The sequence below is a fragment of the Pinus tabuliformis genome, chromosome 7 (genome assembly GCF_031772625.1).
Source record: "Pinus tabuliformis cultivar Carrire ecotype Pingquan chromosome 7, CPIR1, whole genome shotgun sequence".
Taxonomy (NCBI): Eukaryota; Viridiplantae; Streptophyta; class Pinopsida; order Pinales; family Pinaceae; genus Pinus; species Pinus tabuliformis.
In genome coordinates this window covers 1,389,102,264-1,389,174,352 of record NC_142293.1, presented here as the reverse complement: position 1 = coordinate 1,389,174,352, position 72,089 = coordinate 1,389,102,264, and the positions used below count along the sequence as shown (strand labels likewise).

At 34.8% G+C, this 72,089-nt stretch overlaps 2 protein-coding genes and 2 pseudogenes across 2 annotated transcripts; 2 read left to right on the top strand and 2 right to left on the bottom strand.

Annotated features, from left to right (window-relative positions):
- Positions 1 to 2,421: 2,421 nt before the first annotated feature.
- LOC149252837 (mannitol dehydrogenase-like) lies at positions 2,422 to 8,966 on the bottom strand (annotated as a pseudogene).
- A 23,735-nt stretch (positions 8,967 to 32,701) lies between these two features.
- On the top strand, positions 32,702 to 33,073 carry LOC149252836 (uncharacterized). The gene has a single exon (XM_089454289.1). It carries the CDS (start codon positions 32,702 to 32,704, stop codon positions 33,071 to 33,073), a length of 372 nt encoding a protein of 123 aa, XP_089310415.1.
- A 15,297-nt stretch (positions 33,074 to 48,370) lies between these two features.
- On the top strand, positions 48,371 to 48,997 carry LOC149252835 (uncharacterized). The gene is made up of 2 exons (XM_089454288.1): positions 48,371 to 48,823; positions 48,980 to 48,997. The coding sequence occupies exons 1-2, from the start codon at positions 48,371 to 48,373 to the stop codon at positions 48,995 to 48,997; spliced, it is 471 nt and encodes a 156-aa protein (XP_089310414.1).
- Positions 48,998 to 51,479: 2,482 nt separating this feature from the next.
- On the bottom strand, positions 51,480 to 53,167 carry LOC149252834 (putative mannitol dehydrogenase; annotated as a pseudogene).
- Between the last annotated feature and the right edge of the window lie 18,922 nt (positions 53,168 to 72,089).

The window sequence follows — 72,089 nt, the reverse complement described above, 5'->3', positions numbered from 1 at the left end:
ATCAACAAGATGGGCATGCCTTTTTCATCCATAGAAAAGGTTTTTATTTCAGATCATAGGCTGATAGTGTTGGGATGGAAGAATAAAGGTTTCAGGAAGGGTTATACCTTCAAATTCAATAGGACCTTTTTGGAAGACCCAGATTTCAATGAACTCTTTAAAAACCTTTGGTGTGAGCGGCTGCCTTCCAATCCACACTTTTTTTTATGACTTTCAGAGAAAAAATGGATCTTGTAAGAAAAGAAGTTAAAGAATGGCAATATAAGAAAATATAGTCAAACAGGATGGACCTTAGGAAAATCCAAAAGGAATTGGACTATGTTGCGGACGTCATGGCATCAAACATCATATCTTTCAATCAGAGGAATCACATAAAGGAGCTTCAAAGGAAGAAGGCAAAAATCCTAGAAAAAGAGGAATTAACTTGGAGGCTGAAGAGTAGGGCCTTATGGCTAAGAGAAGGGGACAAAAACACAAAGTTTTTCCAAAAATTCGCTAATGAAAGAAGCGAAAAAAATTCAATTTGGAAAATCAGTGATGGAAAAGGAGGGTTTTTGTGTTCCCAAGAGGAAATCTCAAAGGCGGCTAAGAGGTTTTTTGAAAATCAGTATAAGGGTACAAGATCCAGGTCTTTTCTGGATATTCTATGGGGCATCGATTTGTTTCCTTAGATGTTCAATGAGGACACAAATAATCAAATCTTTCAACCTATCATGGAGGAGTAACTGTTGAGAACTCTGAAAGCTTTCAAAAAGGATAAATGTCCTGGCCCAGACGAGTGGACAATAGAGTTTTTCTATCATTTTTTTGATTTCATCAAATCTGACCTGCTGAAGATGGTGGAGGGCTCCAGGTTATCAGGCAGCATAAATCAGAAAACTACATCTACATACATAGCTCTCATCCCAAAAAATGAGAATGCCATCTCTTTCAAGGATATCCGACCAATTTCATTGTGCAATATATCCTACAAAATAATATCAAAAATAATCGCTGACAGGATCAAAGGTACTTTGTCTCAATATTTAAAAAAGAACCAACATGCCTTCTTACAGGGGAGGAACATATTAGATGCAATTGCTTCAACATAGGAAGCCCTTTTTGCCTGTCAGGGGAAAAATTGCAATGTTTTCCTTCTAAAAATAGATCTTTATAAAGCCTACGATTGCATTGATTGGACCTTCTTGAGATGTATGCTAGCAAAGGTCGGGTTAAGAGCAAACATGATCAACTCGATCATGGCGTGCGTTGAACAGGTAAATTATTCAGTCATTGTAAACGGGATGCCATCAGCATTCTTCCTAGCTTCGAGGGGCCTTCGACAGGGATGCCCTCTGTCTCCCCTGTTATTCATTTTGGCCATGAATTCTCTGAGTCTTCATATTAACAAGGCCGTTGATGAAAACAGATGCCTCCCCTTGAAATTATGCAGGAATATTTCTATCTCACACAATCTTTTCGTCGATGATGTCATTTTTTCGGCATTATATGCAGAATAACATGGATGTGCTATCATGATATCCTTCAAAATTTCCAAAGGGCGACTGGCCTATAGATTAACAGTTCAAAGTTGGTTATTTATCACAGCGAGATTAACCAAGAAGAGCTGGACTGGTTAATAAATCTATTTGGTTTTGAAGTGCAATCCATCAGCGGGAGAATCAAGTACTTGGGTTATAGATTAAAACCAAATGGTTACTCAAAATCTGATTGGTTGTGGTTAATTGAAAGATATTTCAAGAAGATTTCAGCATGGGAGAACAGAAGCCTCTCGCTGGCCGGGAGAGTTGTTTTGGCCCAATCAGTTTTAAACCAGCTGGCGGTTTACTGGGTGCACTTGTTTTTTCTACCAGCAAGCATCATTCAATCTATGAACAGACTCACCGCCAACTTCATCTGGGGTGGTCAGGCAGGGAAAAGAAAGTTTCACCTCTCGAAACTTTCACATATATTTGCTCTGAAATCTATGGGTGGCTGGGGTCTGTTAGACCTGAAGTCCTTTGGAAAAGCTCTTGTTTGTAAAACTTTATGGCGGGGGATCTTTGATAAAGGTATTTGGAATAACATTATCCAAGAGAAGTATCTGCACAGTAAGATTTTATCCTTTTGGTTCAGAAGAGGTAGCATAGGCCTTTCACGTGGATCTCCAATTTGGATGAGCCTGAGAAAAATTGAAAATATGTTCTGGAAGAATCTTTTATGGCATTTTCATACGGGGGAGCGGATTCTGGTGGGAAAAGACTCTTTTATATGTGGCAGTGAGGAGATCCACGTCCCTGTTGCCCTGTTAAAGTTCTTTCATAGGAAGGGTATCTTTTTCGGGATGGGCTGATTGAGAGATGGCAGGGCCCTATCCCTATCTGGGGGGAAGCTGAGAGTATGGATATATCGCAAGACATTGGTGGCTTGTGGATGCAGATCTTAACTATTCTCAGAAATGGAGGCATCTTCCGCTCTGTTGAACAGCACTGTCTCATCTGGGGAAACTCTCATGGAATGGACAGCATCAGGGTAAGGGACATATACAGTAACATGATTAGTGAAAGACTGCAACAAAATGAATGTTCCTTCCCGAGTATATACTGGAAAGCGGGTTGTCAATTAAAAATGGTCTTTTTTTCATGGTTATCGTTCCACAACAAAAATCTAACGTGGGACAATTTAAAAAAGCGTGCTTGGCAGCGTCCGGGTATATGCCCCATATGCAGATCGTCCGAGGAAGACAATTCTCATTTATTCCTTAATTGCAAGGGATCCCGTCAAATTTGATCGCTCCTGGCAATTCGTTATGATTTTAAATTCATGTCTCAGTTGTCGATCATGGATGCTTTTAATTGGTATAGTAAACAAAACGCCAAATGGAGATCCATCTTTATCATTACTTTTTGGTGTATTTGGAGGTGGCGTAATAATTTCATCTTTAATGACAAAAAGTCTCCAATGCTGGAAATTTTTTCCTCCATTTGTAATCTCTTTGAGGAATTCCAGCCCTCCTCACCCATGCTGGGAAGGCCTCCTGTTTCAAATTTTCCTATGGCATCCTCATCTCTGCCTAGAGCGTTTTTCGATGGTGCTGCACAGAATGGGGTTTGTGGCTGTGGTTTCCATATTCAAGCAAATGAAGACTGTCTTTTCTTCGCTCACTGGAATGGAGGAAGGGGTTCTAACATGATGGATGAGGCGATGGCCTTTGCTGGTCTCTTGAGTTTCTACCTTTTCCTAAATCTTCAAGATATTCCTATTTATGGTGACTCTAAAGTTCTAGTGGATTATATGGCTAGGAAAATCTCCATTTCAAGGCCTCATCTTGAGGGTTGGCTTAATCGCATCAGTTTCTACTGGCCATCCTTCAAAGGTGCCACAATCAACTTCATTCACAGGGGAAAAAATCAGACGACAGACTCCTTATCAAAAAAGGCCTTCAATCTGCTCCCGGAGCGTGGCATCTACAGGTTACCTCTAATGGGATATGTTACTCCATCCAGGACTTTTACCCTCCCTATTTCTAGTTCTATCATGCAATTTTTTATATGTTTTTGCTTCTGTTTGTTTCAAAGATGCTAGCTGATTCGAACAATATGCTATGGGTTTTCCGTTTTTTTGAACAGGTCTTCATCGAGATGTAGATTTTGTTTACTGTTACAGGGTTTCTTTTCTGGACGGTTTCTCCTTGCATTCAAGTGAATTTTTGTTTCTGAATCTGGTCTATGCATCGGTCCATGTGGATGGATTCCTGATATATTTTTTTCTTTCTTCTTTGGATCTGACCTTCTGGCCTCTTTTCATCAGCTCATGGCTTCTCTGTTGATACAAATCTTTGGAACTCTTCCTTTATTGTATTTTTGGACTCCTTTATATTTCTGATATAAAAGTATTATGCTTTTTCTATGGAAAAAAAACACTTAAAACCATGATGGACTTGCTTCTTTCAATTGATAAGAGTAGTGGCGCAACTTTCAAGCCACATTATTGCATAAACCAACCGCCCACAATAAAAAGACGCAACATCATGGCATAAAACAACAACCCACGTAGTGACTTAACTTTAAAGCCATATCATTCCATAAACAATGTAGGATACTTAAATAATGTAACACGTCTAATTAAATCATGTAACAGATGTCAAATCTGGGCAAAAAAGTAGACGAAAATGAAAAGGGAACTGATTCGAAAGAAAGGGTATCAATTGCCATTGTCCCAAAAGTACAAAGGGAGGCTTATAGACTTATGAAGTTGGAATTGTTGAATTTCTATGAATGATTAAAAAGTACAAGTATTTCTAAAAAAAAAAAAATTGAAAATAATGAATATTGGAAACCATATAACATGTACAGTCTAAATTATATATATGTATATATATATATATATATATATATATATATATATAAAATCTCAATTGTATTGTCAATTTGGATATTGGTTAACTTTTACACAAACATATGCTTCCACAATTGTAACTCTTCTCCAACATTGATTCATATTCTTCGTGAAACCTGCCACATTAGTGCAGTGCAATAGGAAATATTGTAAAGAAAGGTTGAGAAATCTTTCTTTATATATAAATATATATTTTTAATATGTTTTGAACTTATTTATAAATGAGCAGTTTGTATCAAATCTACTATGCTTGTCCCAAGTAAGATACAATTTTGATATTTCATTTACATAATTATTCATAAATCTTTTTAATATTTCTACTCATTATTTGTTCACAATGGACAGTGCAGACCATTGTCATTATGAAGCTATAACAAACTGTATAATTCATACATTTGCGCAGTACTTCTTAAGCAAATGTTGTGAACTTTGCATGGTCTTTCCATAAAATTGACCGCACCAAAAATGGGATCCATAGATTTATAGAAGCCTACTCTTGAATAAACTCCATTTCTAATTTTTCATTTTTCAATTCTGGTAGTGACATGTAGCATATTTCCTTCAGGTTTGCATCTCCTCACATATCACCTTAAGAGGGGATTGATAGAGTCTGAAGTTCAACAATTGTTTTTGTGAAATTCTGAATTAGGCTCTTAAATATATTAAAGCAATTTTTATAAACCACTGCCATTGTACATAATTGAATTAAATGTAAACTTTATAAACCACATACATGTTATTAGTAAGTAATCTTAAAAGTAACATGTTAAGAGTGACATGGTTCATAAAATGACTTAATGCAATATAAAAACAAATTATTAATGTTTAAAACACTGGTGGATCCATATCCAAATTTAAATCTGAAATCTGGTAACTTATACACACACACATCAACCGGATTTAGCTCAGGTGGTTGGCATAAATGTTGATAACAAGTTAGTAAGTAATCTTAAAACTAACATGTTAAGAGTGACATGGTTCATAAAATGACTTAATGTAATGTAAAAACAAATTATTAATGTTTAAAACACCGGTGGATCCATATCCAAATTTAAATCTGAAATCTGGTAACTTATACACACACACACACATCAATCGGATTTAGCTCAGGTGGTTGGCATAAATGTTGTTAACTTGTTATCGTCCCCAAATAGGTTCAATCCCTGCATGTGATCTATTGAGTTCATAATGAGTATTTCTTGTAATGGCTTCTAGCCTTAATGTATGAGAAATCCCTCAAGGACCAAAACATTAATATTCCTCATATGGAATATAAAGATATTTCTTATGGAAAAAAATATTTTCCTGTTCACTCTTCAACCAGCAAACAAGCAATTCAAAGTTAGTGATGAAAGGAATATCTTCCTTTTTATTTTTACATGATCATTAACCAAATAAGAACAACCTGAGTAAAGAAATATCTATTACAAAATAAATTCAACAATAGAATTTAAAGAAACATTATTGCAGGAGGTCCTTTTTCACCTAGCAGTCCATCATCTCCCAACTTTCATAACAACAACTCCTATTCGAAGCAAATGTGGGGAACAAGAGGACTATGCTATTGCCCTAATTCCCCTTACACCTTCATTTAAAAAAATTACATCTTCCTTTATATATATATATATATATATATATATATATATATATATATATCGATATATATATATATATATATATATATATATATATATATATATATATATATATATATATATATATATAACTACATCTTCATACATTTAATTCTTAAAATATAAAATAAATTTAACAAAATTAACTCATCTAAAAACATAAAATAACTACTAAATTAACTAATCCATAAATGTAAAATAACTACAAATTAACAACGGAATTTTCTCATTGATGTTGGGAATTGGTGAAATCATGTTCACAATGTTTGGTACAAACCAAAGAGATAGTTGAGTTGGTGTTAGTTATCTTGCACAGTGCAGTCACTCATTTGAATCCGAAGGTTATAAACCTATTTGTTAAATATTTTCAAAGTTTCATGATATCATTGTTGTAATACTTATACTTACCAATTATTGCTCTTATACAAAAAGAAATTATTGGTCTTATACAAAAAAAAAATTCAATGCGTAGGTATACACAAATGAGTCAATCACAGATAATGAATTGTGTGCCTTACAATTGCAACCATGATTGTGCCCTCGCTGGGAATTTTGAATGGCTCCCTCTACCAAATCTAATATCCTTTCTACCTTACTATCTGCTTCATCATCTTTACTTAAATCAGCATCACTATTGTACAAGAACAGTCCTTGTCTTGGGTGGTTGCTCATCAACGAAGACAACAAGGAAGGAGGGTTGTGGGTTTGGGCATGGGAAGTTCCATGAGAATCCACTGCATTACCATCCAGAGTATTGAGGTCTCCAGCATCACCATCATCATCAAAAGGGGCAGGCATGCTTAGGTCCAATAGTTCCACTCTTGCAGGCAGCTGCTGCAGCTTAGGGGTCTCCTTGTTGCCACAACAAGTAATTATAGTATCTAGAGCTCCGCTACCCCAATGGCGTCTCTTTTGACCACCCAAAGCCTGACCTGAAGCAAAACCCTTTTTACAAATTGAGCATTCATGGATCCTTGGAATCTTCTTACCTAAAATAGCAGTAGACTCAATTGTCCTCGTTCCATCTTTGGCTTTGGCACCAGAAACCTTAGTCCTCTCCTTTTGCAAGAGACTTGTGGAAATTTCCATGAAGCTGAGAGCCCAATCCAGTACTGAGCTCGTTAGCTATGTCTTCTTCTAGGCTCTCATTCTCATAAAAAAATTAATTACACAAAATTAAACTATAACATAATTATGCAAACTTTATTAACCAAATTGCTCAAGCTCTCGGGCATCTATTACATTCTACGAGTTATAGTTCCTAGTTTCTCACATCCTCATTCAGCCATAAACCTACTCTTCTATGAGAGATAAAAGCTTCTCACCAACTATAACACATTTCCTGAGTTTCCTTCACCTCTCAAATCAAACTCCCCCCAATAAATTGACGGGATGCACACACCAAAAGTAAAATTAAATCCGAACTTCCATGTGATTAACACCCAAATTCTTGTTCAAGAAAATGGTAGAGAAATCCAAAATTTAGAGATACCATATCTGCCTAAGTTGTGGATGCCTTTGACACTCTCAGTTTGATTGGAATATAATTTTGTTCATATCTTTTGTCTACAAGACAAAAAGCCACGGAGGACTTACCCATAACAACAGGCGGAGCAACAAATTTCACAGGCTTTTCTGGCAAACCGTCTATGACCAACTTACCATTCACCTTTAACAAATTAAGGAGGGGCTTCGCAACATGATTAGTAGAGACTGTGTCAATAATATATTCTACAGACTTGACTGCAACCTGCATCTATTTCTCATCTTTGCTGATGACAAAGTGATCTACTCCTAAAATTTCTCTCACTTCCTTTTCCATGCTAGGCGATGTACTTATCACCATCACTTGCAACCTAAAAGCTTTTCCAAATTTGATAGCCATGTGTCCGAAACCGCCAAGCCCCACCACGCCCAGGCTCTTTCAAGGCTTCGTCATCTGGAAATATTTCATGGGGTTGTACACCATTATTCCCGCACATAGCAATGGTGCAGCAACATCTAAAGGAAGATTCTTTGGTACCTTCACCACAAAGCTACTTACAACCCACAAACCACCCAAATTATTAAAACCCTATTTAACCAATATAAAGAAAAAATATTAATGCCATTTGTCTCTGGTTTTATATAAAAGAGACAAACCACCCATCTCGGCAAGGCTTGCCGAAACTTGGCGCAATTAAATTTTCCGAGGTTTTGAGTCAATTGGGAGATTCCTGAAACTCGTTGATCCCATTCCAAACATGAACAGGATTATATGGATAGAAAAGGAAGCCTTTTATGGCGATTTTAGCCCATATGCCCTAAAACAAAAATGGTTGCATGAGTTGGGAAAATGATTAATTACCTTTGGTTACAAACCATCAAGTATGAGTAACGTCCAAAAGTGACAGAACCATCAACATCGGTGCTACCATACGTCCAAATGACCTTCTCACAATACTGTTCTTGCCCTTTGCTACAAGAATCGCAATGATGGCAACTTCCAACCATACAGCCCACGCCCACACGATCTCCAGCAGAAAAATTCTTCACTTCTGAACCAACTTCAACTACTATACCTACTATTTCATGGTTGCAAAAATAGAATTGCGAGTAAATTAAAATTGAGCATGAACTTCTAGGCATATACTCTTTTTGTCTTGCTATTTGATGTGAAGCAGTGTTGAAGATCATGAAGACATTACCCAGGAACCATTGGGTATTGGGAAGCTTTCCATTCATTACCAATTTGATGTAGATCAGTGTGACAGATTCCGCAGTATACGATCTTGAAAGTAACATCATGCGGCCCAGTTTCCCTGTCAAGGCAATTTAAATGTAAGTTTTCTGCAAATGGGTATCAATAGAAGCAAACAATTTAAATGTAAGTTTTCTGCAAATGGGTATCAATAAAAGCAGTTATGAGAGTAAAGCGAGGAGAAACCTGCGAGTGAAATTGAAGGGCGAGAGAATTCATGACTTGTCTCTAGCAACCCATCCTTGAACATTAGACTGATCTACTTCCTTAACCATCTTCTCTTCTTCACAACACTCATAAATAAATTTGATTCACTTAGAAGAACATCTAAGCAAATGAATATAAAGAACAGATTTGAGGAGACAGCAAGTGTTGGGATGGGTATTTAAAAGGTCAAGTATGGCAGGATATAGCAGGATGACCACTGAATAACCGAGAGGTAAATTCATCGTTAGGCAGCAAGGCAGGTCGTGCACAGCCGAAACCGGAAACATTATTGCAGCAGGTTGTGGAAGAGCCCGGAAACATTATTGCAGGAAGTCGTGGAAGAGCAGAAAGCGGAAAGCAGGAGGAGCAGAAATCGGAAAGCAGTTTTGGTGAGGGAGGAATAGTCCGAGAACATATGCCAGTTGTGAATTAAACCAGATGCCAGCGGGACGCCAAATGTCAATCAGAGAATCGATAGGTAGACTACTAAACTCATTCAAAGGAAGGCCTACTGGCCTAATAAATATAAAATAATAATATACACTTTAATTGACTGCAAATAAAATTTATTTTTGAATAAGAAATGATTGTTTTAAAAACGACAAGAAATAACGGGCTTGCCATCGGCCATTTAAAGCGCCCCGATAGCACCCGTTCACCCTACATATCAATGCAGAGGTTGTATGTTCGAATACCATAATATATCGTACCTATTTATCAACGTTTCAGATTTCCCCACATCCCATCTCCGGAACTGGCTATCCGTGTTGTTGCGGTGTTCAACCTCTTGTAGTGTCGTGTCCATTTGCAATTGCCAAACATCCTGCCTCCCATCTCATATTGTAGGTGCCCATATCATCCCTGCATCATCCATTTTAAATTTGCAATTGGGAGCACATGAATTTTTGAAATTTATCCTACATCTTTCAACCCATCCTAATTAGAGTGGGATATTATGTTTTGTAGAGAGGCAGAGTAGGTCTTCAATCAAAACTATATATATTTTTATGGCAATGTTGGGCATATTTTTAGGAATTCACATACTATAAAATATTGGGCATATTCTTAATCATTAACACAGTAATATGTTAGAAATGGTAATTAGGAGTTGATTAAAATTAACGAGTCAGTTAAATAAATGTTGAGTGTTGAGTGGTGAGTCACTCTGAGTGATGGATAAAGAGTTAAGTGCAATCCATATATAGAGCATGAGTTAACTGAGTTAAGTGTGTGTGCATGTCAAGATATTTTAGGCAAATCACTAATTAGAAAGGTTTAAATACCCTTCACTTCACTGGATTCTTCGTAAGAATCATGTTGTATGACCAATAAAAAAGCAAAACCTCATATATTTTGTATGTGAATTTGTGTTTTGAGTGCTCTACCTTTCCAATAAATTAAAGTGAATTCCTCTGCCTTTACAACAAATTGGTAGCGGTTACAAAAAGCCAAAAAAAAAACAAATCAACAATAGTGAAATAGAAGAGAGAAATAATTTTTCCTATAACACTCCTTACAGTGGTATTCAGAGTGTTATAATGTTGTTGGGCTTAGCATAGAACCACGTTAAAGATGAAAAACTTACCGCATACGCAGGTTATCGTTACCGTATAGAGAATTCTTACGCAGGTCTCAACCAGTCACGGCCACGTTAACCAAGTCAAGAAAATTTGTTTAAACTATCACATGGTGACCGCTGACTCATAAAAATTTGTTACGGAAGGGCTTTTTTAAAAGTTCGGTGGATTCTTTTTACCCATATTAAAGTGTTAGGGTTTTTTGAAGGACGGATTTATTAAAAGTTTATGGTTATTCCCCGTGATAAATGTTTATAAAATATGAAAGTTTTGCCATAAAGATTGAAGGATTTTAACATAAAAGGTATTCGGAGGTTTTTAAAGTCATTTTTTTTTATATATTGAAAAGTTCAAGTTTATAAAGGTTTTTGCTCTTTTTATATAAAGAGATATTCTATAAATAGATCGGCTTTATATATAAAAAAGCATTAAGGGATTTTATAAAAGAGTTTATTAAAAAATGATTGGCAAGAGAATTTAGGGTTTTGTAAAATTTCTCAGTTATTTGGTTTTTTTTGTAAGTATGACAGTGTTTTAGTAAAGATTGTGCCTTATGGGGCACATATTGAAAATCATATTTTTTTGGGGGGCGACATGGAAGATATGATCAAGCAATCAACAAAACAACTATAAAAAAAAGGAATGACATCAGTCATGGGTCATAAACCGCAACTGAAGAATATTAAAAAAAGGAATTGGAAAGAAGAGGTAGAGAGTGTTGCCATGGTTAGAGAGGTTCACGACGCAGCCAAGGAATTAAGAATTCTAGCAGAAGATAAAGAATAAATCGAGGGTGATTGGTGTAGCTTTGATTTGCTACCACCTCTTATGTTTACAGGTGAATATTTTGATGATTGGGATATCAAGATGTAAACTTTTATTCAAGCTAGAGAGTTAATTGAGTACGTGTCTAATAACTCATATGATGCAGTATGTGATGTTTTAGCATTGAATTTTATAAAACAAGCATTGGATGAGAATTGTTTGTGCAAGATAGCAAATGCTACAACTTCCAAGGAAGCATGGAAGTTTCTGGAAGCAGAGTTTGGTGTAAGGGAGAGTGGCATGCAACATCAGGTTATGTCACAGGAAAAGAAGTCAACTGCAGATCTAAGAGTATATGAGCAAGACTCTGAGAGGAAAACAGAGCTTGGAGAATCCCACTAAAAAGTGGACGATGGTTTTCAAGACCATAAAATTGAAACCCATTATGCAAACATGCATATGGATGAAGAATATGCAACAAAGATTGCAGAGATAGAAGAAGAAGTATCTGTATTTGAGGCAAAGCAAGAGCATATAAATGCTCAATGAATCCATTGTAACGTGGACGATACAGATGATTGTGAATCCCACTGTGATGATGCACATGTGGATGATGACTGCAAAGTGAGATGTTAATTGGTGAATCCAACCGTAGCTGATGGATTTCGGGAAGATGAAATTGTCAATGAAATTGGCAATGAACATATGCATGCTTGGATATCCCACCATAGTGTAGATGAACCTTATGTTGATGATATGTGTGGTTTATTTTTTGAAACAGATATTAATTGTGGCAATATAGTAAGTGCAATATTTGATGAAGAATTGAAGGTTGAAGTTGCCACTATAGTAGCAAGATATGAAGCAGTTGTAATTTCTCATGAAGCAGTATTTGATCTAGCAACAATTGATGATCAAGAACATGATAAAGTGATTGAATAGTTTTTGATGAGAATATCCGCTGGCCACATAATAGTGGGAGATAGTTTATTGAAGTTGAAAAGAAGGTAGAAGGAAGAGGTAGAGCAGGAAGTTGCCACTGAAGAACATAATATAGATGCTTTTAACATTGTTTTCGAATATGCAAGTGTTCAGAACAACATGAGCGAAAAAATTGAAAACAAGGTTGTTAATAAATTTGATGTAGATTTGAGGCTCATTGAAGAATGCATTAAAAAACCAATAAAGCAAATTGATTCGAGTCTTAAAGCAGCAACTGAAATAAAAGAATTGAATGAAATGGTGAATAATGATCTTGAGTGTGCAGATTACAGGGAAAAAGTAGTAGTACTTGACGATGGAAGTGAAAAGAATGATATGGATGTTTCTGAAGACAAATATGAATGCGTTGAAACCATTTTTTAGCAATGGAATCAAGAAGAGATAAGATTCTAGTATCCAGAAATATAGCAAAAAGAAAGTCAGGAATATGAAACACAAGCAACAAAGCAAAGACAACAGTTTGAAGATCCAATGTTTTGGCAACAGCCCATAGTTGAACGAATATTTGAAGAGGAAGTTGTCGAAGACATGATCCAATTATTTCTTAGAACAAGCTCACGACAAGTCAAAGAAAAATTGCAGCAGCAACAAGTGAATAAAGCTTACAACAAGAAAGCACAACAGAGAGTGAAGGAATTTTGAGGATTTAAAATTTGGAAGAAACGAAAAAAATGCAAAATTGTGAAAGTCTTCAATAATTGTAAGATTTGAAATTTGGAAGAAGCAAAAAAAGAATGCAAAATTATGAAAGTCTTGAGTCATTGTAAGCCTATCTGAGACATAGACCAGCAGGCATGTTTGAGTGACAATTGAGTCAATTTCTATTGTAATCCTAACACAGAAAGTTGAGTCATGTTTGATTTATGTTGATTCATATGGTCGTAATTAAGGGGGGAGTGTTAGAAATTTTAATTACTCCCACATGAGGAGTTGACTAAAATTGGAGAGTTATTTAACTGAGTGTTGAGTGTTGAGCGGTGAGTCAAGTTGAGTGATGGATAAAGAGTTAAGTGCAGTCTATATTTAGGGTATGAGTTAACTGAGTTAAGTTTGTGCGTATGTCAATATATTTTAGGCAATTCACTAGTTGGAAAAGGTTAAATAACCTTCACCAAGTTCATTGTATGAATCATGTTTTCTTTGATCAACAAAAGAGCCACAACTCATGTGAATCATGTTTTCTTTGATCAACAAAAGAGCCACAACTCATGTGTTTTGTGTGTAAATTTGTGTTTTGACTCTTTGTGTGTGAATTTGTGTTTTGACTCCTGTACCTTTACAACATAATATTCTCCAGCTTCTCAATCAATGAGAAATGAAATATGTATTATGTGGATTTGATCTTTTTGTTGAATGTATTGAAATGAATACCAGGTATTACAGACAAAGAATGGCACGCTTGACTGACTACCCTCAGCGTAGACACCAGTGATCCATGGAAGAAAACATATTATAATCAACTCATATAAATCAACTCAACCATATAAATCAACTTACAAACATTTCAAAAAAATATTATAATATTACAATACATTTTCACCCATATAAATCAACTCACAAACATTTCACAAAAATATTATGATACATTTTTTTCTAATTATAATTTTTGTTTTACAACAAATAATGTCATAATATTCAAAACCAAAAATTGTGATACATGCGCAGAAATTTCTATACATAAAGAGAAAATTAAATATAAATAATGGACGAGTAACTTGCAACACCTATAAAATTTGTGGCTACTATTCACAATTAAATGGAGAGAAAGAAATTACAGAGAATTGTTTGAATATGTAATAAACTCCATTTAGATATTCAAAGAATGTGCGTTGTTCGAATATGAAATATAGGGTTCTATTTATATATTCAAAGAATGGCACTTCCAATGAAAAGGAGAGAATGATAATATTCATCCCTTAAAATTTTTAATAAACAAACAATATGTTTATTAAAATCTAATAATACTTGAATTTAAAATAAAACAACTTTATTTATTTTATCCATTTGTGATTGAAATGAATTTAAAAAGGAAAATTTAAACCGTTTCTTAAGGAAAAAAAAACTCATCCATTGCCAACTCATTGAAATTTAAAAGTTAACATTAAAACCATAAAACTAATATTATAATATTTATAATATTATATTAATATAAACTGAAATATGTATGATTGAAACAAGCATTCAAGTGAAAATAAATATGATGATATAAAATATTCATTTGAACAATATAGTGTTATAACAAATATCACTATATAGGGTTCAACCAAATTAAGCTTTACATTATTTGAATTTTTCCAAGAGAGTCTTTCATAGTCTACCCAAGTGAGCATCTCATAGTTTACCTAGTTTTTATTAAAAAAATTATATTATATATATAAAAAAAACATGTCATTCATATATATATATAAAAGAGGGAAAACATAGTGATTAAAATTTATTATTAAAACCAATTATATATATTTAATTTAATACTAATATCTAATATTTTATTGAGAATATTATATTATATATTATATTAACAATACTAAAACTTAATCTTATATAAATTAGGTTAATATTGAAAACCTAAAATCTAAAAATATTATTATAACTTAAAACTATTAATTCTAGTTATAAAACCATGTTAATGTTTTCACAGTTGGTTGACACTACAATTAATGAACAATCAAGACCAATGAATAACCCACACATTGAATAACTAATACTTCACTTTGAAAAATGCAACTCACAACAATGTGGAGGCAAGTTTCAATAATATAAACATTTTAATATTTTTATTTTTACTTTTATTTATGTAATCTTCATATTTGTTGAGAAATAACTTGTGAACCTTTTCACTGTGCTTTGTAAAAAGTTAATTTAAGTAGCTTTGAAAAATATGATTTAGTTTTGCAAGAAAGTTAATTGTGTGAAGTTCACTTATTGATCTAGTGGGATTACAAGAAAATAGTGGCATATTTTAAGTTGATACCATCAGATCAAAAAAAAATAAGAGAAAGATTAAAGTAGCCAATTCCAATAGAGGAAATATACATAGTAATAATTTGGTGACCAAAACTAGGCAGTTATAATTTTTGTTTTACAACAAATAATTTCATCATATTTAAAACCAAAAATTGTGATACATGCGCGGAAATTTCTATACATAAAGAGAAAATTAAATATAAATAATGGACCAGTAACTTGCAACACCTATAAAATTTGTGGCTACTATTCACAATTAAATGGAGAGAAAGAAATTACTCAGAATTGTTTGAATATGTAATAGACTCCATTTAAATATTCAAAGAATGTGCGTGGTTCGAATATGAAATATAGGGTTCTATTTATATATTCAAAGAATGGCACTTCCAATCAAAAGAAGAGAATGATAATATTAATCCCTTAAAATTTTTATTAAACAAACAATATGTTTATTAAAATTTAATAATACTTGAATTTAAAATAAAATAAATTTATTTATTTTACGCATTTGTGATTGAAATGAATTTAAAAAGGAAAATTTAAACCGTGTTTTAAGGAAAAAAAACTCATCCATTGCCAACTCATTGAAATTTAAAAGTTAACATTAAAACCCTAAAACTAATATTATAATATTTATAACATTATATTAATATAAACTGAAATATGTATGATTGAAACACGCATTCAAGTGAAAATAAATATGATAATATAAAATACTCATTTGAACAATATAGTGCTATAACAAATATCACTATATAGGGTTCAACCAAATCATGAATTTAAAGCGTGGGCTTTACATTATTTGAATTTTCCCAAGAGTCTTTCATAGTCTACCCAAGTGAGCATCTCATAGTTTACCTAGTTTTTATTAAAAAAATTCTATTATATATATAAAAAAAAACATGTCATATATATAAATTCAAATTTCTTTGACTTCAATTTTTTTTTAAATTTAGTAAAAAAAGAGTGAAAGGCGAAGACAAACATTGAAGAGGGAAAACATAGTGATTAAAATTTATTATTAAAACCAATTATATAAATTAAATTTAATACTAATATCTAATATTTTATTGAGAATATTATATTATATATTATATTAACAATACTAAAACTTAATCTTATATAAATTAGGTTAATATTGAAAAACTAAAATCTAAAAATACTATTATAACTTAAAACTATTAATTCTGGTTATAAAACCATGTTAATGTTTTCATAGTTGGTTGACACTACAGTTAATGAACAGTCAAGACCAATGAATAACCCACACATTGAATAACTAACACTTCACTTTTAAAAATGTAACTCACAACAATGTGGAGGCAAGTTTCAATAATATAAACGTTTTAATATTTTTATTTTTAATTTTATTCTTATTTTTAATTTTATTTTTGTAATCTTCATATTTGTTGAGAAATAACTTGTGAAAGTTAATTAAGTAGCTTTGAAACATATGATTTAGTTATGCAAGAGAGTGAATTGTGTGAAGTTCGTTTATTGATGTAGTGGGATTACAAGAAAAAAGTGGCATCTTTTAAGTTGATACCATTTAGGCATGAACTTCTAGGCATATACTCTTTCTATCTTGCTATTTGATGTGAAGCGGTGTTGAAGATCATGAAGACATTACGTAGGAACCATTGGGTATTGGGAAGTTTTCCATTCATTACCAATTTGATGTAGATCAGTGTGACAGATTCCGCGTATACGATCTTGAAAGTAACATCATGCGGCCCAGTTTCCCTTTCAAGGCAATTTAAATGTAAGTTTTTTGCAAATGGGTATCAATAGAAGCAAACAATTTAAATGTAAGTTTTTTGCAAATGGGCATCAATTAAAGCAGTTATGAGATTAAAGCAAGGAGAAACCTGCGAGTGAAATTGAAGAGCGAGAGAATTCGTGACTTGTCTCTAGCAGCCCATCCTTGAACATTAGACTGACCTACTTCCTTAACCATCTTCTCTTCTTCACAATACTCATAAATAAATTTGATTCACTTAGAAGAAGCAGCTAAGCAAATGAATATAAAGAACAGATTTGAGGAGACAACAGGTGTTGGGATGGGTATTTAAAAGGTCAAGTATGGTAGGATATAGTAGGATGAGAACTGAATAATCGAGAGCTAAATTCATCGTTAGGCAGCAAGGCAGGTCGTGCACAGTAGAAACCGGAAACATTATTGCAGCAAGTTGTGGAAGAGCCCGGAAACATTATTGTAGGATGTCGTGGAAGAGCAAAAAGCGGAAAGCAAGAGGAGCAGAAATCGGAAAGCAGTTTTGGTGAGGGAGGAATAGTCCGAGAACATATGCCAGATGTCAATTAAACCAGATGCCAATGGGACACTAGATGTCAATCAGAAAATCAATAGGTAGATGACTAAACTCATTTAAAGGAAGGCCTATCCGCCTAATAAATATAAAATAATAATATACACTTTAATTGACTGCAAATAAAATGTATTTTTGAATAAGAAATGATTGTTTTGAAAACGACAACAAATAACGAGCTTGCCATCAGTCATTTAAAGCGCCTCGATAGCGCCCATTCACCCTACATATCAATGCAGAGGTTGTATGTTCGAATACCATAATATATCGTACCTGTTTATCAACGTTTCAGATTTCCCCACGTCCCATCTCCGAAACTGGCTATCCGTTTTGTTGCGGTGTTCAGCCTCCTGTAGCGTCGTGTCCATTTGCAATTGCCAAACATCGTGCGTCCCATCTCATATCGTAGGTACCCATATCATCCCTGCATCATCCATTTTAAATTTGTAATTGGGAGCACATGAATTCTTGAAATTTATCCTACATCTTTCAGACCATCCTAATTAGAGTGGGATATTATGTTTTCTAGAGAGGCAAAGTAGGTCTTCGATCAAAATTATATACTTTTGATGGCAACGTTGGGCATATTTTTAGGGATTCACATACTATAAAATATTGGGCATATTCTTAATCATTAACACAATAATATGTTAGAAATGGTAATTAGGAGTTGATTAAAATTAATGAGTCAGTTAAATGAATGTTGAGTGTTGAGTGGTGAGTCAAGCTGAGTGATGGATAAAGAGTTAAGTGCAATCCATATTTAGAGCATGAGTTAACTAAGTTAAGTGTGTGTGCATGTCAAGATATTTTAGTCAAATCACTAATTAGAAAGGTTTAAGTACCCTTCACTCCACCGGATTTATTGTAAGAATCATGTTTTGTATGACCAATATAAAAGCAGCACCTCATATATTTTGTGTGTGAATTTGTGTTTTGAATCCTCTAACTTTCCAATAAATTAAAGTGAATTCCTCTGCTTTTACAACAAATTTGTATCAGAGCGGTTTCAGAGAACAAAAAAAACAATTCAACAATAGTGAAATAGAAGAGAAATATTTTTTCCTGTAACACTCCTTACAGTGGTATTCACAGTGTTATAATGCTGTTGGGCTTAGCATAGAACCACGTTAAAGATGAAAAACTTACCGCATACGCAGGTTATCGTTACCGTATAGAGAATTCGTACGCAGGTCTCAACCAGTCACGGCCACGTTAACCAAGTCAAGAAAATTTGTTTAAACTGTCACGTGGGTGACCGCTGACTCATAAAAATTTGTTACGGAAGGGCTTTTTTAAAAGTTCGGTGGTTTCTTTTTATCCATATTAAAGTGTTAGGGTTTTTTTAAGGACGGATTTATTAAAAGTTTATGGGTTATTCCCCGTGATAAATGTTTATAAAATATGAATGTTTTGCCATAAAGAATGAAGGATTTTAACATAAAAGGTATTCGGAGGTTTTTAAAGTCATTTTTTGATATATTGAAAAGTTCAAGTTTATAAAGGTTTTTTCTTTTCCTTTTTTTTATAAAAAGATATTATATAAATAGATCTTCTTTATATATAAAAAAGCATAAAGGGATTTTATAAAAGAGTTTATTAAAAAAATTATTAGCAAGAGAATTTAGGGCTTTGTAAAATTAGTGAGTTATTTGGTTTTTTTAAGTATGACAGTGTTTTGGTAAAGATTGTGCCTTATGGGGCACATATTGAAAATCATATTTTTTGGGGGGCGATATGGAAGATACGATCAAGCAATCAGCAAAACAACTATAAAAAAAAAGGAATGGCATCAGTCATGGGTCGCAAACCGCAACTGAAGCATATTAAAAAAAGGAATTGGAAAGAAGAGGTAGAGAGTGTTGCCATGGTTAGAGAGGTTCAGGACGTAGCCGAGAAACTAAGAAGTCTAGCAGAAGATAAAGAAGAAATCGAGGGTGATTGGTGTAGCTTTGATTTGCTACCACCTCCTATGTTTACAGGTGAATATTTTGATGATTGGGTTATCAAGATGTTAACTTTTATTCAAGCTAGAGAGTTAATTGAGTACGTGTCTAATAACCCATATGATGCAGTATGTGATGTTTTAGCATTGAATTTTATAAAACAAGCATTGGATGAGAATTTTTTGTGAAAGGTAACAAAAGCTACAACTTCCAAGGAAGCATGGAAGTTTCTGGAAGCAGAGTTTGGTGCAAGGGAGAGTGACATGCAACATCAGGTTATGTCACAGGAAAACAAGTCAGCTGCAGATCTAAGAGTATATGAGCAAGACTCTGAGAGGAAAACAGAGCTTGGAGAATCCCACTAAAAAGTGGACAATGGTTTTCAAGACCATAAAATTGAAACCCATTATGCAAACATGCATATGGATGAAGAATATGCGACAAAGATTCGAGAGATAGAAGAAGAAGTATCTGTATTTGAGGCAAAGCAAGAGCATATAAATGCTCAAGGAATCCATTGTAACGTGGACAATACAGATGATTGTGAATCCCACTATGATGATGCACATGTGGATGATGACTGCAAAGAGAGATGTGAATTGGTGAATCCAACTGTAGCTGATGGATTTCGTGAAGATGAAATTGTCAATGAAATTGGCAATGAACATATGCATGCTCAGATATCCCACCATAGTGTAGATGAACATTATGTTAATGATATGTGTGGTTTATTTTTTGAAACAGATATTAATTGTTGCAATATAGTAAGTGCAATATTTTATGAAGAATTGAAGGTTGAAGTTGCCACTATAGTAGCATGATATGAATCAGTTGTAATGTCTCATGAAGCAGTATGTGATCTAGCAAAAATTGATGATCAAGAACATGATAAAGTGATTGAATAGTTTTTTATGAGAATATCCATTGACCACATAATAGTGGAAGATAGTTTTAGTGAAGTTGAAAATAAGGCAGAGAAGTAAGAGGTAGAGTAGGAAGTTGTCACTGAAGAGCATAATATAGATGCTTTTTACATTGTTTTCGAATATGCAGGTGTTAAGAATAACATGAGCGAAAAAATTGAAAACAATGTTGTTAATAAATTTGATGCAGATTTGAAGCTCATTGAAGAATGCATTCAAAAACCAATAAAGCAAATTGATTCGAGTCTTAAAGCAGCAACTGAAATAAAAGAATTGAATGAAATGGTGAATAATGATCTTGAGTGTGCAGATTACAGGGAAAAAGTAGTAGTACTTGACGATGGAAGTGAAAAGAATGATATGGATGTTTCTGAAGAAAAAGATGAATGAGTTGAAACCATTTTTGCAGCAATGGAATCAAGAAGAGATAAGATTCTGGTATCCAGAAATATGGCAAAAAGAAAGTCAGGAATATGAAACACAAGAAACAAAGCAAAGACAACAGTTTGAAGATCCAATGTTTTGGCAACAGTCCATAGTTGAACATATATTTGAAGAGGAAGTTGTCGAAGACATGATCCAATTATTTCTTAGAACAAGCTCATGACAAGTCAAAGAAAAATTGCAGCAGCAACAAGTGAATAAAGCTTACAACAAGAAAGCACAACAGAGAGTGAAGGAATTTTGAGGATTTAAAATTTGGAAGATCCGAAAAAAAAAAATGCAAAATTGTGAAAGTCTTCAATAATTCTAAGATTTGAAATTTGGAAGAAGCGAAAAAAGAATGCAAAATTATGAAAGTCTTGAGTCATTGTAAGCCTATCTGAGACATAGACCAGCAAGCATGTTTGAGTGATAATTGAGTCAATTTCTATTGTAATCATAATAGGGAAAGTTGAGTCATGTTTGATTTATGTTGATTCATATGGTCGTAATTAAGGGGGAATGTTAGAAATTTTAATTACTCCCGCATGAGGAGTTGACTAAAATTGGAGAGTTAGTTAACTTAGTGTTGAGTGTTGTTGAGTGATGCATAAAGAGTAAACTGTTGTCCATATTTAGGGTATGAGTTAACTGAGTTAAGTTTGTGCGCATGTCAATATATTTTAGGCAATTCACTAGTTGGAAAAGGTTAAATACCCTTCACCAAGTTCATTGTAAGAATCATGTTTCTATGATGAACAAAAGAGTCGTAGCTCATGTGTTTTGTGTGCGAATTTGTGTTTTGACTCCTCTACGTTTACAACATAATATTCAATGGGAAATGTAATATTCTCCAGCTTCTGAATCAATGGGAAATGCAATATGTATTATGTGGATTCGATCTTTTTGTTGAATGTATTGAAATGAATACCAAGTATTACAGACAAAGAATGGCACGATTGACTGACTACCCTCAGCCGAGAAGGAAGCAATAACACCAGTGATCCATGGAAGAAAACATATTATAATCAACTCACCCATATAAATCAACTTACAAACATTTCACAAAAATATTATAATATTATAATACATTTTCACCCATATAAATCAACTCACAAACATTTCACAAAAATATTATGATACATTTTTTTCCAGTTATAATTTTTGTTTTACAATAAATAATGTCATAATATTCAAAACCAAAAATTGTGATACATCCGCAGAAATTTCTATACATAAAGAGAAAATTAAATATAAATAATGGACCAGTAACTTGCAACACCTATAAAATTTGTGGCTACTATTCACAATTAAATGGAGAGAAAGAAATTACTCAGAATTGTTTGAATATGTAATAGACTCCATTTAGATATTCAAAGAATGTGCGTCATTCGAATATGAAATATAGGGTTCTATTTATATATTCAAAGAATGACACTTCCAATCAAAAGAAGAGAATGATAATATTAAGCCCTTAAAATTTTTAATAAACAAACAATATGTTTATTAAAATTTAATAATACTTGAATTTAAAATAAAATAACTTTATTTATTTTACGCATTTGTGATTGAAATGAATTTAAAAAGGAAAATTTAAATAGTTTCTTAAGGAAAAAAAACTCATCCATTGCCAACTCATTGAAATTTAAAAGTTAACATTAAAACCATAAAACTAATATTATAATATTTATAATATTATATCAATATAAACTGAAATATGTATGATTGAAACACTCATTCAAGTGAAAATAAATATGATGATATAAAATATTCATTTGAACAATATAGTGCTATAACAAATATCACTATATAGGGTTCAACCAAATAATGAATTTAAAGCCTGAATCAGGGCTTTACATTATTTGAATTTTTCCAAGAGAGTCTTTCATAGTCTACCCAAGTGAGCATCTCATAGTTTACCTAGTTTTTATTAAAAAAATTCTATTATATAAAAAAACATGTTATATATATATATATATATATATATATATAAATTCACATTTCTGTTGATTTTAAGTCAAACATTTTTTTTTGAAATTTAGTAAAAAAAGAGTGAAAGGCAAAGACAAACTTTGAAGAGGGAAAACATAGTGATTAAAATTTATTATTAAATCTAATTATATATATTAAATTTAATACTAATATCTAATATTTTATTGAGAATATTATATTATATATTATATTAACAATACTAAAACTTAGATTTTGTTTTTTGGGTTTATGTCTTGGAAAGAGAGCGATGGAGGCGTATTTGTGGCTTAGGGTTTCAGACGGTTTCCTCAGCGTCGCCGCGGCTCCGAGAGCCCTGATCTGGACTGGATCTGCTAGACGCCTGCCTGATGGAACCTATGAAAACGAAGCCCCTTTTTGGTCCTGGTCTGAATCCGTTGATGGAAAAGATCTTTGCAAACGGAACCACATCATACTGCGCTCATCCGCCTTCAGAGTGCAGAGGGATTTCTTCACGGCGGCTACAGAACTCTCAAGTCTGGAGTTTTATTCCCCAAATCAACAGGTCCTCACCTTATCACATCCTGTTACGCCATCGTTCGAGATCATTTGGCGTAGGTATGGCAAACCGGCTGGCGAATACGAAGGAAAGAGGGCTATGCTAGCTTTCTTGCCCCACGGTAGCTCCCCTGGGATTCGATCTGCTAGTCTCGAGCGGATCTTAAAGGGCAAATCCGCAGATCAGGAAAGGGATGGATGTAAAGCCCTGGGATCGCGATGCAATGAGGCTCCAACGCTCTCTGCAACGCAGATATGGGATATTACCTCCTTGATGCAGCATTACAACAGAGGATTCGAAGCCTCTTCCCTGCAGACGAGCGTTCAAAAGCTCGACGTCTCTAAGACTCCCGCATCCTCTCCTCTCCACCCCTCGCGACGCAAGCAGGATGAGAAGGCCTTGCAAAGTCCTAGCCGCCTGATGTCTCAGATCGGCAGAGGCAAGCAAATCTCTGGCTTCTCTGCCCCTTATCAGATCCAGATCAAGCTTATATCGGGCAAAACCCTGCTTCAATGGGTGAGATCGGCGGATCTAGTCCAAGATCTCAAGCAGGCTCTGAGAATCAAGCTGGGGATTCCCTCCGTAGCACAACGACTTCTCCATGGAGGTAAACAACTCGAGGATCTCTTCCCCTTATCTTTTTACAGCATTGAGAGAAACTCTTCCATAGCTCTTACCCTTCGTCTAAGAGGGGGCGCTGCAGGGCAGTCATCCTCAGCTAAGGCGTTCTCTTATAAAGAGGCTGTCCATGCTAAGCTGCCTGAAAGAACAGTTCCATCTGCTCAAGCTCCCAAGCCCTTCCTGGTGGATAAACTGGAGGAATCCCCATCCATAGAAATAAAGCATCCATCGCTGGATGAGAAAACCCAACATTTTGCGGAACATGGTATTATCTGCAGGTTTAATGGGCTATGGCCGCGCACAGCAGACCTATATCAATGGATCCAATCTAACTGGACCGTCAACTGCAAGACTTTGCTATGCTCAAAAGGATTTTTCATCGTTGTGTTTGCCTTTGATGAGGACTATCAAAAAGCCTTAACTGGTGGCCCATGGTTCTGGGGTGCAGCTGGTTTATTCCTCACTCCTTGGTTTCCAGATTTCGACCCCTCTACGGCAGTTATCACCAAACTCCCCATCTGGGTCAGACTTCCAAACCTCCCAGCGAATCTTTGGCACTTTGCGGTATTCCAAGGGATTGGCAACTCTCTAGGGCGCCTACTAGACACGGACGTCTCCAGAGGGGAAAAAGGCCTTTACACTTATGCCAGGATCTGTGCAGAAATAGACATAAGCAAAGGTCTCCCGGACCAGATCAATCTCAAAATTGGAGATTTCCATTGGACTCAGAATTTGGATTACGAAAACACAGCCTTCCGCTGCCGCAACTGCCATCACACAGGCCACCTTCAGAGCTCTTGTCCCACAATGCCAGCCCAAAAGAAGAAAGCCAATGCTAAGCAGAAATCCAAAAGTTGGAAGCCACATGATCCTCCTCCTATGGACGACTTCAGCTCCGATGAAGAGGGAGAGATTAAGGAAGATGTGGCAGCAGCATCAGAACCGGATCCGTTCGCGGCAGGTCCGACGGTTTCGTCAGTCATACCAGTCTCTCAGAAAAGGAACCATGAATCCTCCACCTCGGATTCAGAAAAGGAGACCTCTCCGTCGGATCATCTAAGTTTGCAAGTCATAACAGCTCAGCAAAATCCTCCTGAGTGGGTCAAAGTGGCATCTTTTAAGTTGATACCATCTAGGCATGAACTTCTAGGCATATACTCTTTCTGTCTTGGTGTTTGATGTGAAGCAGTGTTGAAGATCATGAAGACATTACCCAGGAACCATTGGGTATTGGGAAGCTTTCCATTCATTACCAATTTGATGTAGATCAGTGTGACAGATTCCGCAGTATATGATTTTGAAAGTAACATCATGCGGCCCAGTTTCCCTTTCAAGGGAATTTAAATGTAAGTTTTTTGCAATTGGGTATCAATAGAAGCAAACAATTTAAATGTAAGTTTTCTGCAAATGGGTATCAATTAAAGCACTTATGAGAGTAAAGCGAGGAGAAACCTGCGAGTGAAATTGAAGAGCGAGAGAATTCGTGACTTGTCTCTAGCAGCCCATCCTTGAACATTAGACTGACCTACTTCCTTAACCATCTTCTCTTCTTCACAACACTCATAAATAAATTTGATTCATTTAGAAGAAGCAGCTAAGCAGATGAATATAAAGAACAGATTTGAGGAGACAACAGGTGTTGGGATGGGTATTTAAAAGGTCAATATGGCAGGATATAGCAGGATGACCACTGAATAATCGAGAGCTAAATTCATCATTAGGTAGTAAGGCAGGTCGTGCACAGCAGAAGCCGGAAACATTATTGCAGCAGGTTGTGAAAGAGCCCAGAAACATTATTGCAGGAAGTCCTGGAAGAGCAGAAAGCGGAAAGCAAGAGGAGCAGAAATCGTAAAGCAGTTTTGGTGAGGGAGAAATAGTCGGAGAAAATATGCCAGATGTCAATTAAACCAGATGCCAGTGGGACGCCAGATGTCAATCAGAGAATCAATAGGTAGACGACTAAACTCATTCAAAGGAAGGTCTATCTGCCTAATAAATATAAAATAATAATATACACTTTAATTGACCGCAAATAAAATGTATTTCTGAATAAGAAATGATTGTTTTGAAAATGACAACAAATAACGGGCTTGCCATCAGCCATTTAAAGCGCCCCGATAGCGCCCATTCACCCTACATATCAATGCAGAGGTTGTATGTTCGAATACCATAATATATCGTCCCTGTTTATCAACGTTTCAGATTTCCCCACGTCCCATCTCCGAAACTGGCTATCCATGTTGTTGCGGTGTTCAGCCTCCTGTAGCGTCGTGTCCATTTGCAATTGCCAAACATCCTGCGTCCCATCTCATATCGTAGGTGCCCATATTATCCCTGCATCATCCATTTAAAATTTGTAATTGGGAGCACATGAATTTTTGAAATTTATCCTACATCTTTCAGCCCATCCTAATTAGAGTGGGATATTATGTTTTGTAGAGAGGCAGAGTAGGTCTTCCATCAAAATTATATATTTTTTATGGCAATGTTGGACATATTTTTAGGGATTCACATACTATAAAATATTGGGCATATTCTTAATCATTAACACAATAATATGTTAGAAATGGTAATTAGGAGTTGATTAAAATTAATCAGTGAGTTAAATGAATGTTGAGTGTTGAGTGGTGAATGTTGTATTGAGTGGTGAGTCAAGCTGAGTGATGGATAAAGAGTTAAGTGCAATCCATATTTAGAGCATGAGTTAATTGAGTTAAGTGTGTGTGCATGTCAAGATATTTTAGGCAAATCACTAATTAGAAAGGTTTAAGTACCCTTCACTTCACCAGGTTCATTGTAAGAATCATGTTTTGTATGACCAATAAAAAAACAGCACCTCATATATTTGTGTGTGAATTTGTGTTTTCTCTACGTTTCCAATAAATTAAAGTGAATTCCTCTACCTTTACAACAAATTGGTATTAGAGCGGTTACAAAGAGCAAAAAAAAAACAAATCAACAACAATGAAATAGAAGAGAGAAACACTCCTTACAGTGGCATTGAGAGTGTTATAATGCTGTTGGGCTTAGCATAGAACCACGTTAAAGATGAAAAAGTTACCGCATACGCAGGTTATCGTTACCGTATAGAGAATTCGTACGCAGGTCTCAACCATTCACGGCCACGTTAACCAAGTCAAGAAAATTTGTTTAAACTGTCACGTGGTGACCGCTGACTCATAAAAATTTGTTACGGAAGGGCTTTTTTAAAACTTCGGTGGATTCTTTTTACCCATATTAGAGTGTTAGGGTTTTTTGAAGGATGGATTTATTAAAGTTTATGGGTTATTCCCCGTGATAAATGTTTATAAAATATGAATGTTTTGCCATAAAGATTGAAGGATTTTAACATAAAAGGTATTCGGAGGTTTTTAAAGTCATTTTTTGATATATTGAAAAGTTCAAGTTTATAAAGGTTTTTGTTTTTTTTTTTTTTTTATATAAAAAGATATTCTATAAATAGATCTGCTTTATATATAAAAAACATGAAGGGATTTTATAAAAGAGTTTATTAAAAAAATTATTGGCAAGAGAATTTAGGGCTTTGTAAAATTCATCAGTTATTTGGATTTTTGTAAGTATGACAGTGTTTTGGTAAATCATATTTTTTGGGGGACGATATGGAAGATACGATCAAGCAATCAGCGAAACAACTATAAAAGAAAAGGAATGACATCAGTCATGGGTGGCAAACCCCAACTGAAGCATATTAAAAAAAGGAATTGGAAAGAAGAGGTAGAGAGTGTTGCCATGGTTAGAGAGGCTCAGGACGCAGCCGAGGAACTAAGAAGTCTAGCAGAAGATAAAGAAGAAATCGAGGGTGATTGGTGTAGCTTTGATTTGCTACCACCTCTTATGTTTACAGGTGAATATTTTGATGATTGCGTTATCAATATGTTAACTTTTATTCAAGCTAGAGATTTAATTGAGTACGTGTCTAATAATCCATATGATGCAGTATGTAATGTTTTAGCATTGAATTTTATAAAACAAGCATTGGATGAGAATTGTTTGTGCAAGGTAGCAAAAGCTACAACTTCCAAGGAAGCATGGAAGTTTCTGGAAGCAGAGTTTGGTGCAAGGGAGAGTGACATGCAACATCAGGTTATGTCACAGGAAAAGAAGTGAGCTGCAGATCTAAGAGTATATGAGCAAGACTCTGAGAGGAAAACAGAGCTTGGATAATCCCACTAAAAAGTGGACGATGGTTTTCAAGACCATAAAATTGAAACCCATTATGCAAACATGCGTATGGATGAAGAATATGCAACAAATATTCCAGAGATAGAAGAAGAAGTATCTGTATTTGAGGCAAAGCAAGAGCATATAAATGCTCAAGGAATCCATTGTAACGTGGACGATACAGATGATTGTGAATCCCACTGTGATGATGCACATGTGGATGGTGACTGCAAAGTGAGATTTGAATTGATGAATCCAGCCGTAGCTGATGGATTTCGTGAAGATGAAATTGTCAATGAAATTGGCAATGAACATATGCATGCTCGGATATCCCACCATAGTGTAGATGAACATTATGTTGATGATATGTGTGGTTTATTTTTTGAAACAGATATTAATTGTGGCAATATGGTAAGTGCAATATTTTATGAAAAATTGAAGGTTGAAGTTGCCACTGTAGTAGCAAGATATGAAGCAATTGTAATTTCTCATGAAGCAGTATGTGATCTAGCAACAGTTGATGATCAAGAACATCATAAAGTGATTGAATAGTTTTTTATGAGAATATCCATTGACCACATAATAGTGGAAGATAGTTTTAGTGAAGTTGAAAAGAAGGCAGAGAAGGAAGAGGTAGAGCAGCAAGTTGTCACTAAAGAGCATAATATAGATGTTTTTAACATTGTTTTTGAATATGCAGGTGTTCAGAATAGCATGAGCGAAAAAATTGAAAACAAGGTTGTTAATAAATTTGATGCACATTTGAGGCTCATTGAAGAATGCATTCAAAAACCAATAAATCAAATTGATTCGAGTCTTAAAGCAGCAACTGAAATAAAAGAATTGAAAGAAATGGTGAATAATGATCTTGAGTGTGCAGATTACAAGGAAAAAGTAGTAGTACTTGACGATGGAAGTGAAAAGATGGTATGGATGTTTCTCAAGACAAAGATGAATGCGTTGAAACCATTTTTCAGCAATGGAATCAAGAAGAGATAAGATTCTGGTATCCAAAAATATGGCAAAAAGAAAGTCAGGAATATGAAACACAAGAAACAAAGCAAAGACAACAGTTTGAAGATCCAATGTTTTGGCAACAGTCCATAGTTGAATGAATATTTGAAGAGGAAGTTGTCGAAGACATGATCCAATTTAAATAGTTTCTTAAGGAAAAAAAACTCATTCATTGCCAACTCATTGAAATTTAAAAGTTAACATTAAAACCATAAAACTAATATTATAATATTTATAATATTATATTAATATAAACTCAAATATGTATGATTGAAACACACATTCAAGTGAAAATAAATATGATGATATAAAATATTCATTTGAACAATATAGTGCTATAACAAATATCACTATATAGGGTTCAACCAAATAATGAATTTAAAGCCTGAATCAGGGCTTTACATTATTTGAATTTTTCCAAGAGAGTTTTTCATAGTCTACCCAAGTGAGCATCTCATAGTTTACCTAGTTTTTATTAAAAAAAATTCTATTATATATTAAAAAAACATGTCATATATATATATATATATATATTCAAATTTCTGTTGATTTTAAATCAAACAAATTTATTTGAAATTTAGTAAAAAAATAGTGAAAGGCGAAGACAAACTTTGAAAAGGGAAAACATAGTGATTAAAATTTATTATTAAAACAAATTATATATATTAAATTTAATATTAATATCTAATATTTTATTGAAAATATTATATTATATATTATATTAACAATACTAAAACTTAATCTTATATAAATTAGGTTAATATTGAAAACCTAAAATCTAAAAATACTATTATAACTTAAAAACTATTAATTCTGGTTATAAAACTATGTTAATGTTTTCAATGTTGGTTGACACTACAATTAATGAACAGACAAGACCAATGAATAACCCACACATTGAATAACTAACACTTCACTTTTAAAAATGTGACTCACAACAATGTGGAGGCAAGTTTCAATAATATAAACGTTTTAATTTTTTTATTTTTAATTTTATTTCTGTAATCTTCATATTTGTTGAGAAATAACTTGTGAACCTTTTCACTGTGCTTTGTAAAAAGTTAATTTAAGTAGCTTTGAAACATATGATTTAGTTATGCAAGAAAGTTAATTGTGTGAAGTTCATTTATTGATCTAGTGGGATTACAAGAAAATAGTGGCATCTTTTAAGTTGATACCATCAAATAAAAAAAAATAAGAAAAATATTAAAGTAGCCAATTCCAATAGAGGAAATATACATAGTACTAATCTGGTGACCAAAACTAGGCAGTTACAAAATCAATACATTGTTATTTATGTTTTATCAAGTTAAAACAAACACCGAAACTATCAACTGCAGTCATTTACCTAAAAAGATTTATAATGTCAATCTCATCGTACTCATTGTTGAAAATAAATAAAACTTTTCAATATTTATATTAAATAATATAATTTTATATAGATAAAATAATACAAAATTAAAAAACACTTTTAATTAACTTATAAATATTTCAATGTAGAAAATATACAAATTATTTGGATATCCATATTAACTATTATATATATAATAATAATAATGTACGTTATTGTTCATCTTCCTAAAATATGTTAATTATAAATGCAAAAATGTGATTAAAATAAAAATAATTTGAAAATGTGTAACTCATTCAATTTTTAATATAAAATATTAGCAATAATTAATTATCCAGAAATATAATTTTTAATATAAAATATTAATAATAATCAATTATCTAAAAATATAATTTAAACAATCAAAAATTACAGATGGTCTATAAATAGGATATTAAAGATTTATCATCCCCTGAAAAAAGACTTGCAAAAAATGAGATTTGATCTCCAAACTGTAGTAAATCAATAATTAAGATGAATCTATACCAATAACTAGTAAATGTATTTCTTAACTATACCATAAACTTGGTGGAGATTCAAAGAATTTAGATTAAAAGAAGTTGAATTGTATATCATAAATTTGGTCAGCTCCAAAGAATTTAGATTAAAAAAAGTTGAATTTAACTTGACCAAGTTTGAAAGAATTTAGATTAAAAGAAGTTGAATTTTGTACCATAGAATTTTTGCATAATCTTAGGCATATACATCAATGGTCCAATGGACCCTGGACCCATTTATAGGACGAAAACTCCTATTTCATAGACCATAGAAAAGTAAATGCTGCCTGACATGCCAGGGATTTAGCTTTCGCCCTCTGACAGCACGCGAATCGAGATAAAAGCCTGGAGAGAAAGGGCCAGAGCTAAATGCCTAGCATGTCATGTAACATTTACTTTTCTATGGTCTATGAAATAGGAGTTTCCTTTATAGGACAGCTTTGCACAAAATTCCAGTAACACAATGAAGTTAATAAGGAAAAACTACACGTGAAGATTCTTCGTCTTACGTGACTGTGCGTAAGCGTACGTCACTGGCAGATCTTAACATCCACAAGAAAAGCACAAATTCCAAAATAGTGTCCATGTCAATCGTTAACGCACTTTTTGCATCTTTCTTTTCGACCCTCTACATATACGAAATGCGGATCAAATTCTCGAAAATCCCTCTTTTCTGCACTTCACAAAATACATCGCATTCATTAATCTGAACTTTAAACATATTCTGGGTGAGAGTGGAATAAGGAAAAGACTAAATAGCTGCTGCTAGGCAAATTCGGAAGCGTTGGAAATATTTCTTCAAAAAACTTCTGCGAACATTGCACATTTACAATATTTTAGAGTACCAATTTTTCAATTTAGTTTTAGATTACATTTTAAAAAATCTTTTTGTAAGAATGTGTTGGAAGTGTTGTTATCGTATGTTTGGATATATATATGTTATAATTTACATAGTCCGCAGTCGTCAAATTTGAACACCAACCAAACATCGATATTGAAGATTAGTCGGCCCTCTAGGGATTTCAACATAAATCCACAACCCTCCCAAAACACAACTAAAACTTCTCATTCTAAATCTTTTATGGGATACCTTCCTTTACGTCCCTTCGAATATCTTCTACAAAGTGAAATTGTAGGTTACCTAGATATTGGGCAGATGAAACACATGCCTCGTTAGGAATCCGCCCATGCCGTTTCAAACTGTCCAAACTGTAAAAGGAAATGGAGGAAATGTTTGGGCCTCTGCGCCTGAACTCATCTGAAAATATTATGATTATTTTTCCCTATAATCTCTTTATTTAACTCTGCCGACCTCTGCAACACTATGCATCTTCATATTAGACTGACTGAGAGATTCTGAGTTGCTACCTACCAGAAGTCAGCATTCGATAGGAATTCATTGCCGACCTCCACGTTACATTTATCGGCATGTGACGCAGTTTTGGGTGTTTATAAATTCCGCCATCTTCACCTCAGAATTCATCCAACTCGACTAGTGTTGCGCTACTGCAAACTCATAGCTCATATTCTTGATTTAAATTACAGATTCCATTGTGAATCGCTGAGCCACACTGAGCATTTGAGAGAGTCGAAGATCGAAAGAATGGAAGCTAAGCGTGGTAGTTTTACTGTTGGGCAAATCGAATTGAGGAACTTTTGCCCGGCCGACTTGGAAGACCTGTACGAATGGGCTAGTGACGAAGAAGTGATCAAGTTCATGACATGGGAAGCTTTTAAATCCAAGGAGAAACTCAGGGTGTTTCTGCTGAAGGTGGTGATTCCTCATCCATGGTTCAAGGCTATATGTTTCAGAGGGAAGCCTATTGGTCACGTCATGCTCAAACAAGGAACCGATATTCACAACTGCCGAGCTGACATGGGGTATGCCATCGCTAGAAGATACTGGGGGATGGGCTTCACCACCGAAGCGGTGACAACAGCACTTAAAATGGGATTCAAAGAATGCAGGGAGTGAAGAGAATTGAAGCTCTTGTGCTCCCTGAAAACGTGGCCTCGGCGCGAGTTCTGGAGAAGGCCGGATTTGTTAAGGAAACTCTCCTTCGTAACTACGTCCACCTGAAAGGAGCCGTTAGACACTGTCTACTCTTTAGCTATGTTGTTTAGACATTAGTAACAGTAGCTTGCATGATATGGATTTATAATGGTTTTATAAATCCATCAAATATATTATAATGGTTTTAGTACCGGCAATGATATGGATTTTCATGGAGTCCTGTTTTTATTATTAGCTATTGTCTCAAAAGTGTAAAGAGAGGCCTATACTATTATCAAATTAATTTCAGTATTATAAAAGTTAGAAAAAAATAAATTAATTTCAATCTATTAATAGATTAATTTTACAATATTAATATAAAAGCAACAGAATTCGCATTCAGAATATAGTGAAATTTCTTCAAATAAATAAATGCAGCCGACTAACGGTGGCTTACGATAAACCAGATCTGATGTCATTCTATTTGGATGTAATTTCAGGTTGTTTTACATTCTTTAATAATGTAGTTTTACATGAATAAATTATTACCCTTTCGGTTTTATTGGTTGGAGATCTCTTTCTCCAGTTTTCTTAAACGTTATTCAGCCATTCAATTTGGCTCGTTATGCATTGTTCTAATTTCACTTCAGGTTCATGTAAATTTTATTGGGTTCGCTTTGGTCGTTGACAATGTGCTCGGTTGCCTTGATAAATCTTTTTATGAATTTTGGAGATTTTGATTTGGTTTGATATTTATTTTTAACTATTGATATTATCCACAGCAGACCCTTGCATTCAGAAGTAATATTATAGTTGTTATGATGATGCACATATAAGTGATGTCAGAGTGATTGGGATATGATGTTTGAATCTTTAGAAAATGGTTTGTAAAAGAGATTTGAATGTTTGAATCTTTAGAAAATCTTTAGAAAATCAAATGATTTACAAAAATGAATGAATTTTCAAATATTTAAAATGGAAATTTATGATAGTGGAGATATGACCTTTGATACTATATTCATTTCATACTCTTTACAGCGTATTATTTGAAGAAATAATATATTTAGTTTTGAATTGATTAGGATAAATAAATTTTATATTATTTAAAAATCTAAAGGTGTAAATAATCTTTTAAATGGTAACATATCATCCATTGCGGAAATTTGGTATGAGACCAGGAGGTGGTGGCAAGCCAGAAAAGTGGGATCAATTTAAGCACATAAGAAACTAAACCTGCAAAATATGGGACGATGGAATTATCCTGGCCTCAAAATTGCAGAAAGAAAAACCCCCTATCATTTGGGTGAAAATTGTGCCTAAGAATAACTGGAGAAAAATAATATTGTGCCTAATATTATCAAGGCGAACACATGTGAGTTGATAGTCAATGGAAAGGTCCAATGCAGCAATCCCCTGGATAAATAAATGTAAAATCAACAAAAACGACCAAAATAAGCTGGATTCTTTAGGACATTGCATCTCGTGAAGCCCACATCGCTCCATAGTATGTTGTAGCAGTCAGGTCTTTGTGATCAAATTCGTAATTAAAATGGCGTAATTGATGAAGAGATTTCAAGACTAAATGCATGGCTTTCCTTGTATAATTTGAATAGATGCAAAGAAGGAAATGCGAACTTTCACACTGTGGCATGTTCCAAAGGGTAAAGGGTAAATGCTTTAGCTCAAGAAACAAAAGGGAGTTTGAAACATAATATTCCAAAACCTTTAAGAGTTATTAAATGCCAAACATGAAAAAAACACCTCCCAACTCAAAAAGGTCATGAACGAGTATGGCAATTTATTCCTTCCCAAAGAACCGTCTCTGAAATCCTTCAGAACCAGAAATGAAGATTCAAGCAACGAAAGTATCTTTCTACCCGAAATGTAAACAAAATTGACCTCAGCTATCCTCCGCCGTACTATAACTAAACTAAAATGAAATTGAATCAAATGTTTTGTGCAATCTCACCCATGTTAGGAAAACTTTTACGAAGTCGTTGAAGAGGCAAAAGGAAATTAACTGCACAGAAAGTCAAAGTCTAGCAAGCGTCCATCACTTTTGGCATCAGCTCAAAAGTCCGCTCAGAATTCCTGCATGCAGCACAAGGCTTCTTAGGTCTTTCAGTTGAAACCTTTATATTTAACTTCTGAGACATACAAGGAATCTAGAAACCCTGCAAGTAAAATAACCGAGAAGACTTCACAATCCTCCGTGAACCTGCGTACTGGTTTTCCTGGGAAAACACTGCAAATAACACTTAAAACCATGATGAATGTAAGCTTCCGTTACATATGGAAGACTCCTGAAGGAGGTGGAGCTGGAGCTGGAGCTGGGTGTCGTGGTGCTGGCGAGCCATGGAGTGCGGCCAACCAGAAAACGTTTTAGTAACAGGTGAGCCTTTCATATGGTCCTTCCAAAACGCTGCCTGATTGTTGAAATATTACGCTGCCTGATTGTTGAAATATTATTTTCAAGGCCTATCCTCTGCCATACTCCTGTACTGATGAATCACCAGCCATACCTCTGCATTGATGAATCTGCCATTAAACAACCGCAGCTCCAGTCTTTTCCTGAATCAGCCATTACACAGCAATTTATTACGGAATGGTGGTCACTCACGGAATGATGGTAATTTATTGCTGTAGTCGGTAAATGTAGGTAGGATTTTTAATTTTATTTTATTTTAATTCACAGGTATAGTTTTGCTTTTACGGCAAGTAAAAAGACGTGAAGTTCAGTTTTTGTAAAAATCTGAAAAATGTATGTAGACACAGCAGTGTGCGTAAGTTTTTTTTGAGGAACAGAGACAGAGCTCTCTTTGTAATGCACAGCAATGCAGAAGTTTTTTTATGTATGCAGCAGCATGAATGTATGAATGTATTTACACACAGCAATGTAAAATGTTTCAAGGAAGAAACAGAGTGTTACAGCAGCGTGTTATAGCAGCGTTCTGAGCTGAAACAGAGTGTTACAGCAACATGTTTTGTAAATGCACAGGAGTGCAGTCACAGCAATGCAGTCACAGCAATGCAGAGTGCAGACACAGCAGTGAAAAACAGCCTGTTGATTTTTCAGAGGAGACAGAGTATTTTGTTTCTGTAATGTACAGCAGTGCAGACACAGTAATGTATTTTCTGTTTACAGCATGAAGTTTTTTTTAAGTCTTGAACTGTCTCTAAAGTAGCCTTGTTGAATCCCTCTGTCAAGAGAAAGTTTTTTTTAAGCACAATCTTTTATGAAATTCCTGTAACAGTTAGTTTCCTTTTAATAAACGCAAGTTAATCTTTTCCTGTTGCTGTTACACCGTAACTCAAAAAAGTACTTGACGTCAAAAATTTACGTTGCTGCAACACCACGAGCAGCGTTGCTGCAACACCAGTTACAACAACTGAAAAAAAACTGTGTTGCTAAAACACCGTTTCCAGCAAGTGATTTTCTGGGTTTTCTGTGTTAAAACAGAGCATTTTTTTTGTCTGTCTATTATGGAATTTTCATAAATTTTCAACATGGTATCAGAGCTAGTCCAGGCTCTTTGAAGTGTCAAAGAAGCCGAAGGAAGGGTTTATTGTTGTAGCAACTTCACCAACAGAGTGAAGACAGTCAGTAATTTTTTTACACAGTCAAGTATTGAAAGAATGGCTAGCACCAGCACTAGTATGGGTATGTTTAACACCCAACTCCCACAATTTAATGGGAAAAACTATGACTATTGGGCCATAACCATGAGAGCCGTGTTTATCTCTCAAGATTTATGGGAATTAGTTGAATCTGGGTTTGCAGAACCAGCAGATGAAAATGAGTTCAATGCATTAACTCAGGGAGAGAAAGATCTGCTAAAGAGCAATAGGAAGAAGGATGCAAAAGCCATTGTATTGTTGTATCAAGCAGTGGAACAGAGTGTATTTCCAAGAATAGCAGCAGCTAAGACATCCAATGAAGCATGGCAAACTCTCAAGACAACCTATCAAGGCATGGAGAGAGTGAAGACAGCAAAACTACAATTGCTGAGGAAGGATTTTGAGAATCTGAACATGAGGGAGTCAGACAACATTGACTCATTCTTCACACATGTGATTGGTCTGATCACACAGATGAGGACTCATGGAGAAACCATTGAAGAAAGGAGGATTGTGGAGAAAATATTGAGGGTCTTAGCCTCAAAGTTTGATGCGATTGTCACCACCATTGAAGAGACAAAGGATCTCTCAAACTTTTCAGTTGATGAGCTACATGCATCACTGATAACACATGAGCAGAGGTTGAGTAGAAATGAAAATTCATCTCTAGAGCAAGCCTTCGAGACCCAGATGTCTTTTGGAAGAGGAAGAGGTCAAGGCAGAGGAAACAAGAGAGGAAGAGGCAGAAGCCAGAACAGAGGTGGAAGGAACAGCCCAGCAAATGCTCAAGGAAGAGGCAGCAATCCAAATCAAAACCAAGGCCAAGGCAACAACCAGCAAACAGGACAACATCATGCTCAAGGACAAAGGTATGAAAAATCCAATGTCCAATGCTATTATTGTAAAAAATATGGGCATTATGCTAGTGAATGTAAAAAGAAACAGCATGATATGAACAATAGATCTAATGCAAACATTACTAGTGAAAATATCAGCCAAAATTATGTGTTGTTAGCTTGTAATATGGCTGAAACAAATAGTGAAGACATATGGTTTTTAGACTCAGGTTGCAGCAACCATATGACAGGAAACATAGCCTTCTTTTTTGCCCTAGATAAAAATGTGAAATTAGAAGTCACACTAGGAACTGATAGCAAAATTTCTGTTATGGGAAAAGAAGAAGTTAAAATATTTACAAAGCAAGGAGAAAAGAAAACCATAGCAGATGTCTACTATGTCCCTGGAATGAGGTGTAACCTCTTGAGTATTGGACAGCTTGTCCATAAGGGGTACAATGTTTTCTTTAAGAATGATGTATGCACCATCATGGACAGAGCACCCAGCAAGCGATGCATTGCTGAAGTGAAGATGACAAGGAACAAAATGTTCCCTCTTAGAATAAGAGCAGATTTGAAAAATAAAGAAGAAATTGCAGCAGTGACACAAGAGGCTTTCCAAAGCGTGCCAAAGGATGAAAATTGGTTGTGGCACTTGAGATTTGGACATCTCAATTTTGGAGGTCTAAAATTGTTAAGCAGAAAAGGAATGGTAAGAGGATTACCATTGATAGAGAAACCAAACAGCCTTTGTGAAGGTTGCATTTTAGGGAAACAACATAGAGAAAGTTTTCCATCAGGTAAAAGCATAAGGGCAAAGGCACCCTTAGAGATCATCCACTCAGATTTATGTGGACCGATGCAAGCTCCATCATTAGCAGACAGCCAATATTTCCTAACATTCATTGATGACTTTACAAGAAAGACTTGGGTATATTTCCTTAAAAACAAAAGTGAAGTGTTTGAGAAATTCCAAAACTTCAAGGCATTTGTGGAAAACCAAAGCGGGCTGCACATTAAAGTTTTGAGAACTGATAGAGGAGGTGTGTATATCTCCAAGGAATTCCTACAATTTTGTAGAGAAAATGGAATTCACAAACAGTTTACAGCTAGGTACACCCCACAGCAAAATGGAGTTGCTGAAAGGAAGAATCGGACCATCATGGATATGGCGAAGAGCATGTTGAAGGCAAAGCATTTGCCAAATGATTATTGGGCTGAAGCTGTAAATTGTGCAGTGTATATTTTGAACAGGTGTCCTACAAAAGCAGTGTTGAACAAAGTGCCGGAAGAAGCATGGAGTGGGAGAAAGCAAGGTGTCACCCACTTGAAAGTTTTTGGATGTGTGGCCTATGCACACATTCCGGATCAGCTAAGGAGGAAGTTGGACAGCAAAGGGGAGAAATGTATCTTCATTGGATACAGTGTAGAATCGAAAGCTTACAGGTTGTATATCCCATCTACCAAGAAATTTTTTGTCAGCAGAGATGTTCAATTCATTGAGGAGGAAGCTTGGGATGGAAGCATAGAGAAAACAGTGAATGTTAAAAACTGTTTGTCTCATGATGAAGATGATGAGGAGGTGGCTGAAACACCCCAAACAGCAGCGCCAACACAAGGACAGCAAGAGACACCCTTGAGAAGAAATGAAAGTGCTTCTTCAAGCACACCACAAGGAGGAAATTCAAGTGCTTCTTCAAGCACTTATACACCAAATAAAAGAGGTAAGAAGTTTAGAAATCTAAGTGAAATTTATGATGAAGGAATGAATTCCTTATTTGCCTTGTATTGTGATGTTGATGATCCTATTCATTTCGAAGATGCAATCAAAGATAAGAAATGGATAGAAGCTATGGATGAGGAGATGAATGCCATAGAGAGAAACAAAACATGGGATTTGGTTGAGCTACCAAAAGGCAAAGAAGTCATTGGAGTGAAATGGGTTTACAAGACCAAGAGTAATGCTGAAGGTAAAATAGAAAGACACAAGGCAAGGCTGGTTGTCAAAGGGTACAAGCAGCAATATGGGAGAGATTATGAGGAGACTTTCGCACCGGTTGCAAGAATGGAAACCGTGAGAGCAGTGCTGTCCATAGCAGCTAAAAACAAATGGAAAGTCTACCAAATGGACGTGAAGTCAGCATTCCTAAATGGAGTGTTAAAGGAAGAGGTTTATGTTGAACAGCCTCTAGGCTATGAGAAGAAAGGTGAAGAGCACAAAGTGTGTAAATTGAAGAAAGCTCTTTACGGGCTGAAGCAAGCGCCAACAGCATGGTACAGCAGGATAGATTCTTATCTATTGGATAATGAATTTGACAAGTGTGAAGGAGAACCCACCGTCTACATCAAAGAAAAGGATGGTAAAATTTTAATTGTTGTCTTATATGTTGATGATGTTATTTTCACAGGTAATGATGATCAGCTCAATGAGAATTTTAAATCAGTCATGAAAAAAGAATTTGAGATGACTGACATGGGTTTCTTGAGATACTTCTTAGGCATAGAAGTAGATCAAAATGAAAAAGGAATTTTTATCTCACAAGCTAGATATGTAAATCAAGTGTTGCGCAGATTTAACATGCAAGAATGCAAATCAGCGATCACTCCCACAGTAATGGGATTAAAACTCAGCAGAGAGGACAGCAGCAAGGATTTTGATCCTAGTTTGTACAAGAGTATTGTTGGCAGCCTTATGTATTTAACAGCTACTAGGCCTGACATTATGTTTGCTGTTAGTTTAATTTCCAGATTCATGGAGAGGCCAAAGGAAGCACATTGGCAGGCAGCAAAAAGAATTATGAGGTATGTCAAAGGTACCAAAAGGTTTGGAATTTTATATACTACTTCAGAATGTTCAAATTTAGTTGGATACACTGATAGTGATTGGGCTGGAAGTGTAGATGATCGGAAAAGCACTTCCGGTTATGTTTTTCATATGGGTTCAGGAGCCATTTCATGGGCTTCCAAGAAACAGCCAATTGTGGCATTGTCTACAGCAGAAGCAGAGTACGTGGCAGCTACAGCAGCAGCATGTCAAGCAGTTTGGATGAGAAGGATGTTAAGGAGCTTAGGCCAAGAGCAGTTAAAAGGAACTGTGATTTATTGTGACAACAGTTCTGCTATTGCATTATCCAAAAATTCTGTGTTTCATAAGAGAACGAAACACATTGACACAAGGTTTCATTATATCAGAGAGTTGGTAAATAATGGAGAAATTGCCCTAGTACATTGCAAAACTCAGGAGCAGGTTGCAGACATTCTAACCAAGCCTTTGGGACAGAAAAGTTTTGAATTTTTGAGGAAATGTCTAGGTATGACTGATAACCCAGCAGTTGAAACTAAAGGGGAGTGTTGAAATATTATTTTCAACTGCAGAGCCTGTCCTCTGCCATACTCCTGTACTGATGAATCACTAGCCATACCTCTGCATTGATGAATCTGCCATTAAACAGTCGCAGCTCCAGTCTTTTCCTGAATCAGCCATTACACAGCAATTTATTACGTAATGGTGGTCACTCACGGAATGATGGTAATTTATTGCTGTAGTCGGTAAATGTAGGTAGGATTTTTAATTTTATTTTATTTTAATTCACAGGTATAGTTTTGCTTTTACGGCAAGTAAAAAGACGTGAAGTTCAGTTTTTGTAAAAATCTGAAAAATGTATGTAGACACAGCAGTGTGCGTAAGTTTTTTTTGAGGAACAGAGACAGAGCTCTCTTTGTAATGCACAGCAGTGCAGAAGTTTTTTTTTGTATGCAGCAACATGAATGTATGAATGTATTTACACACAGCAGTGTAAAATGTTTCAAGGAAGAAACAGAGTGTTACAGCAGCGTGTTACAGCAGCGTTCTGAGCTGAAACAGAGTGTTAGAGCAACATGTTTTGTAAATGCACAGGAGTGCAGTCACAGCAATGCAGAGTGCAGACACAACAGTGAAAAACAGCCTGTTGATTTTTCAGAGGAGACAGAGTATTTTGTTTCTGTAATGTACAGCAGTGCAGACACAGTAATGTATTTTCTGTTTACAGCATGAAGTTTTTTTTAAGTCTTGAACTGTCTCTAAAGTAGCCTTGTTGAATCCCTCTGTCAAGAGAAAGTTTTTTTTAAGCACAATCTTTTATGAAATTCCTGTAACAGTTAGTTTCCTTTTAATAAACGCAAGTTAATCTTTTCCTGTTGCTGTTACACCGTAACTCAAAAAAATACTTGACGTCAAAAATTTACGTTGCTACAACACCACGAGCAACGTTGCTGCAACACCAGTTACAGCAACTGAAAAAAAACTGTGTTGCTGAAACACCGTTTCCAGCAAGTGATTTTCTGGGTTTTCTGTGTTAAAACAGAGTATAAAAACAGAGCATTTTTTTTGTCTGTCTATTATGGAATTTTCATAAATTCCCAACACTGATGCCACGTTTTGAGTTCTACATGCATTTTGTCTTTGCTGACATCTGTCTCTGGAGGAAGGATGGGTACGCTCCCTCTTTTGCGCCTCCTCTCCACTTACAAAATGATTTAACCAACTTTTTCTTCGTGGAGAAAGTTTTCTTGTCTCTCCCCGCTGTTCACCTCTTCTTCTCTCTTTCCAATGATTTAACCAATGTTTGTCCCGCCCCACTGTGCGCCTCTGCCGCAGTGGTTTCTCACTTTCTTCCTCGAGCCTTTCCGTCTATCTGGTTTATAATTCGGCCCTGTTATCTGGAGGATGGTTACGTCGATGTTGTTTTGATTTGCTGCACTCTTTTCTCGACACGCTTGCGAACCCAGGTCAGTGAAGTTCTTCTTTAAGTTTATGAGATACATATGAATGTTTTGTCTCAGGAAGGATATGTTAAAATGAGAGATGCGCTTGTTAACTCTTGTTTTTGCCTGAATGCTGTTATCTTTATGAAAGTTTCTGTACGCTTTTACTGCTCCACTCCATAATTTGAATGTAAGGGATGGTTTTGAACTGGTTGAGGGCTTCGGTTACAAAGGTTCAGAATTATATAGTCTTTTCAAAGCCGTGTTCAGATGTTCGTTTCACACTAGGTCCATGGTGGTGCAACTGTGTATTGTTTTGTTGCTGCGTAGTTTGCCCTGAAGAAGCTTCGTGACGGTCTTTCTCTTTTCGATGTTTTGGGACTCCTGATATCTCCTGGATCGGCTTTCGAGCCTTTCTTTCCGATTCTCCTGGTTTTTTTTCAGGCTGAAATCTGTCTCCGACTGCCGGTTTCTATATTCCGGCCCCCTCCTGGTGATGTCACTCTTTTTCATTTCCCCATATTTTTATTATTCTTAACTTTCAGACAGTCCAGAGGAGCCGTCAATTTTTGAAATTCCTTTTTTTTATTTGATCTTTGCCCCTGCTGAGATCAGGGAAGTTAAGTCAGGAGGACAGATGGCATCATCTCAGTAATTGGGACTTTTTGGGAAGTGAGTTTCTAAGTTCTCGAGGCTTCATCTGTCAGTTTCTCAGTCAGAAGTCTGCTCTTTTTTCTCTCTCTGGGCAACTTTTTCAGAGTGTTTTGTCCCATTCTATCCGAATCAATCGGATTTGGATTTGGGGGTACCAAATGAGGTAAAGGGTTGGTGGAGCATTCAATATGGACTTTCCCTCCGACTCGGCGATGGAGGAAATGGTCCAAGCTGCCATCAATGTTGAATCCGCCCACGTCAATGCTCGGCTATCATCTGACTGGCAGTCCACCCTGGAGGATCTATTAATCAAGCCATCGGTCTCTCAGTTTGAGGCGGTGCTTAGGGATAGGAAAAAAAGCAGTCCTTCTCGATCATTCATAGGAACGAGAAATGAAAACGCTCGAAAAGATCTGGAGGATGCCTATCTTCAGAATCTTCAGAAACAGGTCAAGACGATTCCGCCCCCTACTGCTATTAGAATAGACAGTCGTCACCTTGCTGAACGCATATCCAGCCTCCAAGAAAAAGCCGTGATCGGACGCTGGCATTTCGCGGAGATGAATGAAGCCAAAATGCGAGATTGGCTTGCGGCCCAAAGGAAACCTATTATAGGTTACATTCCGATTATAGCTAGCCTTTTAAAGGGTTGGTTTTGTTTCCATTTTTTAAAGTCAAGTGACCTGGATTCCATCCTTAAGCATCAGTGGGTTTTCAACAGGAGTTTCCTGGTTCTGCATAGATGGTATCTGGGGTTTAACCTGCTTAGGAACACTCCCTCTAACAACTTCATCTGGGTTAAGTTCCCCGGCTTGCCTTTGGAATTATGGTCCAAGGAAACTTTGTATGAGATAGGCAATGCTATTGGAAAATGCATCTACGTGGACCCATGGTCTCTTGGAGAAAAAGATAAGAGAGTGGCGTGGGTATTGATTGATAAACCTTACAGGGGAGGTTTCCTGGAACATATCGACATATCATGGGGCGAATTGAATATCAAGCAGAGATTGGACTTCTGGGGGATTCCCTTCAGATGTTCAGCATGTCACCATACAGGTCATTTATTAAGGAATTGCTCTCGGCGTGCTCAATATAGACGTAAATCTTGGGGTGCTATCAGGCCGCTTTCAGATAAGGCATCCTCTCCTTACCCGGACTCGGAGTTCTTCCTATCTTCCAAAAGTCGGTCCTCGTTCGAAACGGAGGATTTACAGGCATCTTCTCCGGCTCACACTTTTCCTCATCCCATGCATCCAAATCCTTCCTCTGTTGTGGAGCCTATCTCTCCCTCGATGCCTCCTTTAGAAGACGCCCCTTTTACGACTTTTTCTTAGCCCCTGCATCCTATCGAACCGAGCTCTGATCACGAGGTACCAAACCCGCCTCCGATTCCTCCTCCCATCATCAACAGAAGAACTGAATCCCTCTCCAATCTTCCATCGGTTTCTCCCTTGGAGACTGGTCCTCAGATAGAAAAAGAAAAGGAAATCCTGATTTCTCCCACCCCGGCAAACTCTCCGAATCTTTCTCCCACCAACTCCATAGGAAGCGATTTGGATATCTTGCTGTCAAAGAAGTCGTTAGAGCTAAAAGCCCTCACCATCCATAAACCTGATTCAAAGAAATCTCCCCTCATCAGCCCAAACTCTGCGAACAATATCAAAGTAAGGAGGAAAAATGGCAGAGGTAGCAGACATTTTAGAGGAAGGGGCGAGAGTGCGGGAAGAGATTTCCGGTCTTTGTCGCTTATTGATGTTCCAATAATAGATATGAATGATGACAGACCTCTTAGAGCATGCAGGGCCGAGAATTTGCCTTTGTGATATCAATGAACATTCGGGGGTTGGGGGCGGGGAAAATTTTTTTGGAGTTAAAAGATCTGTTCTTATCTGTTAATCCCAAGATAATTTTAATCCAGGAAACGATGCATGATGATGAGGTTACTATATCTTACTTCAGGAAAATGTATCCCTCATGGTATATTTCGGCTATAGAATCAAATGGACTCTCGGGTTGCTTAGCAGTCCTATGGGATTTGGTCTGGATCATGGCAAAGACTTATAGATGCATGGCAAGAATTTTAATCTCGGCCCAAATAAGGGGTCAAAATTTCCCCATTAATATTTTAAATGTCTATGCTCCTTACAGGAATAGAGAGCCTTTCTGGGAGAAACTTTTTATTTCTAAAATTCTTGACATTGAAAATTTAATGTTTGCAGGGGACTTAAATTTCACTCTGAATATGGATGAAATCTGGGGTTTAAATAAGAGAAAGGATCCTTTGGCCGACAAAATAAAAAATGAGATGTTGTGCAGAAATTCTGTGGATGTCATCCCAGCTCAGTTGTTTCCAACATGGGAGAATGGAAGATCAGATAAGGATTATATCACAAAGAGGCTTGATCGTTTTATCCTCCATGTCAGCTTAATCGACAATATGGGCATGCCTTTTTCATCCATAGAAAAGGTTTTTATTTCAGATCATAGGCCGATAGTGTTGGGATGGAAGAATAAAGGTTTCAAGAAGGGTTATACCTTCAAATTCAATAGGACCTTTTTGGAAGGCCCAGCTTTCAATGAACTCTTTAAAAACCTTTTGTGTGAGCGTCTGCCTTCCAATCCACACTATTTTTTTATGACTTTCAGAGAAAAAATGGATCTTGTAAGAAAAGAAGTTAAAGAATGGCAATATAAGAAAATGCAGTCAAACAGGATGGACCTTAGGAAAATCCAAAAGGAATTGGACTATGCTGCGGACGTCATGGCATCAAACAACATATCTTTCAATCAGAGGAATCACATAAAGGAGCTTCAAAGGAAGAAGGCAAAAATCCTAGAACAAGAGGAATTAACTTGGAGGCTGAAGAGTAGGGCCTTATGGCTAAGAGAAGGGGACAAAAACACAAAGTTTTTCCAAAAATTCGCTAATGAAAGAAGCGAAAAAAATTCAATTTGGAAAATCAATGATGGAAAAGGAGGGTTTTTGTGTTCCCAAGAGGAAATCTCAAAGGAGGCTAAGAGGTTTTTTGAAAATCAGTATAAGGGTACAAGATCCAGGTCTTTTCAGGATATTCTATGGGGCATCGATTTGTTTCCTCAGATGTTCAATGAGGACACAAATAATCAAATCTTTCAACCTATCACGGAGGAGTAACTGTTGAGAACTCTAAAAGCTTTCAAAAAGATAAATATCCTGGCTCGGACGGGTGGACAATAGAGTTTTTCTGTCATTTTTTTGATTTCATCAAATCTGACCTGCTGAAGATGGTGGAGGGCTCCAGGTTATCGAGCAGCATAAATCAGAAAACTACATCTACATACATAGCTCTCATCCCAAAAAATGAGAATGCCATCTCTTTCAAGGATTTCCGACCAATTTCACTTTGCAATATATCCTACAAAATAATATAAAAAAGAATCGCTGACAGGATCAAAGGTACTTTGTCTCAATATTTAACAAAGAACCAACATGCCTTCTTACACGGGAGGAACATATTAGATGCAATTGCTTCAACACAGGAAGCCCTTTTTGCCTGTCAGGGGAAAATTTGCGATGTTTTCCTTCTAAAAATAGATCTTTATAAAGCCTACGATTGCATTGATTGGACCTTCTTGAGATGTATGCTAGCAAAGGTCGGGTTAAGAGCAAACATGATCAACTGGATCATGGCGTGCGTTGAACAGGTAAATTATACAGTCATTGTAAACGGGATGCCATCGGCCTTCTTCCTAGCTTCGAGGGGGCTTCGACAGGGATGCCCTCTGTCTCCCCTGTTATTCATTTTGGCCATGAATTCTCTGAGTCTTCATATTAACAAGGCCGTTGATGAAAACATATGCCTCCCCTTGAAATTATGCAGGAATATTTCTATCTCACACAATATTTTCGTCGATGATGTCATTTTTTTCGGCATTATATGCAGAATAACAGGGATGTGCTATCATGATATCCTTCAAAATTTCCAAAGGGCGACTGGCCTACAGATTAACAGTTCAAAGTTGGTTATTTATCACAGCGAGATTAACCAAGAAGAGCTACACTGGTTAATAAATCTGTTTGGTTTTGAAGTGCAATCCATCAGCGGGGGAATCAAGTACTTGGGTTATAGATTAAAACCAAATGGTTACTCAAAATATGATTGGTTGTGGTTAACTGAAAGATATTTCAAGAAGATTTCAGCATGGGAGAACAGAAGCCTCTCTCTGGCCGGGTGAGTTGTTTTGGCCCAATCGGTTTTAAACCAGTTGGTGGTTTACTGGGCGCACCTGTTTTTTCTACCAGCGAGCATCATTCAATCTATGAACAGACTCACCGCCAACTTCATCTGGGGTGGTCAGGCAGGGAAAAGAAAGTTTCACCTCTCAAAGCTTTCACATATATCTGCTCTGAAATCTATGGGTGGCTGGGGTCTGTTAGACCTGAGGTCCTTTGGAAAAGCTCTTGTTTGTAAAACTTTATGGCGGGGGATCTTTGAGAAAGGTATTTGGAATAACATTATCCAGGAGAAGTATCTGCGCAGTAAGAGTTTATCCTTTTGGTTCAGAAGAGGTAGCATAGGCCTTTCACGTGGATCTCCGATTTGGCTCAGCCTGAGAAAAATTGAAAATATGTTCTGGAAGAATCTTTTATGGCATTTTCATACAAGGGAGCGGATTCTGGTGGGAAAAGACTCTTTTATATGTGGCAATGAGGAGATCCGCGTCCCTGTTCCCCTGTTAAAGTTCTTTCATAGGAAGGGTATCTTTTTTTGGGATGGGCTGATTGAGAGATGGCAGGGCCCTATCCCTATCTGGGGGGAAGCTGAGAGTATGGATATGCCGCAAGACATTGGTGGCTTGTGGATGCAGATCTTAACTATTCTCAGAAATGGAGGCATCTTCCGCTGAACATGATTGTCTCATCTGGGGAAACTCTCATGGAATGGACAACATCAGGGTAAGGGACATATACCATAACATGATTAGTGAAAGACTGCAACAAAATGAATGTTCCTTCCTGAGTATATACTGGAAAGTGGGTTGTCAATTAAAAATGGTCTTTTTTTCATGGCTATCATTCCACAACAAAAATCTAACGTGGGACAATTTAAAAAATTGTGCTTCGCAGGGTCCGGGTATATGCCCCATATGCAGATCGGCCGAGGAAGAAAATTCTCATTTATTCCTGAATTGCAAGGGATCCCGTCAAATTTGGTCGCTCCTGGAGATTCGTTATGATTTTAAATTCATGTCTCAGTTGTCGGTCATGGATGCTTTTACTTGGTATAGTAAACAAAACGTCAAATGGAGATCCATCTTTATCATTACTTTCTGGTGTATTTTGAGGTGGTGTAATAATTTCATATTTAATGACAAAAAGTCTCCAATGCTGGAAATTTTTTCCTCCATTTGTAATCTCTTTGAGGAATTCCAGCCCTCCTCACCCATGCTGGGAAGGCCTCCTGTTTCAAATTTTCCTATGGCATCCTCATCTCTGCCTAGAGCGTTTTTCGACGGTGCTGCACAAAATGGGGTCTGTGGCTGTGGTTTCCATATTCAAGCAAATGAAGACTGTCTTTTCTTCACTCACTGGAATGGAGGAAGGGGTTCTAACATGATGGCTGAGGCGATGGCCCTTGCTGGTCTCTTGAGTTTCTACCTTTTCCTAAATCTTCAAGATATTCCTATTTATGGTGACTCTAAAGTTCTAGTAGATTATATGGCTAGGAAAATCTCCATTTCCAGGCCTCATCTTGAGGGTTGGCTTAATCGCATCAGTTTCTACTGGTCATCCTTCAAAGGTGCCACAGTCAACTTCATTCACAGGGAACAAAATCAGATGGCAGACTCCTTATCAAAAAAAGGCCTTCAATCTGCTCCGGGAGCGTGGCATCTACAGGTTACCTCTGATGGGATATGTTACTCCATCCAGGACTTTTACCCTCCCTATTTCTAGTTCTATCATGCAAGTTTTTCTATGTTTTTGCTTCTGTTTGTTTCAAAGATGCTAGCTGATTCGACCAATATGCTATGGGCTTTCTGTTTTTTTGAACAGGTCTTCATCGAGATGTAGTTTTTGTTTACTGTTACAAGTTTCTTTTCTGGACAGTTTCTCCTTGCATTCAGGTGAATTTTTGTTTCTGAATCTAGTCTATGCATCGGTCCATGTGGATGGATTCCTGATATATTTTTTTCTTTCTTCTTTGGATCTGACTTCTGGCCTCTTTTCATCAACTCATGGCTTCTCTGTTAATATAGATCTTTGGAACTCTTCCTTTATTGTATTTTTGGACTCTTTTATATTTCTGATATAAAAATATTATGCTTTTTCTATGGAAAAAAAACACTTAAAACCATGATGGACTTGCTTCTTTCAATTGATAAGAGTAGTGGCGCAACTTTCAAGCCACATTACTGCATAAACCAACCGCCCACAATAAAAAGACGCAACATCATGGCATAAAACAACAACCCACGTAGTGACTTAACTTTAAAGCCATATCATTCCATAAACAACGCATACCATTCCATAAACAATGCAGGATAATTAAATAATGTAACACGTCTAATTAAATCATGTAACAAATGTCAAATCTGGGCAAAAAAGTAGACAAAAATGCAAAGGGAACTGATTCGAAAGAAAGGGTATCAACTTGCCATTGTCCCAAAAGTACAAAGGGAGGCTTATAGACTTATGAAGTTGGAATTGTTGAATTTCTATGAATGATTAAAAAGTACAAGTATTTCTCAAAAAAAATTAAAAATTGAAAATAATGAATATTGGAAACCATATAACATCTACAGTGTAAATTATATATATATATATATATATATATATATATATATATATATAGATATAGATATTAATTAAAATCTCAATTGTATTGTCAATTTGGGTATTGGTTAACTTTTACACGAACATATGCTTCCACAATTGTAACTCTTCTCCAACATTGATTCATATTCTTTGTGAAACCTGCCACATTAGTGCAGTGCAATAGGAAATATTGTAAAGAAAGGTTGAGAAATCTTTCTTTATATATAAATATATATTTTTAATATGTTTTGAACTTATTTAAAAATGCGCAGTTTGTATCAAATCTACTGTGCTTGTCCCAAGTAAGATACAATTTTGATATTTCATTTACTTAATTATTCATAAATCTTTTTAATATTTCTACTCATTATTTATTCACAATGGACAGTGCAGACCATTGTCATTATGAAGCTCTAACAAACTGTATAATTCATACATTTGCGCAGTACTTCTTAAGCAAATGTTGTGAACTTTGCATGGTCTTTCCATAAAATTGACCTCACCAAAAATGGGATCCATAGATTTAGAGAATCCTACTCTTGAGTAAACTCCATTTCTAATTTTTCATTTTTCAATTTTGGTAGTGACATGTAGCATATTTCCTTCAGGTTTGCATCTCCTCACATATCACCTTAAGAGGGGATTGATAGAGTCTGAAGTTCAACAATTGTTTTTGTGAAATTCTGAATTAGGCTCTTAAATATATTAAAGCAATTTTTATAAACCACTGTCATTGTACATAATTGAATTAAATGTAAACTTTATAAACCACATACATGTTATTAGTAAGTAATCTTAAAAGTAACATGTTAAGAGTGACATGGTTCATAAAATGACTTAATGCAATGTAAAAACAAACTATTAATGTTTAAAACACTGGTGGATCCATATCCAAATTTAAATCTAAAATCTGGTAACTTATACACACACACATCAACCAGATTTAGCTCAGGTGGTTGGCATAAATGTTGATAACAAGTTAGTAAGTAATCTTAAAACTAACATGTTAAGAGTGACATGGTTCATAAAATGACTTAATGTAATGTAAAAACAAATTATTAATGTTTAAAACACCGGTGGATCCATATCCAAATTTAAATCTGAAATATGGTAACTTATACACACACACACATCAACCGGATTTAGCTCAGGTGGCTTCTAGCCTTAATGTATGAGCAATCCCTCAAGGACTGAAACATTAATATTCCTCATATGGAATATAAAGATATTTCTTATGGAAAAAAATATTTTCCTGTTCACTCTTCAACCAGCAAACAAGCAATTCAAAGTTAGTGATGAAAGGAATATCTTCCTTTTTATTTTTACATGATCATTAACCAAATAAGAACAACCTGAGTAAAGAAATATCTATTACAAAATAAATTCAACAATAGAATTGAAAGAAACATTATTGCAGGAGGTCCTTTTTCACCTAGCAGTCCATCATCTCCCAGCTTTCATAACAGCAACTCCTATTCAAAGCAAATGTGGGGAACAATAGGACTATGCTATTGCCCTAATTCCCCTTACACCTTCATTTAAAAAAATTACATCTTCCTTTACACACACACACACACACACACACACACATATATATATAACTACATCTTCATACATTTAATTCTTAAAATATATAATAAATTTAACAAAATTAACTCATCTAAAAACATAAATTAACTACTAAATTAACTAATCCATAAATGTAAAATAACTACAAATTAACAATGGAATTAACAAATTAACTACACATTTCCTGAGTTTCCTTCACCCCTCCAATCAAACTCCCCCCAACAAATTGACGGGCTGCACACACCAAAATTAAAATTAAATCCCAACTTCCATGTGATTAACACCCAAATTCTTGTTCAAGAAAACAGTAGAGAAATCCAAACTTTAGAGATAGCATATCTACCTAAGTTGTGGATGCCTTTGACGCTCTCAGTTTGATTGGAATATAATTTTGTTCATATCTTTTGTCTACAAGACAAAAGGCCATGGAGGACTTACCCATAACAACAGTCGGAGCAGCAAATTTCACAGGTTTTTCTGGCAAACCGTCTATGACCAACTTACCATTCACCTTTAACAAATTAAGGAGGGGCTTCGCAACATGATTAGCAGAGACTATGTCAATGATATATTCTACAGACTTGACTGCAGCCTGCATCTATTTCTCATCTTTGCTGATGACGAAGTGATCTACTCCTAAAATTTCTCTCACTTCCTTTTCCATGCTAGGCGATGTACTTATCACAGTCACTTGCAACCCAAAATCTTTTCCAAATTTGATAGCCATGTGTCCGAAACCGCCAAGCCCCACCATGCCCAGGCTCTTTCAAGGCTTCGTCATCTGGAAATATTTCATGGGGTTGTACACCGTTATTCCCGCACATAGCAATGGTGCAGCGACATCTAAAGGAAGATTCTCTGGTACCTTCACCACAAAGCTACTTACAACCCACAAACCACCCAAATTATTAAAACCCTATTTAACCAATATAAAGAAAAAATATTAATGCCATTTGTCTCTGGTTTTATATAAAAGAGACAAACCACCCATCTCGGCAAGGCCTGCCGGAACTTGGCGCAATTAAATTTTCCGAGGTTTTGAGTCAATTGGGAGATTCCCGAAACCCGTTGATCCCATTCCAAACATGAACAAGATTATATGGACAAAAAAGGAAGCCTTTTATGGCGATTTTAGCCCATATTCCCTAAAACAAAAATGGTTGCATGAGTTGGGATAATGATTAATTACCTCTGGTTACAAACCATCAAGTATGAGTAACGTCCAAAAGTGACAGAACCATCAACATCGGTGCTACCATACGTCCAAATGACCTTCTCACAATATTGTTCTTGGCGTTTGCTACAAGAATCGCAATGATGGCAACTTCCAACCATACAGGCCACGCCCACACGATCTCCAGTAGAAAAATTCTTCACTTCTGAACCAACTTCAACTACTATACCTACTATTTCATGGCTGCAAAAATAGAATTGCGAGTAAATTAAAATTGAGCATGAACTTCTAGGCATATACTCTTTCTGTCTTGCTATTTGATGTGAAGCAGTGTTGAAGATCATGAGGACATTACCCAGGAACCATTGGGTATTGGCAAGCTTTCCATTCATTACCAATTTGATGTAGATCAGTGTGACAGATTCCGCAGTATACGATCTTGAAAGTAACATCATGCGGCCCAGTTTCCGTTTCAAGGAAATTTAAATGTAAGTTTTTTCCAAATGGGTATCAATAGAAGCAAACAATTTAAATGTAAGTTTTCTGCAAATGGGTATCAATAAAAGCAGTTATGAGAGTAAAGCGAGGAGAAACCTGCGAGTGAAATTGAAGGGCGAGAGAATTCATGACTCGTCTCTAGCAGCCCATCGTTGAACATTAGACTGATCTACTTCCTTAACCATCTTCTCTTCTTCACAACACTCATAAATAAATTTGATTCACTTAGAAGAAGCAGCTAAGCAGATGAATATAAAGAACAAATTTGAGGAGACAACAAGTGTTGGGATGGGTATTTAAAAGGTCAAGTATGGCAGGATATAGCAGGATGACCACTGAATAACCGAGAGGTAAATTCATCATTAGGCAGCAAGGCAGGTCGTACACAGCCGAAACCGGAAACATTATTGCAGCAGGTTGTGGAAGAGCCCGGAAACATTATTGCAGGAAGTCATGGAAGAGCAGAAAGCGGAAAGCAGGAGGAGCAGAAATCGGAAAGAAGTTTTAGTGAGGGAGGAATAGTCCGAGAACATATGCCAGCTGTGAATTAAACCAGATGCCAATGGGACGCCAAATGTCAATCAGAGAATCGATAGGTAGACGACTAAACCCATTCAAAGGAAGGCCTACCGGCCTAATAAATATAAAATAATAATATACACTTTAATTGACTGCAAATAAAATGTATTTTTGAATAAGAAATGATTGTTTTAAAAACGACAACAAATAACGGGCTTGCCATCGGCCATTTAAAGCGCCCTGATAGCACCCGTTCACCCTACATATCAATGCAGAGGTTGTATGATCGAATACCATAATATATCGTACCTGTTTATCAACGTTTCAGATTTCCCCACGTCCCATCTCCGGAACTGGCTATCCATGTTGTTGCGGTGTTCAGCGTCTTGTAGTGTCGTGTCCATTTGCAATTGCCAAAAATCCTGCCTCCCATCTCATATTGTAGGTGCCCATATCATCCCTACATCATCCATTTTAAATTTGTAATTGGGAGCACATGAATTTTTGAAATTTATCCTACATCTTTCAGCCCATCCTAATTAGAGTGGGATATTATGTTTTCTAGAGAGGAAGAGTAGGTCTTCGATCAAAATTATATATATTTTTATGGCAATGTTGGGCATATTTTTAGGGATTCACATACTATAAAATATTGGGCATATTCTTAATCATTAACACGCTGAGTGATGGATAAAGAGTTAAGTGCAATCCATATTTAGAGCATGAGTTAACTGAGTTAAGTGTGTGTGCATGTCAAGATATTTTAGGCAAATCACTAATTAGAAAGGTATAAATACCCTTCACTTCACGGGATTTTTTGTAAGAATCATGTTTTGTATGACCAATAAAAAAGCAACACCTCATATATTTTGTGTGTGAATTTGTGTTTTGAGTGCTCTACCTTTCCAATAAATTAAAGTAAATTCCTCTGCCCTTACAACAAATTGGTAACGGTTACAAAGAGCCAAAAAAAACAAATCAACAATAGTGAAATAGAAGAGAGAAATAATTTTTCCTATAGCACTCCTTACAGTGGTATTCAGAGTGTTATTATGCTGTTGGGCTTAGCATAGAACCACGTTAAAGATGAAAAACTTACCGTATACACAGGTTATCGTTACCGTATAGAGAATTCGTACGCAGGACTCAACCAGTCACGGCCACGTTAACCAAGTCAAGAAAATTTGTTTAGACTGTCACGTGGTGACCGCTGACTCAAAAAAATTTGTTACGGAAGGGCTTTTTTAAAAGTTCGGTGGATTCCTTTTACCCATATTAAAGTGTTAGTGTTTTTTGAAGGACGGATTTATTAAAAGTTTATGGTTATTCCCTGTGATAAATGTTTATAAAATATGAAAGTTTTGCCATAAAGATTGAAGGATTTTAACATAAAAGGTATTCGGAGGTTTTTAAAGTCATTTTTTGATATATTGAAAAGTTCAAGTTTATAAAGGTTTTTGCCTTTTTTATATAAAAAGATATTTTATAAATAGATCGGCTTTATATATAAAAAAGCATTAAGGGATTTTATAAAAGAGTTTATTAAAAAAATCATTGGCAAGAGAATTTAGAGCTTTGTAAAATTTCTCAGTTATTTGGTTTTTTGTAAGTATGACAGTGTTTTGGTAAAGATTGTGCCTTATGGGGCACATATTGAAAATCATATTTTTTTGGGGGGCAATATGGAAGATACGATCAAGCAATCAACAAAAAAACTATAAAAAAAAAAAGGAATGACATTAGTCATGGGTCGCAAACCGCAACTGAAGCATATTAAAAAAAGGAATTGGAAAGAAGAGGTAGAGAGTGTTGCCATGGTTAGAGAGGTTCACGACGCAGCCGAGGAAGTAAGAAGTCTAGCAGAAGATAAATAATAAATCGAGGGTGTTTGGTGTAGCTTTGATTTGCTACAACCTCTTATGTTTACAGGTGAATATTTTGATGATTGGGATATCAAGATGTAAACTTTTATTCAAGCTAGAGAGTTAATTGAGTACGTGTCTAATAACCCATATGATGCAGTATGTGATGTTTTAGCATTGAATTTTATAAAACAAGCATTGGATGAGAATTGTTTGTGCAAGATAGCAAATGCTACAACTTCCAAGGAAGCATGGAAGTTTCTGGAAGCAGAGTTTGGTGTAAGGGAGAGTGACATGCAACATCAGGTTATGTCACAGGAAAAGAAGTCAGCTGCAAATCTAAGAGTATATGAGCAAGACTCTGAGCGGAAAACAGAGCTTGGAGAATCCCACTAAAAGGTGGACGATGGTTTTCAAGACCATAAAATTGAAACCCATTATGCAAACATGCATATGGATGAAGAATATGCAACACAGATTGCAGAGATAGAAGAAGAAGTTTTTGTATTTGAGGCAAAGCAAGAGCATATAAATGCTCAATGAATCCATTGTAACGTGGACGATACAGATGATTGTGAATCCCACTGTGATGATGCACATGTGGATGATGATTGCAAAGTGAGATGTTAATTGGTGAATCCAACCGTAGCTGATGGATTTCGGGAAGATGAAATTGTCAATGAACATATGCATGCTTGGATATCCCACCATAGTGTAGATGAACATTATGTTGATGATATGTGTGGTTTATTTTTTGAAACAGATATTAATTGTGGCAATATAGTAAGTGCAATATTTGATGAAGAATTGAAGGTTGAAGTTGCCACTATAGTAGCAAGATATGAATCAATTGTAATTTCTCATGAAGCAGTATGTGATCTAGCAACAATTGATGATCAAGAACATGATAAAGTGATTGAATAGTTTTTTATGAGAATATCCACTGACCACATAATAGTGGAAGATAGTTTTAGTGAAGTTGAAAAGAAGGCAGAGAAGGAAGAGGTAGAGTAGGAAGTTGCCACTGAAGAGAATAATATAGATTCTTTTAACATTGTTTTCGAATATGCAGATTTGAGGCTCATTGAAGAATGCATTCAAAAACCAATAAAGCAAATTGATTCAAGTCTTAAAGCAACAACTGAAATAAAAGAATTGAATGAAATGGTGAATAATGATCTTGAGTGTGCAGATTACAGGGAAAAAGTAGTAGTACTTGACGATGGAAGTGAAAAGAAAGATATGGATGTTTCTGAAGACAAATATGAATGCGTTGAAACCATTTTTCAGCAATGGAATCAAGAAGAGATAAGATTCCGGTATCCAGAAATATAGCAAAAAGAAAGTCAGGAATATGAAACACAAGCAACAAAGCAAAGAAAACAGTTTGAAGATCCAATGTTTTGGCAACAGCCCATAGTTGAACGAATATTTGAAGAGGAAGTTGTCGAAGACATGATCCAATTATTTCTTAGAACAAGATCACGACAAGTCAAAGAAAAATTGCAGCAGCAACAAGTGAATAAAGCTTACAACAAGAAAGCACAACAGAGAGTGAAGGAATTTCGAGGATTTAAAATTTGGAAGAACCGAAAAAAAATTCAAAATTGTGAAAGTCTTCAATAATTGTAAGATTTGAAATTTGGAAGAAGCGAAAAAAGAATGCAAAATTATGAAATTCTTGAGTCATTGTAAGCCTATCTGAGACATAGACCAGCAGGCATGTTTGAGTGACAATTGAGTCAATTTCTATTGTAATCCTAACAGGGAAAGTTGAGTCATGTTTGATTTATGTTGATTCATATGGTCGTAATTAAGGGGGAGTGTTAGAAATTTTAATTACTCCCACATGAGGAGTTGACTAAAATTGGAGAGTTATTTAACTAAGTGTTGAGTGTTGAGCGGTGAGTCAAGTTGAGTGATGGATAAAGAGTTAAGTGCAGTCCATATTTAGGGTATGAGTTAACTGAGTTAAGTTTGTGCGTATGTCAATATATTTTAGGCAATTCACTAGTTGGAAAAGGTTAAATAACCTTCACCAAGTTCATTGTAAGAATCATGTTTTCTTTGATCAACAAAAGAGCCACAACTCATGTGTTTTGTGTGTAAATTTGTGTTTTGACTCTTTGTGTGTGAATTTGTGTTTTGACTCCTGTACCTTTACAACATAATATTCTTCAGCTTCTCAATCAATGGGAAATGCAATATGTATTATGTGGATTTGATCTTTTTGTTTAATGTATTGAAATGAATACCAAGTATTACAGACAAAGGATGGCACGCTTGACTGACTACCCTCAGCGCAGACACCAGTGATCCATGGAAGAAAACATATTATAATCAACTCATATAAATCAACTCACCCATATAAATCAACTTACAAACATTTCACAAAAATATTATAATATTACAATATATTTTCACCCATATAAATCAACTCACAAACATTTCATATATTATGATACATTTTTTTCTAGTTATAATTTTTGTTTTACAACAAATAATGTCATAATATTCAAAACAAAAAATTGTGATACATGCCCAAAAATTTCTATACATAAAGAGAAAATTAAATATAAATAATGGAGGAGTAACTTGCAACACCTATAAAATTTGTGGCTACTATTCACAATTAAATGAAGAGAAAGGAATTACTCAGAATTGTTTGAATATGTAATAGACTCCATTTAGATATTCAAAGAATGTGCGTTGTTCGAATATGAAATATAGGGTTCTATTTATATATTCAAAGAATGGCACTTCCAATGAAAAGGAGAGAATGATAATATTAATTCCTTAAAATTTTTAATAAACAAACAATATGTTTATTAAAATTTAATAATACTTGAATTTAAAATAAAATAACTTTATTTATTTTATGCATTTGTGATTGAAATGAATTTAAAAAGGAAAATTTAAACAGTTTCTTAAGGAAAAAAAACTCATCCATTGCCAACTCATTGAAATTTAAAAGTTAACATTAAAACCATAAAACTAATATTATAATATTTATAATATTATATTAATATAAACTGAAATATGTATGATTGAAACACGCATTCAAGTGAAAATAAATATGATGATATAAAATATTCATTTGAACATTATAACAAATATCACTATATAGGGTTCAACCAAATTAATGAATTTAAAGCCTGAATGAGGGCTTTACATTATTTGAATTTTTCCAAGAGAGTCTTTCATAGTCTACCCAAGTGAGCATCTCATAGTTTACCTAGTTTTTATTAAAAAAATTATATTATATATATAAAAAAAACATGTCATATATATATAAGAGGAAAAACACATTGATTAAAATTTATTATTAAAACCAATTATATATATTAAATTTAATATTAATATCTAATATTTTATTGAGAATATTATATTATATATCATATTAACAATACTAAAACTTAATCTTATATAAATTAGGTTAATATTGAAAACCTAAAATCTAAAAATACTATTATAGCTTAAAACTATTAATTCTGGTTATAAAACCATGTTAATGTTTTCACAGTTGGTTGACACTACAATTAATGAACAGTCAAGGCCAATGAATAACCCACACATTGAATAACTAACACTTCGCTTTTAAAAATGTAACTCACAACAATGTGGAGGCAAGTTTCAATAATATAAACGTTTTAATATTTTTATTTTTACTTTTATTTTTGTAATATTCATATTTGTTGAGAAATAACTTGTGAACCTTTTCACTGTGCTTTGTAAAAAGTTAATTTAAGTAGCTTTGAAACATATGATTTAGTTATACAAGAAAGTTAATTGTGTGAAGTTCACTTATTGATCTAGTGGGATTACAAGAAAATCCACGCATATTTTAAGTTGATACCATCAGATCAAAAAAAAATTAAGAGAAAGATTAAAGTAGCCAATTCCGATAGAGGAAATATACATAGTACTAATTTGGTGACCAAAACTAGGCAGTTATAATTTTTTTTTACAACAAATAATTTCATAATATTCAAAACCAAAAATTGTGATACATGCGCGAAAATTTCTATACATAAAGAGAAAATTAAATATAAATAATGGACCAGTAACTTGCAACACCTATAAAATTTGTGGCTACTATTCACAATTAAATGGAGAGAAAGAAATTGCTCAGAATCAGAATTGTTTGAATATGTCATAGACTCCATTTAAATATTCAAAGAATGTGCGTGGTTCGAATATGAAATATAGGGTTCTATTTATATATTCAAAGAATGGCACTTCCAATCAAAAGAAGAGAATGATAATATTAATCCTTTAAAATTTTTATTAAACAAACAATATGTTTATTAAAATTTAATAATACTTGAATTTAAAATAAAATAAATTTATTTATTTTACACATTTGTGATTGAAATGAATTTAAAAAGGAAAATTTAAACAGTTTCTTAAGGAAAAAAAACTCATCCATGGCCAACTCATTGAAATTTAAAAGTTAACATTAAAACCATAAAACTAATATATAATATTTATAATATTATATTAATATAAATTGAAATATGTATGATTGAAATACGCATTTAAGTGAAAATAAATATGACGATATAAAATATTCATTTGAATAATATAGTTTTATAACAAATATTACTATATAGGGTTCAACCAAATCATGAATTTAAAGCGTGGGCTTTACATTATTTGAATTTTTCCAAGAGAGTCTTTCATAGTCTACCCAAGTGAGCATCTCATATGGTTCAACCAAATCATGAATTTAAAGCGTGGGCTTTACATTATTTGAATTTTTCCAAGAGAGTCTTTCATAGTCTACCCAAGTGAGCATCTCATAGTTTACCTAGTTTTTAGTAAAAAAATTCTATTATATATAAAAAAAAAAACATGTCATATATATATAAATTCAAATTTCTTTTTTTTTTTTTTTTTTTGAAATTTAGTAGAAAAAGAGTGAAAGGCGAAGACAAACTTTGAAGAGGGAAAACATAGTGATTAAAATTTATTATTAAAACCAATTAAATATATTAAATTTAATACTAATATCTAATATTTTATTGAGAATATTATATTATATATTATATTAACAATACTAAAACGTAATCTTATATAAATTAGGTTAATATTGAAAACCTAAAATCTAAAAATACTATTATAACTTAAAACTATTAATTCTGGTTATAAAACCATGTTAATGTTTTCATAGTTGGTTGACACTACAATTAATGAACAGTCAAGACCAATGAATAACCCACACATTGAATAACTAACACTTCACTTTTAAAAATGTAACTCACAACAATGTGGAGGCAAGTTAATTAAGTAGCTTTGAAACATATGATTTAATTATGCAAGAGAGTGAATTGTGTGAAGTTCGTTTATTGATGTAGTGGGATTACAAGAAAAAAGTGGCATCTTTTAAGTTGATACCATCTAGGCATGAACTTCTAGGCATATACTCTTTTTGTCTTGCTATTTGATGTGAAGCAGTGTTGAAGATCATGAAGACATTACCTAGGAACCATTGGGTATTGGGAAGTTTTCCATTCATTACCAATTTGATGTAGATCAGTGTGATAGATTCCGCAGTATACGATCTTGAAAGTAACATCATGCGGCCCAGTTTCCCTTTCAAGGCAATTTAAATGTAATTTTTTTGCAAATGGGTATCAATAGAAGCAAACAATTTAAATGTAAGTTTTCGGCAAATGGGTATCAATTAAAGAAGTTATGAGAGTAAAGCAAGGAGAAACCTGTGAGTGAAATTGAAGAGCGAGAGAATTCTTGACTCGTCTCTAGCAGCCCATCCTTGAACATTAGACTGACCTACTTCCTTAACCATCTTCTCTTCTTCACAATACTCATAAATAAATTTGACTCACTTAGAAGAAGCACTTAAGCAGATGAATATAAAGAACAGATTTGAGGAGACAACAGGTGTTGGGATGCGTATTTAAAAGGTCAAGTATGGCAGGATATAACAGGATGACCACTGAATAATCGAGAGCTAAATTCATCGTTAGGCAGCAAGGAAGGTCGTGCACAGCAGAAACCGGAAACATTATTGCAGCAGGTTGTGGAAGAGCCCGGAAACATTATTGCAGGATGTCGTGGAAGAGCAGAAAGCGGAAAGAAAGAGGAGCAGAAATCGGAAAGCAGTTTTGGTGAGGGAGGAAAGTTCGAGAACATATGCCAGATGTCAATTAAACCAGATGCCAGTGGGACACTAGATGTCAATCAGAGAATCAATAGGTAGACGACTAAACTCATTCAAAGGAAGGCCTATCCGCCTAATAAATATAAAATAATGATATACACTTTAATTCACTGCAAATAAAATGTATCTTTGAATAAGAAATGATTGTTTTGAAAACGACAACAAATAACGGGCTTGCCATCGGCCTTTTAAAGCGCCTCGATAGTGCCCATTCACCCTACATATCAATGCAGAGGTTGTATGTTCGAATACCATAATATATCGTACCTGTTTATCAACGTTTCAGATTTCCCCACATCCCATCTTCGGAACTGGCTATCCGTGTTGTTGCGGTGTTCAGCCTCCTGTAGCGTCGTGTCCATTTGCAATTTCCAAACATCCTGCGTCCCATCTCATATCGTAGGTACCCATATCATCCCTGCATCATCCATTTTAAATTTGTAATTGGGAGCACATGAATTTTTGAAATTTATCCTACATCTTTCAGCCCATCCTAATTAGAGTGGGATATTATGTTTTCTAGAGAGGCAAAGTAGGTCTTCGATCAAAATTATATATTTTTGATGGCAACGTTGGGCATATTTTTAGGGATTCACATACTATAAAATATTGGGCATATTCTTAATCATTAACACAATAATATGTTAGAAATGGTAATTAGGAGTTGATTAAAATTAATGAGTCAGTTAAATGAATGTTGAGTGTTGAGTGGTGAGTGATGGATAAAGAGTTAAGTGCAATCCATATTTAGAGCATGAGTTAACTAAGTTAAGTGTGTGTGCATGTCAAGATATTTTAGGCAAATCACTAATTAAAAAGGTTTAAGTACCCTTCACTTCACCGGGTTCATTGTAAGAATCATGTTTTGTAAGACCAATAAAAAAACAGCGCCTCATATATTTTGTGTGTGAATTTGTGTTTTGAGTCCTCTAACTTTCCAATAAATTAAAGTGAATTCCTCTGCCTTTACAAAAAATTGGTATTAGAGCGGTTACAAAGAACCAAAAAAACAAATCAGCAATAGTGAAATAGTAGAGAGAAATATTTTTTCCTATAACACTCCTTAAAGATGAAAAACTTACCGCATACGCAGGTTATCGTTACCGTATAGAGAATTCGTACGCAGGTCTCAACCAGTCACGGCCACGTTAACCAAGTCAAGAAAATTTGTTTAAACTGTCACGTGGTGACCGCTGACTCATAAAAATTTGTTACGGAAGGGCTTTTTTAAAACTTCGGTGGTTTCTTTTTACCCATATTAAAGTGTTAGGGTTTTTTTTTGAAGGACGGATTTATTAAAAGTTTATGGGTTATTCCCCGTGATAAATGTTTATAAAATATGAATGTTTTGCCATAAAGATTGAAGGATTTTAACATAAAAGGTATTCGGAGGTTTTTAAAGTCATTTTTTGATATATTGAATAGTTCAAGTTTATAAAGGTTTTTTCTTTTTTTATATAAAAAGATATTCTATAAATAGATCTGCTTTATATATAAAAAAGCATTAAGGGATTTTATAAAAGAGTTTATTAAAAAAATTATTGACAAGAGGATTTAGGGCTTTGTAAAATTAGTCAGTTATTTGGTTTTTTGTAAGTATGACACTGTTTTGGTAAAGATTGTGCCTTATAGGGCACATATTGAAAATTATATTTTTTGGGGGGCGATATGGAAGATACGATCAAGCAATCAACAAAACAACTATAAAAAAAAAAGGAATGGCATCAATCATGGGTCGCAAACCGCAACTGAAGCATATTAAAAAAAGGAATTGGAAAGAAGAGGTAGAGAGTGTTGCCATGGTTAGAGAGGTTCAGGACGTAGCCGAGTAAAGAAGAAATCGAGGGTGATTGGTGTAGCTTTGATTTGCTACCACCTCCTATGTTTACAGGTGAATATTTTGATGATTGGGTTATCAAGATGTTAACTTTATTCAAGCTAGAGAGTTAATTGAGTACGTGTCTAATAACTCATATGATGCAGTATGTGATGTTTTAGCATTGAATTTTATAAAACAAGCATTGGATGAGAATTGTTTGTGCAAGGTAGCAAAAGCTACAACTTCCAAGTAAGCATGGAAGTTTCTGGAAGCAGAGTTTGGTGCAAGGGAGAGTGACATGCAACATCAGGTTATGTCACAGGAAAACAAGTCAGCTGCAGATCTAAGAGTATATGAGCAAGACTCTGAGAGGAAAACAGAGCTTGGAGAATCCCACTAAAAAGTGGACAATGGTTTTCAAGACCATAAAATTGAAAACCATTATGCAAACATGCATATGGATGAAGAATATGCGACAAAGATTCGAGAGATAGAAGAAGAAGTATCTGTATTTGAGGCAAAGAAAGAGCATATAAATGCTCAAGGAATCCATTGTAACGTGGACAATACAGATGATTATGAATCCCACTGTGATGATGCACATGTGGATGATGACTGCAAAGAGAGATGTGAATTGGTGAATCCAACTGTAGCTGATGGATTTCGTGAAGATGAAATTGTCAATGAATTGGCAATGAACATATGCATGCTCGAATATCCCACCATAGTGTAGATGAACATTATGTTAATGATATGAGTGGTTTATTTTTTGAAACAGATATTGATTGTTGCAATATAGTAAGTGCAATATTTTATGAGGAATTGAAGGTTGAAGTTGCCACTATAGTAGCAAGATATGAATCAGTTGTAATGTCTCATGAAGCAGTATGTGATCTAGCAACAATTGATGATCAAGAACATGATAAAGTGATTGAATAGTTTTTTATGAGAATATCCATTGACCACATAATAGTGGAAGATAGTTTTAGTGAAGTTGAAAAGAAGGCAGAGAAGGAAGAGGTAGAGTAGGAAGTTGTCACTGAAGAGCATAATATAGATGCTTTTTACATTGTTTTCGAATATGCAGGTGTTAAGAATAACATGAGCGAAAAAATTGAAAACAATGTTGTTAATAAATTTGATGCAGATTTGAGGCTCATTGAAGAATGCATTCAAAAACCAATAAAGCAAATTGATTCGAGTCTTAAAGCAGCAACTGAAATAAAAGAATTGAATGAAATGGTGAATAATGATCTTGAGTGTGCAGATTTTAGGGAAAAAGTAGTAGTACTTGACGATGGAAGTGAAAAGAATGATATGGATGTTTCTGAAGAAAAAGATGAATGAGTTGAAACCATTTTTCAGCAATGGAATCAAGAAGAGATAAGATTCTGGTATCCAGAAATATGGCAAAAAGAAAGTCAGGAATATGAAACACAAGACAAAAAGCAAAGACAACAGTTTGAAGATCCAATGTTTTGGCAACAGTCCATAGTTGAACATATATTTGAAGAGGAAGTTGTCGAAGACATGATCCAATTATTTCTTAGAACAAGCTCATGACAAGTCAAAGAAAAATTGCAGCAGCAACAAGTGAATAAAGCTTACAACAAGAAAGCACAACAGAGAGTGAAGGAATTTTGAGGATTTAAAATTTGGAAGAATCGAAAAAAAAAAAGCAAAATTGTGAAAGTCTTCAATAATTTTAAGATTTGAAATTTGGAAGAAGCGAAAAAAGAATGCAAAATTATGAAAGTCTTGAGTCATTGTAAGCCTATTTGAGACATAGACCAGTAGGCATGTTTGAGTGATAATTGAGTCAATTTCTATTGTAATCATAACAGGGAAAGTTGAGTCATGTTTGATTTATGTTGATTCATATGGTCGTAATTAAGGGGGAATGTTAGAAATTTTAATTACTCCCGCATGAGGAGTTGACTAAAATTGGAGAGTTAGTTAACTAATTGTTGAGTGTTGAGCGGTGAGTCAAGTTGAGTGATGCATAAAGAGTAAAGTGCTGTCCATATTTAGGGTATGAGTTAACTGAGTTAAGTCTGTGCGCATGTCGATATATTTTAGGCAATTCACTAGTTGGAAAAGGTTAAATACCCTTCACCGAGTTCATTGTAAGAATCATGTTTTCTGTGATCAACAAAAGAGTCGTAGCTCATGTGTTTTGTGTGTGAATTTGTGTTTTGACTCCTCTACGTTTACAACATAATATTCTCCAGCTTCTGAATCAATGGGAAATGCAATATGTATTATGTGGATTTGATCTTTTTGTTGAATGTATTGAAATGAATACCAAGTATTACAGACAAAGAATGGCACAATTGACTGACTACCCTCAGCCGAGAAGGAAGCAATAACACCAGTGATCCATGGAAGAAAACGTATTATAATCAACTCATATAAATCAACTCACCCATATAAATCAACTCACAAACATTTGACAAAAATATTATAATATTATAATACATTTTCACCCAAATAAATCAACTCACAAACATTTCACAAAAATATTATGATACATTTTTTTCGAGTTATAATTTTTGTTTTACAATAAATAATGTCATAATATTCAAAACCAAAAATTGTGATACATGCGCGGAAATTTCTATACATAAAGAGAAAATTAAATATAAATAATGGACGAGTAACTTGCAACACCTATAAAATTTGTGGCTACTATTCACAATTAAATGGAGAGAAAGAAATTACTCAAAATTGTTTGAATATGTAATAGACTCCATTTAGATATTCAAAGAATGTGCGTGGTTCGAATATGAAATATAGGGCTCTATTTATATATTCAAAGAATGGCACTTCCAATCAAAAGAAGAGAATGATAATATTAATCCCTTAAAATTTTTAATAAACAAACAATATGTTTATTAAAATTTAATAATACTTGAATTTAAAATAAAATAACTTTATTTATTTTACGCATTTGTGATTGACATGAATTTAAAAAGGAAAATTTAAATAGTTTCTTAAGGAAAAAAAATTCATCCATTGCCAACTCATTGAAATTTAAAAATTAACATTAAAACCATAAAACTAATATTATAATATTTATAATATTATATTAATATAAACTGAAATATGTATGATTGAAACACGCATTCAAGTGAAAATAAATATGATGATATAAAATATTCATTTGAACAATATAGTGCTATAACAAATATCGCTATATAGGGTTCAACCAAATAATGAATTTAAAACCTGAATCAGGGCTTTACATTATTTGAATTTTTCCAAAGAGTCTTTCATAGTCTACCCAAGTGAGCTTTTCATAGTTTACCTAGTTTTTATTAAAAAACTTCTATTATATAAAAAAACATGTTATATATATATCTATATATATAATATATATATATATATATATATATATATATATATATATATTCAAATTTCTGTTGATTTTAAATCAGACAATTTTTTTTGAAATTTAGTAAAAAAGGAGTGAAAGGCCAAGACAAACTTTGAAGAGGGAAAACATAGTGATTAAATTTTTTTATTAAAACGAATTATATATATTAAATTTAATACTAATATCTAATATTTTATTGAGAATATTATATTATATATTATATTAACAAAACTAAAACTTAATCTTATATAAATTAGGTTAATATTGAAACCCTAAAATCTAAAAATACTATTATAACTTAAAACTATTAATTCTGGTTATAAAACCATGTTAATTTTTTCACAATTGGTTGACACTACAATTAATGAATAGTCAAGACCGATGAATAACCCACACATTGAATAACTATCACTTCACTTTTAAAAATGTAACTCACACAATGTGGAGGCAAGTTACAATAATATAAACGTTTTAATATTTTTATTTTTAATTTTATTTCTGTAATCTTCATATTTGTTGAGAAATAACTTGTGAACCTTTTCAGTGTGCTTTGTAAAAACTTAATTAAGTAGCTTTGAAACATATGATTTAGTTATGCAAGAGAGTGAATTGTGTGAAGTTCATTTATTGATCTAGTGGGATTACAAGAAAATAGTGGCATCTTTTAAGTTGATACCATCTATGCATGAACTTCTAGGCATATACTCTTTCTGTCTTGGTATTTGATGTGAAGCAGTGTTGAAGATCATGAAGACATTACCCAGGAACCATTTGATGTGAAGCAGTGTTGAAGATCATGAAGACATTACCCAGGAACCATTAGGTATTGGGAAGCTTTCCATTCATTATCAATTTGATGTAGATGAGTGTGACAGAGATTTCGTAGTATACGATCTTGAAAGTAACATCATGCGGCCTAGTTTCCCTTTCAAGGCAATTTAAATGTAAGTTTTTTGCAAATGGGTATCAATAGAAGCAAACAATTTAAATGTAAGTTTTCTGCAAATGGGTATCAATTAAAGCAGTTATGAGAGTAAATCGAGGAGAAACCTACGAGTGAAATTGAAGAGTGGGAGAATTCCTGACTCGTCTCTAGCAGCCCATCCTTGAGCATTAGACTGACCTACTTCCTTAACCATCTTCTCTTCTTCACAACACTCATAAATAAATTTGATTCATTTAGAAGAAGGAGCTAAGCAGATGAATATAAAGAACAGATTTGAGGAGACAACAGGTGTTGGGATGGGTATTTAAAAGGTCAAGTATGGCAGGATATAGCAGGATGACCACTGAATAACCGAGAGCTAAATTCATCGTTAGGCAGCAAGGCAGGTTGTGCACAGCAGAAGCCGGAAACATTATTGCAACAGGTTGTGGAAGAGCCCGGAAACATTATTGCAGGAAGTTGTGGAAGAGCAGAAAGCGGAAAGTAAGAGGAGCAAAAATCGGAAAGCAATTTTGGTGAGGGAGGAATAGTCCGAGAACATATGCCAAATGCCAATTAAACCAGATGCCAATGGGACGCCAGATGTTAATCAGAGAATCAATAGGTAGACGACTAAACTCATTCAAAGGAAGGCCTATCCGCCTAATAAATATAAAATAATAATATACAGTTTAATTGACTGCAAATAAAATGTCTTTTTGAATAAGAAATGATTGTTTTGAAAATGACAACAAATAAAGGGCTTGCCATCGGCCATTTAAAGCCCCCCGATAGCACCCATTCACCCTACATATCAATGCAGAGGTTGTATGTTCGAATACCATAATATATCGTACCTGTTTATCAACGTTTCAGATTTCCCCACGTCCCATCTCCGGAACTGGCTATCCGGGTTGTTGCGTTGTTCAGCCTCCTATAGCGTCGTGTCCATTTGCAATTGCCAAACATCCTGCGTCCCATCTCATATCGTAGGTGCCCATATCATCCTTGCATCATCCATTTTAAATTTGTAATTGGGAGCACATGAATTTTTGAAATTTATCCTACATCTTTCAGCCCATCCTAATTAGAGTGGGATATTATGTTTTGTAGAGAGGCAGAGTAGGTCTTCGATCAAAATTATATATTTTTTATGGCAATGTTGGGCATATTTTTAGGGATTCTCATACTATAAAATATTGGGCATATTCTTAATCATTAACACAGTAATATGTTAGAAATGGTAATTAGGTGTTGATTAAAATTAATGAGTAAGTTAAATGAATGTTGAGTGTTGAGTGAATTTTTATGGCAATGTTGGGCATATTTTTAGGGATTCACATACTATAAAATATTGGGCATATTCTTTTAATGTTAGAAATGGTAATTAGGAGTTGATTAAAATTAATGAGTCAGTTAAATGAATGTTGAGTGTTGAGTGGTGAGTCAAGCCGAGTGATGGATAAAGAGTTAAGTGCAATCCATATTTAGAGCATGAGTTAACTGAGTTAAGTGTGTGTGCATGTCAAGATATTTTAAGCAAATCACTAATTAGAAAGGTTTAAATACCCTTCACTTCACCTAGTTCATTGTAAGAACCCTGTTTTGTATGACAAATAAAAAAACAGCACCTCATATATTTTGTGTGTGAATTTATGTTTTGAGTCCACTACCTTTCCAATAAATTAAAGTGAATTCCTCTACCTTTACAACAAATCGGTATCAGAGCGGTTACAAAGAGCAAAAAACAAATCAACAATAGTGAAATAGAAGAGAGAAATAATTTTTCCTATAACACTCCTTACAGTGGCATTCAGAGTGTTATAATGCTGTTGGGCTTAGCATAGAACAACGTTAGAGATGAAAAACTTACCGCATACGCAGGTTATCGTTACCATATAGAGAATTCGTACGCAGGTCTCAACCAGTCACGACCACGTTAACCAAGTCAAGAAAATTTGTTTAAACTGTCAGGTCGTGACCGCTGACTCATAAAAATTTGTTACGGAAGGGCTTTTTTAAAACTTCGGTGGATTCTTTTTACCCATATTAAAGTGTTAGGGTTTTTTGAAGGACGGATTTATGAAAAGTTTATGGGTTATTCCCCGTGATAAATGTTTATAAAATATGAATGCTTTGCCATAAAGATTGAAGGATTTTAACATAAAAGGTATTCGGAGGTTTTTAAAGTCATTTTTTGATATATTGAAAAGTTCAAGTTTATAAAGGTTTTTGCCTTTTTTATATAAGATATTCTATAAATAGATCTGCTTTATATAAAAAAAAAGCATCAAGGGATTTTATAAAAGAGTTTATTAAAAAAATTATTGGCAAGAGAATTTAGGGCTTTGTAAAATTCGTCAGTTATTTGGTTTTTTGTAAGTATGACAGTGTTTTGGTAAAGATTGTGTCTTATGGGGCACATATTGAAAATCATATTTTTTGGGGGTGATATGGAAGATACGATCAAGCAATCAGCAAAACAACTATAAGAAAAAGGAATGACATCAGTCATGGGTCGTAAACCACAACTGAAGAATATTAAAAAAAGGAATTGGAAAGAAGAGGTAGAGAGTGTTGCCATGGTTAGAGAGGTTCAGGACGTAGCCGAGGAACTAAGAAGTCTAGCAGAAGATAAAGAAGAAATCGAGGGTGATTGGTGTAGCTTTGATTTGCTACCACCTCTTATGTTTATATGTGAATATTTTGATGATTGGGTTATCAAGATGTTAACTTTTATTCAAGCTAGAGAGTTAATTGAGTACGTGTCTAATAACCCATATGATGCAGTATGTGATGTTTTAGCATTGAATTTTATAAAACAAGCATTGGATGAGAATTGTTTGTGCAAGGTAGCAAAAGCTACAACTTCCAAGGAAGCATGGAAGTTTCTGGAAGCAGAGTTTGGTGCAAGGGAGAGTGACATGCAACATCAAGTTATGTCACAGGAAAACAAGTCAACTGCAGATCTAAGAGTATATGAGTAAGACTCTGAGAGGAAAACAGAGCTTGGAGAATCCCACTAAAAAGTGGACGATGGTTTTCAAGACCATAAAATTGAAACCCATTATGCAAACATGCATATGGATGAAGAATATGCAACAAAGATTCTAGAGATAGAAGAAGAAGTATTTGTATTTGAGGCAAAGCAAGAGCATATAAATGCTCAAGGAATCCATTGTAACATGGACGATACAGATGATTTTCAATCCCACTATGATGATGCACATGTGGATGGTGACTGCAAAGTGAGATGTGAATTGATGAATCCAACCGGAGTTGATGGATTTCGTGAAGATGAAATTGTCAATGAAAATATGCATGATCGGATATCCCACCATAGTGTAGATGAACATTATGTTGATGATATGTGTGGTTTATTTTTTGAAACAGATATTAATTGTGGCAATATAGTAAGTGCAATATTTTATGAAGAATTGAAGGTTGAAGTTGCCACTATAGTAGCAAGATATGAGGCAGTTGTAATTTCTCATGAAGGAGTATGTGATCTAGCAACAGTTAATGATCAACAACATGATAAAGTGATTTAATAGTTTTTTATGAGAATATCCATTGACCACATAATAGTGGAAGATAGTTTTAGTGAAGTTGAAAGAAGGCAGAGAAGGAAGAGGTAGAGCAGGAAGTTGTCACTGAAGATCATAATATAGATGCTTTTAACATTGTTTTCGAATATGCAGGTGTTCAGAATAGCATGAGCAAAAAAATTGAAAACAAGGTTGTTAATAAATTTGATGCAGATTTGAGGCTCATTGAAGAATGCATTCAAAAACCAATAAAGCAAATTGATTCGAGTCTTAAAGCAGCAACTGAAATAAAAGAGTTGAATGAAATGGTGAATAATGATCTTGAGTGTGCAGATTACAGGGAAAAAGTAGTAGTACTTGACGATGGAAGTGAAAAGAAAGGCATGGATGTTTCTGAAGACAAAGATGAATGCGTTGAAACCACTTTTCAGCAATGGAATCAAGAAGAGATAAGATTCTGGTATCCAGAAATATGGCAAAAAGAAAGTCAGGAATATGAAACACAAGAAACAAAGAAAAGACAACAGTTTGAAGATCCAATGTTTTGGCAACAGTCCATAGTTGAACGAATATTTGAAGAGGAAGTTGTCGAAGACATGATCCAATTTAAATAGTTTCTTAAGGAAAAAAGACTCATCCATTGCCAACTCATTGAAATTTAAAAGTTAACATTAAAACCATAAAACTAATATTATAATATTTATAATATTATATTAATATAAACTGAAATATGTATGATTGAAACACACATTCAAGTGAAAATAAATATGATGATATAAAATATTCATTTGAACAATATAGTGCTATAACAAATATCACTATATAGGGTTCAACCAAATAATGAATTTAAAGCCTGAATCACGGCTTTACATTA

Bases quoted from the DNA above. Each gene is read 5' to 3' on its own strand.
- LOC149252836 (XM_089454289.1), top strand. From the start codon at position 32,702: ATGGAAGCTAAGCGTGGTAGTTTTACTGTTGGGCAAATCGAATTGAGG.
- LOC149252835 (XM_089454288.1), top strand. From the start codon at position 48,371: ATGCTGGGAAGGCCTCCTGTTTCAAATTTTCCTATGGCATCCTCATCT.